Source organism: Pinus tabuliformis, chromosome X, assembly GCF_031772625.1.
Source record: "Pinus tabuliformis cultivar Carrire ecotype Pingquan chromosome X, CPIR1, whole genome shotgun sequence".
Classification (NCBI taxonomy): domain Eukaryota; kingdom Viridiplantae; phylum Streptophyta; class Pinopsida; order Pinales; family Pinaceae; genus Pinus; species Pinus tabuliformis.
The window spans coordinates 1,181,129,603-1,181,201,691 of NC_142308.1; positions in this window are offsets into that span (position 1 = coordinate 1,181,129,603).

Here is a 72,089-nt window from a genome sequence, read left to right on the forward strand (position 1 = left end):
ATAGATTATTTACGAAAAAAGTATACGTTGATCTTCCATGGTCAATAAGTTCCCTTGGATATTATTTTCTACCTTTTCGGATTCGAGGGACAAATTTACAAAAAGGGCCCTTTGGAGTTTTATTTTCCGTCTTTTTCAAACTCTCTAAAAAATGAAAAAGACTCTGAGTTTTACCTATGTCGGACTCGTTAATCCCTGACGACATTGGACTCGTCACCATGATGAGACCCGAGCTTCTCCTACCTAGGGCTCGTTAAAATTTCACTGGGTTGGATTTGTCCGAAGGAAAAATTTATATTGCAAACATATGCTATCCCCTTCAAGCTTGTGTTTCAAAAATAATTGGGGTACTCGCGAGCAATGGTGGGGGAAAATTTGGAAATATTCTGTTGATTACCTACAGCAGCTTGTCGCTCTTGAACATCGACACTTTTTTCTTCTACCGGGTTTGGGATATCCTCACTTCGTCATTGGCCTTCCGGGATTTGGGTTCTTCATTTTGCCTCGTTCAATTCGATCCCTACTGTCTCTGCATGACCTTCGATCCCTTGGTACCAAAATGTTGTCGCATTCTGGAGTCGTGTTGCTGATATGTTCAAGAGCTTAATCCTTTTGTAGTTTACACCCTTACATCCTCCTCTAATTCTCTATTTCATCCATATTCATCTTACTCCTTTGTCTCGTGTCATTGATGTGGGAAATATTATGGCCCCCCTGCGATGGATCACTTCCTATCGACATCAAATCATTATCCAGGAAGTTGATCTAGAGACTCCTTTCAGATACCTTGGAGCTTGCATGCCTCAATGGAAAATTCTTCGCATTCAACGACAGGCTTGCATCATTGGTCTTCGATCGGGTGATTTCACAAGTGTTAGACTCCAGATCATTCTTCACACTTTGTCAATTGTACTAGCAATACCTTGAGAACCATTGACATTACTGATGGTCTCTCTCGCACTTGTTAACGGTTCACATCATTGGCCGGTAATCAAGTGATTTTCTAGTATGCTCGACTTCAACACATTTATTCGCATATTAAAAATTGTACAATGGACAGGTTGGGATTCAAGACCCTAGGCTCAGATTACACAAGTCCAGGTTGTGTGGATTATTTATATGACTCTTTTGATTGGATGGTTGCGACCATACCTGAGTCTTTCTGGATGGCTACGACCATACCTATGTTTTCATATGGTCTTTTCGACTGGATGGCTACGTCCATACCACAGACCAAATCTATTGTCTTTTAGATGGCTATGCCCAAACCTCAACTACATGTACTTCTTTCACTATCAGATATATTAGTTGTACTTGCATCTGCAGGTTCTCCGTGATGGTGTTCTAGTTCAGTTATGGTTTCGTAAAGCATTTCACCACTCCCACTCTCTCGGCCTTCATGCTTTAGGGGGAATCTGTTACACAGTGTTTTGTCACCGACCCTGCATCCCTTGATCCTGGATAGAGTCCGTCCCTAAATGACATCCGCTCTTTGTCATATACCAAAATATGTGTCCAAATATTCCATATTACTCAAGAAGATTACCTAAGCTCATTAATCCTGAAGTTGACCCCTTTTTACCCATGTTTCAAAATCATCGCAAGTCATCATTATCCTGCTTGTGATGATAGCCCAGAATGAACTAACGCCTCGCGATGTCGTCTCTGAGTCTCAGTGTTTGACCTGCGATGACCCAGATATGGCGAATTAGTTGAAACATAATACTTCTAGGTGGTTCTGGAGCTGGTTGTTGGGTCAAAAAGTTCACCTCTCCTCATTTGAGATGGTGGTTCCACCTTTTGACTAACCTCCCATGAAAATAAACTTCCTCTCCCCTCATTTATGGAGGCTCCTCCTCTTATAAAAGCATCCTCCATGGCTATGATCAGCTAGTTAGCTAGTTCTTGGTTTTTTGGATTGATAGCTTATAGTTTGGATTGCTGATAGCCTAGCAATAGCTTGTGAGGTATGAGAATAGCCTTTCATATTGTGGATTGATAGTGTGAAATGGTTTTGTAAGAAGGAAGCCTTGTTGTGATTGCCTTAGTTTCATACTTGTGCTTTTGGGTGAAAGGGAGTCATCAATCTTTCTAGGAGACCTTTGAGAGTGAATGCTTATGGAGACATACTGATCAGACCCTTCAAGGAAGCTTGCGACGTCATGGCGTGGTTGTAAGCTTTACTGTTGTTTATATTAATACAATCAATAGTTATTTCCTATATCATGTATGAAATGTATGTTGATAGATTATGGTTCCTTGACTATATAAGTAGATAGTTCGTTGATGTACTCTATTACGTGTTTTGTCATTTTCATATGTTGTTTCAGGTGAATCATTCATTAAGGAGAAGAAAGTGATAGCTGAAGCAACATGACGAAGACTTCATTAAGCATCGGTATAAGGTAGGCCTCTTTAATGATAACTATTTAAAGAATTAGCTGTCTTTGTCTTGGTGTGACTAGACCCACTCTAGGGCTAGAGGGGTTGTCTCTGTCTGCAGAGGGAACATCTTTGCATCACAACAATGGATCCTATAGACAATCTCTATCTCTGTGTATCTTGTAGACAATCTCTGTGTATCATGTAGATTGTATCCTGTAGGAATTCCTGTGCATGCTCCTATAGGAATTCTTGTGCAGAACAATGGATCTTTTCTTTTGGTGGCTTGGGTTATGAGAGCGACTTGAGTGAGGGAGTTTCAAGGAGGTGAAATGCATGAATGCATGGGAACGATGTTTTATTTCCCTTTATGGTGTTTCAGGGTGAGGTGGTTTGCTAATAGCAAAGGTACATTGCCATTTTTGGACGGTTGGTCCCCACTAACACCTCATCATTTCCTACTCCTCGTAATCAGCTCCCACCTCATAGATTTGTAGTTTAACTTCTTTTTTTCCTAATCCTTCTTTTTCTTTGAGTTTACTGTAGCCACGTGTGAGAGGACACCCGGTTCTGCATGTGTTGACTAAACAAACGTTGCCAAGTTAACTAGCCACCTTTTCACTTATAAACCAACTATCTCGTAACCCTTACAACTTTTGACTACATGATGCATATGAGTGAGCAAGCGGGATACTTACCTGTGGTTTCGGTGCCATGTTGCAGTTGTCGAAGACCAGAGGTGTTGCATTGTTTATTTTTTGCATGCCATTCTTCTTCCTCCTCTTGTTGTCTACTAATGGTTTCTTTTCTTTTGCAAGTATCTGTGGCTGAAGATCGGATGTTTCTACTGCTATGGAGCTCCTGGATCATCCTAGTGAAGACCTATTGCTGGTGATTGGCATTCTGTGGGATAGGCTACTACATGATGTCCTGTAACTGCTTCTCCCTCAGGATTCTTATATCATGTTGCTGGCTGGGGCTATGAGGATGGTGTAATCAATGGAAAGAAGTGGTAGAGGTGTGTAGAAAAAAGGATACTCAGGTAATTCTCTTACTCCACTTTGTTTTCCCTTTTTTCTAAGACTCGCAGAAACTGTTGAAACTTATTTTGAATGGTGAGTGCAGGGATGATGATGGTGGACGAGGAGAGGTGTTAGATCATGCATAGGGTGAATTTTAGGGACCTTACAAACCTATCACATGCCCTCAGATTGCTTCCTGTAGGTTTTCTGGGTCACTGTAATTCCTACAGGATCATCCTGTAGGTTTTCAGGGGATCCTGTAGGAATACATGGGATCCTGTAGAAAATACAATATTCACATAAATCGAAGCTATGGAGCTGAAAAATGACAGAAATGATGGAAGGATGCATGGTAAGGAGTGGAGGAGATGAATATGTGAGAGGCAGGGTTCCCTTTGGATCCTCTTTTGCTCCTTGACTGTCTTTCTCACCCACCTGCAAATGACAAATATATATTTTTCTCTCTTTTTTGTTTTTTTGTTTTGTTTTTTTTTTTTTTTCTTTGAAAAAAAACTAGGCCAACTCAAAGGCGTTTTCACCTTAGTTGTTTTCCCAGGGCGCCTCAAGGAAGGTTTTCACCCAGAGATCTTCTTATTCTTTTTTTCTTGTTTCTTTTGTCTTTTTTCTTTTTTTCTTCATCATTGGGCTGCCTCACGAGGTTTTCAACCCAAAGATGGGACTCAGGCGCCTCATGTAGGTTTTCATCGGAGTCCTTATTTCTTTTTTCTTTTTCAGTGACTTGATGAGGAAAGAGCTGGAACTTTCTCCACCATCATCATTGTTTTATTGATATTATCAATGAACTCTTGTTTTGATAAAGATCTCTTGTACATTTTCAATTAGTGCCCATTAACAAGCAAAGGAATGGCTTCTTCATCTATAGTTCTGATTTGCACTGAACCATTATCATGACATATTTCCACAGCATAAGGTCCGAAACATTTGTCCTTAACTTTCCCTTGAAGTCTTTATACCTAGAATCATATAACAATGCCCAATTGCCCTCCTGAAAGTGCTTCTCCTTAATATGTTTATCATGCCAGATATTCCTTTGGAGTTGAACTATCTCTGTATGTAGGAGGGTGTGCATTCTGAATTCATCCAAGCCATTCAATTGGAACAATCTCTCTTTCTGTGCATTGTTGAGATCCAAATCTAGTTGGGCTGCCAACCTTAATGTGTTATATTCAAACTCAATGGAAAGAAAGGCCTTTTTCCCATAGACCAGCTCATAGGGTGTGAATCCAGTGGTGGTCTTCCATGTGGTATTATAGGCCTAGGTGGCCTCAACTAGTCTTTCTACCCAATCCTTCTTGTTGTTGCTCACTGCCTTGGTTAAGATGCCCTCCAATGCCCTGTTGGTCACCTCCACTTGCCCATTAGCTTGTGGATGATAGTGAGTGGAGGTCCTATGCTTGATCTTGTGATGACTGAGCAAGTATTCAATCATGTTGTAAGTAAACTAGTTGCCTTGGTCTGTGACTAGCTCCCTAGGGTACCCAAATTTGTAGAATACATTCTCCCTTAGGAAGTCATCCACTTTTTCTTTTATTGCTACCTTAATTACCTTGGTTTCAACCCACTTAGTCAAATAATCAGTGCACACAATAATGTATTGTTTTTGCTTTGAAGGAGGGTTGATAGGCCTAATGAAGTCCATGCCCCACTTGTCAAATGGCTAGAAGGTCACTTGAGGTTGTAGGGGCATTTCATCTCTTGGTGTAGGCCTTCCCAGCCTCTGGCACCGATCACACTGACTAGTGTACTTTTTCACATCCCGATGAAGAGTGGGCCAATAATAGCCTGCTTGTAACACTTTGAACGTTGTCCTCTTTGCTGCAAAGTGACCTCCACAAGGCCCATCATGATAGGTCAAAAGGATATCAAAAACTTCCTCTTCCCTAACACACCTTCTCAAGATTTGATCTGGGCCAATTTTGAAAAGATTGCCCCCAATCCAGGTGAAGGGGGCACTTTTCCTGATTATCTTGCTCCTTTCTTTGGAAGGCAAGTTTTGTGGGAATTGTGTTGATACCAAATAGTTTTCTATATCAGCAAACCATGGAGAGATAACTAAAATAGAAAACAAGTGCTCGTCTGGTAACTGGTCATCCACCATTCCTTCTTCACCTACAAGCACATTTGCCCTAGATAAAAATTCTGCAACAACATTTTCCTTACCTAGCTTATCAACAATGGTTAGATCAAAATGTTGTAATAAAAGAAACCATCTTGTAATTCAAGCATTCACATCTAGTTTGTTCATTAAATATTTGATTGCAGCATGGTTAGTATGCACAAATGTTTGATAGCCTGTAATGTAATGCCTGAAGTTGTTTAATGAATGCACAACAGCCAGGAGTTCCTTTTCGGTCACTCTATAATTTAGCTCAGCCTTTGACAAGCTCTTACTGATAAAGTAGATGGCATAAGGCATTTTTTCCTCTACCTGATAAAGGGCTGCTCCTATGGCTTTGCGTGAGGCATTAGCATGAATATGAAAGGGGAGGGCCCAGTTTGGGCCGCGAAGAATTGGTGCAATGGTTAACTTACCCTTTAGGATGTCTAAGGCCTCTTAACAACTTTTTTACCATATAAACTCAGAATCTTTGGCCAACAACCCAAATAAAGGAGAGGCCAATTTTTTGAATTCCTTTATGAACCTTCGGTAGTATCCAGCTATCCCTAAGAAACTTCTGAGATATCTCTGCTTTTGAGGAGGTGGGACCCTTTGTATGATGGCTATTTTGTTCGGGTCCACCTGTAGTCCTTGCTGAGATATTAAATGACCTAGCACGGTCCCTTAAGTCATTAAGAATTCACATCTTTCAGGACTAAGAGACAGGTTCATTTCGATGCATTTGTTCAATAGTTTTCCTAAGTTAGTCATGGCTTCTTGAAAATAACAGCCATAAGGTGTAAAATCATCCATATAAATTTCCATCGCTTCATGGACTAATTCGGTAAAAATACTCAAGACTGCTCTCTGGAAAGTGGCAGGAGCATTGCATAGGCCAAAAGGAAGGACCCTATAGGAAAAAGTACCCCAAAGACAAGTGAATGTGGTCTTATCCTGGTCTTCTGGGCAGATTTGGATTTGGTTGTACCCACTGAATCCATCTAGGAAAGAAAAAACTTTTTCCCTGCCAGGTCGTCTAGCACTTGGTCAATGAAGGGTAGAGGAAAATCATCCTTCTTTGTGGCTTTGTTCAACTCCATGTAATCGACACAAATCCTCTACTTACCATTTTTCTTGGGAACTAACACTAAAGGGGAGACCCACTCACTATCGCAGATAGGGTAAATGAATCTTGCATCTAGCAGTTTTTGCAGTTCTTCTTTGACTATATCTTTAAGAGTTGGATTCATCCTCCTTTGTGGTTACCAAACCAGCTTGCAACCTTCTTTGATGTATATGTGGTGAGTACACACTGAGGGGTGTACTCCCTTCATTTCCTTGTAACTCCAAGCAAAGGCTTCTAGGTTTTCCTTTAACATGTTGCATAGCTTCTCCTCTTCGAGAGCAGAAAGAGATGGATTAATTTTCAAGGTTTTCTCTAGGCTGAATTCTATGGTTTTGACACGGAGTGGGTTGGAATCGTCCAAGCATAAGTCAATTGGATGATTGTTCTGGGTTTCCCTTACTTCTTCTTCTAATGGTAATGAACCAGGAGTTGGACTTTGGAGCAGGTGTTCAATCAAGTGATCCTCATCTTGTTGTCCTCCTCCCATGGTCACTTCCAAAGCATAAAGTTGGGTGGAATAAACCTCATCTTCTTCCTCCTCCTCCAACCATAAAGGTAAATCATGCTCTAGAGACAGTTGAGTAGGAGGGTATAGGACTAACTCCTTGGAAATATGCCCGTTCTTGATGGTCATATTCCCAGCTCTGCAGCTGATGTAAGCATTGGCTATGGCCAACCATGGCCTCCCAAGGACGAGAGGATAACCAGTAAGCTTAGCCTTAGGCTGGAGAACTAGAAAATATGCAAGGTACTCCTAGGAGTCAATGGAGACCATGACATCCTCCACAATTCTCTCAAGGGTTACTGTGGAATGTGTTGAGATTGCAACAAGATGATGGAGCTTAGTGAAAAGAGTCGCCTTCACTAAGTGGGCCCGCAGGCTATTTTTGGCGCAAGTCTATTTTTAGACTATGTATATTTTTAGACATATGGATCATGTCTATGGATTGCAGGTTGTTGTTTATGGATGATTGATCAAGTTGGGAAAAAATAGATGGACTTCTATTTTTGATGAAAGTGTGAGTGATCACAGTGTGAGTGATCAAAGTCTATTTTTAGACTGGCTGTCAAAAATAGAAAAGTCAAATATTATTATCTCACAATAATATTTGGACTATAAACTTAATCTTATTCTCTTGGAGCACTTCAGTTTGAGCTACAGAGGTGGCACATGCATCTGTCAGAAGGAAATATGCTTTTCTTATGAGTCAGTTGAGTTGTTGCATGCATGACTTCAGTTAGAACTCAATCAGTTGAGTTTGGTGGAGTTGATTGTGGAGTTGATGGAGTTGTGTTCAGTTTAGCTTTGTTAAACTGGTTGTATTTAGTCTAACTGGCAAATAGACTAGAGATGAGTTGGGTAAATTAGTTATTAATTAATTCACAAGTTATTAACTCATAATACAACTAATGAATACATCAGTTAACTCAGTTGCATGTCAGTGCATGTTCAGTTCAACAGGGACAGGTGGTAGAGAATCAGATTGCTATCAGTTGTGACTATAGTTTTGCACCAGATCTTGCACAATCAAGGGATTGAGTATGCCAATGAGTTTTCTCACGTATTTGCCCACATTATAGCTTGTGCTCACGTCCAACAAAGAGTGAGTGACTATTTTTCAGGTGAAAAACGAGTTTGGTGAGCCATTCTCATCAGTTCTTGAGCAGGTATTGAGCAGTGGAGGCAGGCAAGCAGTGGACGAGATTTGGAGATCAGATCTGAGCTGTATTGTGTGTAACAGAGGTGGAGATACTTGTGAGAAGTATTATGCTGTGTAATGTTACATGACTCAATCATTAATATACAGATAGTTGGGGTTTTTAGCGAGATGCTTTCCCCGGATTACATACTGTGTTAATGTGTGAATGCTCTTGATGTTTTATTGTTATTGATGCTGCTATATTGATGATCAACGTAGAGGAGCTTATGTATTGTGTATGTATTCCGCAATAGTACATGATCAGGATAATCTCCATTGAATATGTGTTAAATTATTCAAAATTTCTACATGGTATCAGAGCTGCTTGATTTGTAGAAGAGATTTTTACAGGATATCAAGCGAGGATTGATCATCGGATCTATTATTCAGAAAGTGTTTACATTTTATTTCTTCAGGCAGAGTCTATAATCGGGCCAGGTAGCCTCTGGATTCATCCTTCCTTTTGAAGGTGAGATATCTGGTGAATGCCCATACAGTCAATCTCTGTACGAGAAATATTGTGTTCTCACGAATTTTAGATCGGAAGCAGTTGAGTTTTTGCTGGTGGAAATCAAATTTGCAGCAGTGTTGTTGAAATGTCTTTCAACGGATTGCAAATGTTATTCCAAAGCAAGAGCGACCTGGCGCTCAAGGATAAACTCAGAAACAATAAAGGTGAGAATGGATCTTCATCAAAGGTATCTGATGAAGAGAATTGCGCTTTGGCTGCCAAAGCAAAGAAGGGGAAGAACAAGAAAGCTTCTCATTCCGGTGTGAAAGGAAAGAAGCAGGATATGTCCAAGGTGAAGTGTTTTCACTATCACCAGCATGGACACTATGCCACAAATTGTCCGCAGAAGAAGAAGAACAAGCAAGCTGCTGGATCTGCAGGGGGAGAGGCCTTAGCTTCTCAGTTTGAGCTTGATTTTTCATTGATCGCATGCTTGGTTTCAAGTGTGATGGGATCAGTGTGGTTCTTGGACAGTGGTGCGTCTTTTCACATGACGGGAGATAGAGATTTGTTCTCTGATCTGGAGGACAAAGATCTTGGAGTGCACATCGAGATGGGCGATGATGGTAGATACAGTGCGACCGGTATCGGTACCATTTCCTTTGAGAGGGAGTCTGGTAAACCCTTTGTATTGAAGGAAGTCATGCATGTTCCAGGATTGAAGAAAAATCTCATCTCAGTGGTGATGTTAGAAGACAAGGGGTATGATGTTGTTTTCAGCGAGGGAAATGCCTTCCTGCGCAGCAAGACAACTGGTGAGACCCGAAAGGTAGGGGTTCGAGTGAGGAACCTTTATCAGTTGCATGTAGATGGATGCGTAGCAATGGCAGGTAAGGCAGAAGGATTGGTGAGCCGAGATGATGGCGAGTTGTGGCACAGGAGATTGGGTCACCTTCACCATGGAGCCTTGAAGATACTGCAGCAGATCACTACAGGGCTTCCTAAAGGCACACTTGCGCAGTCAGATCAGTGCAAGGGGTGTACTTTGGGGAAGTTTGTGAAAGCCACCTTTCACGAGAAGGATAGTCGCGCCACGACGATCCTTGAGAGAATTCACACAGACGTGTGTGGACCTTTCTCAGTTGCTTCGACAACAAAACACAGGTATTATGTGATTTTTGTTGATGATTTCTCTCGTAAGTGCTGGATCTTCTTCATGCAGAAGAAGAGCGAGACATATTCAAAGTTCTGTGAATTCAAAGCACTGGTCGAGAAGGAGTCGGGGAAGAAGGTGAAGGCTCTTAGGAGCGACAATGGTGGTGAATACATCTCGGACGAGTTCAAGGATTTCTGCAAGACAGAAGGGATTCGTAGAGAGCTCATAGCTCCCCATAACCCACAGCAAAACGGGGTAGCTGAGCGGAAGAACAGAACGATTGTGGGTGCTTCACGGGCAATGTTGCATGATCAGGGCCTACCCCTTCACTTGTGGGCGGAAGCATGCAATACAACAGTTTATGTGCAGAACCGTTGTCCTCATAGGATACTTGGCATGAGTACACCCGAGGAGGCTTATTCTGGTAAGAAGCCTGATCTTTCTCATTTGAGGATTTTTGGTGCTAACGTTTACATGCATGTGACGAAGGATGCCAGGAAGAAGTTGGAGCCGACCGCAGAGGTTGGGATATTTGTGGGGTACACTGATACGCCCCACAACTATCATGTGTATTTGCCAGACAGTGGTAAAACTGTTGTGCGACGGGATATAAAATTTCAGTAGGAGAAAGCCATGAAGTGTTCGCTTGAGAGGGAGCTACACTTGCATGCAGATGAGGAGATATTAGTTCCTAAGGATGAGCTTCAGGACGTGGATCAGCCACAGGACGAGGTTCATGGAGTGGAAGAGACCACTCATGTAGCGCCAACCATCAGAGGGCGAAAGCGCTTGACAGAAGCTGAGCGACTGGCTCAAGATGCAGAGAAAGTTGTAGGACCACCTACAGCCCAACGCAGGCAGAGACAGTCACCTGATCGGTACACTGGATACATGGCTCTTATGAGCAAGTGTGTTGTGACTGAGCCATCCTCTTTCGAGGAAGCTGTGGAGGATCCCGCATGGGTAGACGCCATGGTGGAAGAGTATGATTCTATTGTCAGAAACAGTGCATGGGAGATTGTTCCTAGACCGGAAGGGAAATCAGTGGTGGGTTCAAGATGGATCTACAAAGTTAAGCAAGCAGCTGACGGGAGTGTGGAGAAGTACAAGGCAAGATTTGTTGCCCGAGGCTTTTCACAGATTGAGGGGATCGATTATGAGGAGACCTTTGCACCTGTCGCAAGGTATTCTTCCATACGGATGATTCTTGCTCTCTCAGCGCAGATGGGATGGCACATTCATCAGATGGATGTGAAGACTGCGTTCCTCAACGGAGTCATTGAGGAGGAGGTGTACATTGAGCAACTCGAAGGCTTTGAAGTCTTCAGTAGCGAGTCGCATGTGTGCAGGCTCAAGAGAGCGTTGTATGGGTTGAAGCAAGCACCACGTGCTTGGTACACACGGATAGACAGCTATTTCACAGGACTTGGATTCTCCAAGAGCGAGGCGGATCCGAACCTATACCAGATTGTGGTGGAGGGTAAGTTGCTTATCATTGTACTATATGTTGATGATTTGATTCTAACGAGTGATGAGCTGTTGATACTGTCATGCAAGAAGGAACTTGCTACAGAGTTTGAGATGAAGGATTTGGGCCTCCTTCACTATTTCCTGGGATTGGAAATATGGCAGCGCAGTGGTGGACTGTTTGTTTCTCAGGGCAAGTATGATCGGGAGATACTGGAGAAGTTCAACATGCATGGCTGCAAGCCTGTTGATACTCCTTTTCCTGGAGGTTGGAGGAAGGAGGATGCCACTTCGGGAGAAGAAGTGGATGCCACTATTTATCGACAGTTGGTGGGGTCGCTGATATATTTGGTCAATACACGACCTGATATATGCTATGCAGTTAACCAGCTTTCACAAGCTATGGTTAAGCCTACCAAGCTCTTCTGGAAGGCAGGAAAGCATGTATTGCGCTACTTGAGAGGCACATCGGGATATGGTTTGTGGTACAGATAGGAGGATGAGGTGAAGCTATGTGGCTTCACAGATGCAGATTGGGCAGGGAGCCCAACAGATAGAAAGAGCACATCAGGAGGGGTCTTCAGTATTGGATCGACAGCAGTTTCTTGGTACAGCAGGAAACAGAGATCCGTGGCACTCAGTTCAGCGGAGGCCGAGTATATGGCAGCAAGTTTGGCTGCATGCGAGGCTATATGGATGAGGAAGATCCTAGTTGGTTTGTTCAGTTCTCATTTGGATCCTACTGTGATAACCAGAGTTGCATTAAACTCTCGGCTAATCCTGTATTTCATGATAGATCTAAACATATTGACATCAGGTACCATCATATCAGAGATTGTGTGCAGCGGAGGATCATGTTACTTTCGTACATTCCAACGGAGGATCAGGATGTTGATATTCTGACGAAGGCTCTCACCAGGAGCAAATTCGAGTACCACCGAGGCAGGATAGGGGTTGCTGATAATCCATATCTTGTCGAGAGGGAGTGCTGAGATTGCAACAAGATGATGGAGCTTAGTGAAAAGAGTCGCCTTCACTAAGTGGGCCCGCAGGCTATTTTTGGCGCAAGTCTATTTTTAGACTATGTATATTTTTAGACATATGGATCATATCTATGGATTGCAGGCTGCTGTTTATGGATGATTGATCAAGTTGGGAAAAAATAGATGGACTTATATTTTTTATGAAAGTGTGAGTGATCACAGTGTGAGTGATCAAAGTCTATTTTTAGACTGGCTGTCAAAAATAGAAAAGTAAAATATTATTATCTCACAATAATATTTGCACTATAAACTTACTCTTATTCTCTTGGAGCACTTCAGTTTGAGCTACAGAGGTGGCACATGCAGCTATCAGAAGGAAATACGCTTTTCTTATGAGTCAGTTGAGTTGTTGCATGCATGACTTCAGTTAGAACTCAATCAGTTGAGTTTGGTGGAGTTGATTGTGGAGTTGATGGAGTTGTGTTCAGTTTAGCTTTGTTAAACTGGTTGTATTTAGTCTAACTGGCAAATAGACTAGAGATGAGTTGGGTAAATTAGTTATTAATTAATTCACAAGTTATTAACTCATAATACAACTAATGAATACATCAGTTAACTCAGTTGCATGTCAGTGCATGTTCAGTTCAACAGGGACAGGTGGTAGAGAATCAGATTGCTATCAGTTGTGACTATAGTTTTGCACCAGATCTTGCACAATCAAGGGATTGAGTATGCCAATGAGTTTTCTCACGTATTTTCCCACATTATAGCTTGTGCTCACATCCAACAAAGAGTGAGTGACTATTTTTCAGGTGAAAAATGAGTTTGGTGAGCCATTCTCATCAGTTCTTGAGCAGGTATTGAGCAGTGGAGGCAGGCAAGCAGTGGAAGAGATTTGGAGATTAGATCTGAGCTGTATTGTGTGTAACAGAGGTGGAGATACTTGTGAGAAGTATTATGCTGTGTAATGTTACATGACTCAATCATTAATATACAGATAGTTGGGGTTTTTAGCGAGATGCTTTCCCTGGGTTACATACTGTGTTAATGTGTGAATGCTCTTGATGTTTTATTGTTATTGATGCTGCTATATTGATGATCAACGTAGAGGAGCTTATGTATTGTGTATGTATTCCGCAATAGTACATGATCAGGATAATCTCCATTGAATATGTGTTAAATTATTCAAAATTTCTACAGAATGATCTGCAAGTTGCAGAATTGTTGTGGTCTTCCTCAATGGACCTTAGAGGTTGAACTTGAGCTTGGTGTCCTTGGTCATCACATTATTGGCAGCCCCAAGATCAATCAGAGTGTGTGGGACAATGGTGCCATTGATGTGCACATCTACTACAGGGCTTCCAGGGTCCAAATATTTTGGACATATTACCTGCCCCAGCATTAAGTCGGACAGTTGTCCAATGACATTAATGGTAGGGGCATCCTTTTTTCACCTCCCTGGATGCTTGAAGCATTTCTCCTTAATCAAATTATTTTAAATGGGAACGTCTTTTATTTCCTGGAGAAGGGGGATCTTTACACATAGATTTTTCAATTCTCCCAGAAGTTCAGTTTCTTCTCGGGTAGGCTGGAGTGGTTGGGCTAATATCTCAGGAAAGGGTGGATTTACTTTAAGGTTGCTTTCCTCTCTTTCTTCCTTAACCTCCCTAGGTAGAGGGGGAGGTTGGTTATCTGGGAGAAATATCCTAAATCTCAGGTTAATCTCCTGGATTTCCACAGCATAAGCTGGATATGATGTCTCTCCACTGTATACTTGTTGAGCCTTCCTATTGTTCGGGTTCGGATTTGGCTGGGTAGGAGTCTGGTTTTGCTTGGGTGGAGCAGAGTGTAGGAGTTGTGTTTATGTAAGTGGTGGAGGCAATAGAGTTGGGGCATTGTTGTATTAGGGCCTCCACCCCTAGAGCGGTGTATTCCACTGAGGTTGTGGCGGAGTGTAAGGTTGAAATGACTGGCTGGCTAGCTAGGAATGATACTGAGATGCATAGGACCAAGCAGGGGGTCCCCAAGAAGGTATAGTTATGGTTTGGTTGGGGTTGCAATATGCATGGGATGACCCTTGCATGCCCTGTTGGTATGGTCTAGGCCCAGGAGGTCTCCTTTGGTTAATGTAGCAAAGCTTCTCAATGACCCCTTCAACTCCTTGATATACAACTTTGAGTCCAGGTAAAGAAGGGCACTTATCTATGGAGTGGTTTTCTTCACAGACTGAGCAAATTTCAATACAATTCAATGGACATTCGTTCCTAGGATGCCTCTTGGTGCATCTAGGACAAAAGATGGTCAAGGCTCCCTCTGCTTCCTCTTGCTTCCTTTTAATGTTCATGGTGTACATTTGTAAGGCAAGGGTTTGCAGAATCTCACTTTTGAAATCTGCGAGCATATTTCTAATTTCACCCTTGATGGATGAGTTGGAAGGTGATGTATTGGCCATAGGTTGACTACCCCTACCCTTTTTCTTGAATGCACTAGAATGGTTTCTAAAGATAGTATTGATATCTTCATAGGATAATTGGTAGATATCTCCTCCTGCTAACAAATGTAAGGTATCCAGAAGATCTTCTCTTAATCCCCTGAGCAGGACCAACTTTAGTGACTCAGGGTCAAGTGTGCACCTGGCCCTTTTGTAACTGAGCTGGAATCTTTCCTCGTAGTCTTCTAAGGATTCATCCTAGCCTATGGTCATTCTGAAAATTTCTTCTTTAGTATCCTTTGACCTACAATAGTCTCGATATTTGTTGTTAAAGGCATGCTGCATCTGAGCCCAAGTTGTGATGCTATCTCCAGGTAAGCCCATGAACCAGTGCAATGTTGCATCCTTGAGGGTAGATGGAAATAGTTTTAACTTTTCCTCATCATTTGTATAGTCATAGGTTCGGCATATAATAGAAAACTCAAATAGGAAAGTGTCAATGTCCTCTGTGGTCAAGCCATGGAAATGAGGTAGGGCAGAGGGGCTTATATTTTTCATCTTAGTGTCCCTGTTGGTTTCCCTGATGGGGAAGGCACCCTCAACTCTCTCTCTATTCCCTCTGTCATTTCGATTTTCAGCCATTGGATCAGTAGGAATGGGTTCCTCTTCTTCTTCTTCCCCTGTAAGTTCTTCAAATATGTCAGGTTTCTCACTTAAAGGTTCCTCCAGTTCACAGCCACCGAAGAAGAGAGAAGGTCGATTGTTGGATGCAGTGGGGGTATTTGGAAAAAAATTTCCTAGGTTGTCCCTATTCCTACAAGGCATGAAAGGAAATGTTTTTGGGTTGGTTTTGTATTTTTTTTTTAACTGGAAAGTACTTGTAGAAATGAAATTTTTGATTGATTGAAAATCACTGACAGAATGAAGAATCTACTTACTGAATTGAAATCCTACTTGCAGAATGAAAAGGAAAGCAAATAATGGATAATGAAATAAAATAAGCAACTAGACTACTTTTGCAAAAATAAACTAATAGCAGAATATTGAAGACAAGAAATAGAAGAAAAGAAAGCAGTAACCACATTCTACTCAGACACCTCCACGGAAATGGTGCCAAAAAGTGATGAACGCCATTATTGCAGCAATGATGTTGCAACTCCTAGGCTATCAGATTTACTTATCAACCCAGGGTTCGTACAAACTTGGAGGTGATAGTGTTGTATGCACAAGTAAAAGTGAAGGTTGTGCCTGTTGTCACTATTCGTCCAGCGAGAGACGCCAGGGGTTCCAAGTCAGACTTCTATAGAGTCAGAAGAAGCTTGATTATTTGATATAAGAAGAGTAGATCTACTCTAAGAGAGCTACTCTACTGTAGTAATGAAGAGAACACTTTGTAATGTTAAATCACACCATATCTTGATTAACCATTTAAATAGCTATGCTAAATAGAATTGCTAAATCAACACTAAAAAAATGCTACTATCTAAGCTACAGAAGTAAAGAGTATCAAACCATACTAGTGTGTAAGAAAAAAACTAAACTAAATTTGTTTTCACCTTTTTTGTTTTTTTGGCAAAATCAAGTATGCAATTTAATTGTTCTTGTGGATGTGACAGGTGAATGAAAGGTGATTAAGGATGGATATAAGGTTTATGGAGTGGTTGGATGGTGTGGAAGGGTCATAGGAGGCTTTTTGTGACATCCTAGAGGTTTCCCATCAATTCGGCCTCAAAACAGGTTGTTTCACGAAAACCTACAGGATGTACTAGAAACCTACAGGATGATCCTGTAGGAATTACAGGAAACCTACACGATATAGCCAAGAGCTAATTGTGAGGTGTTGGAGGTGTTGGGAAGCTTGGAAAGGTGTATGATGAGTGGAATGGGATGTTAGAAGGTCTAGGAGCACTAAGGAGTCAATATCCAAGATAAGAGATGGCTAGATTCGCTCAATGTAACTAGGGGAATTTCAATGAAAAATGATAAAAAAACTAGTGAGGGTGATGGTGGAACAAGAGATGGCTAAGGTGGATGAAGTGGAAGGTGGCTGTTGGTGATGAAGTATGGGTATCCTCCTAAAGTACCTGCTTTGCTTAAAACATGTGTGTCTTCCAAGAACTATGCAACAAGATACATTTTCATAAACTAGAAAAGCATGAATCAATTGCCTATATTATGCATGAAGAAAGTTGATGAAGGGAATGAAACCATGAGTGAGATATTATTGCAGAAATGGAGATGGAAAAAGATGACAATGAAATCTGGCTTGCACCATGAACTAAATACTGAATCAAAGACAATAAACTCCAGAGCTCACGCAAGAACTAGAAATCTGTGTTTTTGGGGTTGCTGAAGGGTCCCTTCCTCAAGTCATGGTCCCAGAGGGAGGAAGTGAGGCCGAGACACCTGCATACAACCTTATGGTGATCCTTTTTCTCCTTTCTAACCTGCTACTTGAAAGAAGGAACAAATGGAAGCAAACTATCACACAACCAATCTAATCTACATTGTTGTAATGGAAATGCATCTACTAAGCAAATGAACAATTAAACTATGAATCTATACTAGCATACATGTACAATAAAGAGGATACTTGGCTTCTAGGGTTGGGTCCTAACCCAAGAGCTTCATCCCTCTAAGTTAACTCAGTGCTGGCTCAAAACACAACTCATTCTTATTACCAAAACAATGGATTACATCAAAAATTGTCACAAGTCTTGCAACTCGAAAATAGAGTAGATTTTTACAATCAAAAATCTGAATCCTACTGAGGTCCTAGGACTCTCTACTTATACATTTGAAGTCTCCAATGACTTCCTTAAAATTAGGGAGGCTCAGCTCCCAAACTCGAGATAAACTGGTGCTTTGTCTTTCACTTTCTCTGTTGCCCTCTAGTCCTCATGATTTGGTTGTTTGCACTCCAAGCTGATGGAGGAATATTTGAATGGAGGGGTAGTAAATGAGGAGGATTTACCTCCTATAACTCCTCTCACTTGTCCCATTCGAGTTTTGACCATGGTCTTTCCCAAAATTCCTTGCTTTTATCCTTTAATATTGGATTAAATGCACATTAAACCACAAAGAAAAATATCCAACTCTAACTCATCTCATAAACAAAATATAATCAGAAGCATGTAATAAGTTATGAGAATAGTTAGTTTGACTAAGATAGGAGGTGAATTAAGACCCATATAATTACCCAATGATGAGGCTCATCACTCTTTTTAGGGTTAATCCTCACTCCCTCCTTGGCCACTATGTGGCCAAGCATCTTTCCTTCACTTAGAGAAAATTGAGACTTTTTGGGATTCAGAGACAACCTATACTTTCTACATTTCTCAAAGGTAAGCCTTAGGTGGTTAAGGTGTTCTTCATCTATATTTGAAAATACAATAATATCATCTAAATAGATAACTACAAACTTATCGTGTTCTCCCACAAAATTAATGTCCATGGCTCTTTGAAAAGTGGCTCCAGCATTAATTAAACCAAAGGGAATTCTTTCATACATGAATGTCCCCCAGGGGCTGGTAAAGGAAATATTATTCTAATCCTCTGGGTGTGCAACAACTTGTTTGTACCCGAAGAAACCATCCATCATAGACATTCTTGTTGACCCTACCACCTTTTGTAAAATGTTGTCCATATTAGGTAGAGGGTATTTTTCCTTTAAGGAAGCCTTGTTTGGGTTCCTGAAATCAATACACAGCCTTACTTCCCCATTCTTATTTCTGACTAGGACCAAATTGGCAACCCAATCTGAGTACCTCAAAGGCACAATGATTTTAGCTTGTAATAATTTCCTTACCTCTTTTTCAATAGATGAAAGTATTAAAGGATTGATTGTCTAATATATTGTTTGTATGGCCTCACCCCTCCCTTTAAAGGTATTTTGTTCTAGATGATGGTGGTATCAAAATTTTTCAAATTCTCATAAGACCAAGCAAATACATCCATGTAATTATTAAACAGGTCAAGGTATTTATGCTTGTACTCATCAAGGATTATTTTTTTTTCCAGCTTTATCACCGTTAGATCTTGTTCTGTGCCAATGTTGTGGTCTCCAACTTGTTCATCAAACTCTTGCTTTGCTGACTTGGTTGCCGCAGCATCCGAGTTGAAAAGACTCTCTAGTGGGACTAGTCCCCTAGGGATAGTGCTTCCTTTCAGTTGTAGGATTTTGTGCCCATGAAGGGTTTCTTCCCAATTTTTCGGTTGTTCCTCTATTGCCTCCTCATCTTCTTGGTCGAGCATTTAATTGGAGAACTCCCATTCCACTTCCATAAAGAGTTTGATTTGTTCTTCATCCTCAAACACTTGCCAATGTTTGATGTTTTCTAGTACTAAAAGTCTATATCAAACCTCAACTTCATACCTCAGTAATGGATTTTTGGGAGGCTTAAAATTACTTGCAGCTAAAACTAAAGATTCAACCATCCTATGCCCTATCAGGAAATAAATTGAATATTAAAATCCAGGAAAAAGTTGTCAATTAGATCCTATACCTCATTCTGATAATTCCTTAGTCATGTATGTTTGGCCTAGCATTGATTCTTGAACTACCTAACCACCAATTTTGAGTCTCCAAATACACTTAGGCACTCAATATTTAAAGTTTTGGCTACCTATAGTCCCAACAGTAAAGCTTCATACTCAGCAACATTATTTGTTGCTTCATACTCCAGTTTGAAAGAAAGAGGAATTAAGTTGCCTTCAGGAGACATCAATAATACTCTTGCCCCATTACCTTCCCTTGAACAAGCCCCATCAAAATACAATTTCCAAACCTTATCACATTCCAGGGGTTCTTGATATGGTTGTGAAAAACATTCAACCTATGTCTCTTCCAAGATCAAATCATCCTCTTCTAGTAACATGCAAGACATGTCCATATCCTTCCCATACAAGGGTGTATTTTTTGAACAATCAACTTTTGTGATAGTCTTCAAAAACCTTGATTCTTTGTACAGCCTATGTTCTTGTTCACCGAAAACAGGGATAGCATCATAATTCAAATCAAATTTAATGGATCAACTCATTTTAGACCCCCATGATCTAGATAAGAGCATCCCAAACCTTGTAGGAATGTCTGCAACCACAATATCCATGACTACACTCTTAGCAGGAATATGTGCCAAATTCACCACCAAATATTTGATCAATCCCAAGCATTTCACTCTTTTGGAGTCAAATGAGTAAATATCCTTGTATGGTCATGTTATTTTCAGCCCCAAATGTTCCATTACTGACAACGGCATCAAATTATGGGAGGCCTCTGAATCAAGCATGCAATTGTGCAGCAACGGTTCATGAATCATCGAAGTCACATAAAAGGGGATTGTAGAAGAGTCTTGCTCCTCAACATGGTGTCCAAAAACTACCATGGGAATTTCTTCTTGTATATTTAGGTTCTCTTGTACAGGGGTCGTGGCAGGTGGGTCAATAAACTGAGACACTTGTGCTTTGTAGCTTGGTTGTCTCAATAGCTCAGACAAGGGGACAAAAATTTTAACCTTTTCTAATTCCTTTTGTAGATCGACCATAGAGGTATTCTTATCAACAGGGATAATTTCAGTAGACTCTTTTACTTTATTTCAGACTGGTTGGGATGATGGAAGGATTTTCTCTGATTTTGACACTTCAGGCTTATGTGGGAGAGAGGTGGAGGGCTATTTCTTGTTAAGTGAAGGCTAATATAGAGACTTCTTTCCTTTTTCTACTGGTTTGATAGGGTTAGATGTAGGAGGATATTCCCCTTGATCCTGTCCCCTAGATCTCTTTCTGGAAGACCTAAGGTCATACTTCTTGTGAATTTGAGCTTGCATGAAATCTGCAAACTATCTGCAATAGTCATCAATATCTCCATCATCTAAAGGAGCATTCAATTCCCCCTCTTCTTCCTCAAGTGCTTCGACCTTGCACTCCTTTTCTGAGAAATAAGAGAAGTGATTATCCTGAGTTTCCATAGATTCTTTAGTTAGCTGCTCTGGGCCATCCTCTAAGTATAAGGGACGGTGAATGTGATCTTGACACTCCTTTCTTTCTCTCTGTAGAAGTTGAAACGAGGGTCTCCTATAATAAGGATTGAAGTTTCTATTTGGGGCTGGAAGGGTTTGTCTATGTGAATTTTTATTTTCCATCTCTAACTTTAAAAGCTTATTAGACAAGATCTTAATCAACTTTCTCATTTCTTCCACCTTCTGCTCTTGATCCTTCCCTTGACCTAAAGAACTAGCTTCATATTTTCCTTTCTTCCTATCAACATAGTTAGGCTTTCCTCTTAATTTACTAGTGGAGGTGAAGTTAGCTTCTACCTCAAGTGCATCAATCTGAATTTGATCAAGGGTGTGGGATTTTATCTCCCTGAGAGTAAAACCAAATTCAGACTCAAAATCCCCAACAAAAACCACCTTCTCAACAACTTGTGGTGGTTTTATTTCAGCAGGTAAGCTATTATATATTTTTTTAAACTTCTTGATGAATTCAGAAACATCCTCATTATGTTTCTTCTTCATTGCATTAATCTCTATGAGGATGTATCCATAGTCTCTTCTCTCACCCCATTTTTGCATGAACACATTCTCCATTTCTTGCCATGTAGAAATTGAAGCATTGGGTGAAGCCTTGAACCATTTTCTAGCCTCCCCATCTAAATATTGGATAAAGAGCCTCAAAATCACATTTAGGTGCTCCACATTTTGATTCTCTGCAAAGGGGCGGAAAGTGTCTATATGTTTATGGGCAGAGATTTCATCCTCACTAGTAAATATTGGCAGGTTTTTGAGATAATCTTGAGGTATGGAATTCATAGGTTGAGATAGATCAAGAGGTTCATACCTATTAAGAAGAAAACCATGGACAACCATGTTTTGTAAAGGGGGAGGTAGTAAAATATTTATCATAGGCCTTTACTGAAGGACTGATTGAGTTGTGGTTGTCTAAGGCCAAACTGGAAAGCTATTAACACTAGTTGTTGGGCTATCTTCAAGTATTTCTTTAACTTCTTTAGGCTCTGGAAAAATCAAAGAGGGAAATGAGGGAGGGCTAGGAGGGGTTGCTTCGTTCTTACCTCTTGAGAGAAATGGGCCAAGCAATGAACAATGCTCTTTTGTATATTTGAGGACTTTGGAAGAGTATTCAAGATGGTTTATTATGGCCTTCTGTGAGATAGTTGATGATATCTATAGAACATAGATCCCAATACTTAGAGTGATTGGTGTTTTCTCTCTCCATACCCTCCTTGATATTATTCTTTCTAGGTCAAACACTAGAGGGGTCTTCTGTTGGCTTGTATCAAAGCGGGTATGAGGCCTCTTGAAAGCCAATGTAAGTGAATAAGGGATCCACAGTGAATTCAACCAAAAATTTTATTTATGCAGTCACAACGGTGTGAGAAATCCAACCCTACACTCACTTTCTCACCTATCAAAGGAATTTCCAAAAAAAAAATCAGGGAAAAGTGTTTTTCCAATTCGTTCCCCAGAAATGATGCTAGAAGATGTTGTGGCTGGAATCGGTCTCCTAGAGACATCCCCCAGGTTGGAGGGAAGACTAGTGCCTAGGAAATCATAGCTGAGAGCTTTCATATTTGCAATATCTATCGCACACACTCAATATTTAATATGCCATAGAAAAATATTGATTCAAAACCCTCCTCCGGAAGAAGCATATAACCATCAAATGAAAAATTAACTCACAAAAAAATCAACGCAACTATATGGCAACCATAATCACCTGGGTTTGTAGATTAATAAACCATTGTAGTATATGGAATAGAAGAATTAAACTTATAAGGAAATTCAATACACAGGGCTTATCTTTAAGAATCCTAAGCAGTAAAAATCAGCATGAAACGAATGAAGAAGAGATGAAGAATGGGGTGCAAAGATACATAGCATGCACTTTAAGGATTTGATTTCCATGTCCATACATGAGTTATACATCAATATTTGACTTCAGCAAATCCATACATTCATGAGAAAAACATCCAACGCTACTTATGATATAATCTGAGAAGAAAATGAAACACATATGGAGGCAACATAACCAGAAGACATACTATAAACTCATGTGAGTCGAAATCACCAAAATCTTGTATTAATTTTCAATAGAGAAATGATACATCAAGAATGCATAGTGCTTCTCTATTAGAAGAAAAATTTCACAAAGTTATATACCCTCTTAAAATATTTTATCATTGTCTTTATAGGGCTTCTTAAGGAGAACTCGTTACAAAAAAAATATTCCTTCTTGATTTTGTTACAGAGAGTCATCATGTCAAATTAAGTGTGCCTCATACCACTTCCCTTTGCAACAGAAAATATAACTGACTCGGAAATAAAATATTTATATGGAAATAAAAGTAAAAGTGTCATGATGGACACAATCTGCAATATCTTCAGTGTTGCTAGGAATAAGAAGGAGGTTGCATCATGGGGTCGGTGATCTGGAGCATGAGTGGATCAATGAATTGCTAACACTTATGCCATAGGACTAGATTGGAGATAGGAGAATGAAAGAAAAATTGATGTGAGATCTTAAAATTGGTTAGATTTGAATAGTCCATCCTGGCCCTGAATAACATTTTTATTAATCCAAGTAACTGTAAGTCTTTCTTGAGATAATTGACCATGATTCTGCCCTTTAGAGTGAAAGTATTCTCGTGGGAGTAGTCTTCTCTACTTTTGGCCTTTACTAGGCATTGTTTGTATTGATCCCAAGGGCTTATATCACCTAGTTCCCAACAATTGGGAAACCCTATTGTTATCAGTGCTTCAAAATCGTGATTGAAAGCATCTATCTTTCCGCTACCCCCAAGCATTCTTTGGTTTTGACTTTGGCTTCCTCCTTTTGGATCATCTTAGTGATCTCCATGATGGTCCCCACTATTTCTACCACATCAATAGACCTCAACTCACTGAGTGGCCTCTCATTCATGAACCTGATGAAATTTTGGGAAATATGGGAATCCCTTACCCCATCCTCCTTGGCTGATATGATGAAGTACTCAAAGTCTTTAACTTTTATTATCTTCTCATGCACCATAGTTATGAATTCCTAGTTCTTCTTCATTTATTCAATGATCTCATCCCACACCAGTTGTTTAGCCTACAATATTGACATGTTCCTTTTCAACCTTACCCTTCAGCTCTGAGATCTATTGTTTAGCTTCCTGTAGGTTCTTGCTAAGGATATTAGCATTAGTCTTGTTGACCTCTACTTGTTTCTCCTTCTAGGATAAGTTTTTCCTGGAAACTTCTAGATCTCTTTGTACCTTTTTCATTTCCCCTTCTGAAAGCTGAAGTTTAGTAAGAATCTTAGTTAGTTGTTTAGTATGTTTTGGCTATCCTCAAGGATGATGACTGTGCATATATGTGAATTGATCTTCTGTTGCAGCTCATATATCTTCTTCTTGAGGGCTACATCCTCATTGTTCCTGTCAATGATCTCATTGGCCAAGATATATTTTTCTGCTTCTACCTCTGCTAGCTCCTTGGACTAGACATGTTCGTTGCTTGTCATTCTTTTCTTATTCCTTAGCTCTTTAATCTCTACTTGAGAACCCTTGAGCAAAGTCTCGATAGCTAACTTGTCCTCAGTTTTTACCCCAAGCTTCACCACCAGGTCTTTGAAGTTTTCATTTTTTATGTCAAGATCACGAGAGTTGGATTTTTCTTGTTTCAGCCTATGTGCAACTTTCTCTAGTAGTTTTTCTACCTTGATAATGGTCAAGGCATTCTTATTCAACTCGTTGTATAAAATTTTCCCAACCTTCCTATGGAAATTGATTTTGTCTGGGAGGGGAATACTTTCCATATCTAAAGACACATCCAGAGTTTTGAATTGTGAACCTGAGGGCAAAGACTGGGCTCGAGGATGCTGCAAGGAGAATCTCATTTGGTTCCTCTCCAAATCCATTGCAGCTAGCATCCTGGTGTGATAGGGGGTTGAATGAGATTCCACCTGTTGTTGGATTTACTCTCTCACTTTATTATTGCTTTCTTCAAAGGCCTTGAATGTAGAAAAACTTGAACTTGTGATTGAGGTGCTAGCAGTTACACCTAAAATAGCTACCTGTGAAGAAGATGAGGCAGTGGATTGTGACAGATCTTCCAATGAGATATGAAAACCTGGTTGGTCTGGACCTTTCTCCACTAGGCTTGTTTCCAACTCTTCTTCCTCTGCCTCCTGAGTCTTATCCTTTTTAGATGAGGAGGCCTCTACCATCTCGGTATCTGCAATCTGACCCACGAGCCTCTTTTGTGCTTTTCCTTTATTAGTCAGAGTGTCAATCTCCATATATGTGTCAAGAGGCCACAATTCAATGTTAGCTTTCCATTCTACCTCAAGTTTAGACTCATGCAAATAAGTCGAAGCCTTTATCTTTTCTCTCCTTTAAGAAATGACACCATGAGGGTCATAGTGCTAGATCTCTCCTAGGTCAAATTTCATCTCCTTGAGCAAGGCCTCAATGGTCCCAAAGGCTTTCCTGGCATTAACAACAAAAGGTCCCACAAGCATTCCCAATTTGAACAGATGCCCCTTCTTTGCAGGGACAAAGTGAAGTTGGTCTATAGCTAGAATTTTCCTAATAATTTCTAAAGAAAATATCCTCATAGGCATGAAAACAGGTAGGTGGTAGGGGGAAGTTCACACCCATAGATTCTAATCTCTGTGTGGTCTTCAAACAAATACCAGTCCCCTACCTTGGTGTTCTTTCTGAGTTGAAGGAGTTCTTTCTGTTGGGGGAGAACTCTAGGAGGAGGTACACCATGAATGATCCTATAGGAAATGGCCATATAGGTGGAGATGAATTGTGAATAGTTCTGAGAATCTGGCCTTTTTCTAATAGCCACATCCCAATAAAAAACTAAGTTCCTCTTCTTGTCCCTAGAGACCAAGTTTAGGCCCAAACATTCAAATTATTCAACATGATAGTATATGAAACAATAAATAAAAAAGGAGTAATATTTGAAGTATGAAGTGGTGGAGAAGTGATGCATCTGGAACCTGATGGCCTCAGCCAAGTAAGCTAGGATGTGAACCACACAACTAGTCTGCAACATTTTCTTGAGGAAGCCCAAGGTAGCCTTATTAGCTATGGTGGAATCTTCTTCTCCCAGAATATGAGTAATAATGGACAAGATAGGTTGAACAGGATCTACATAGAGGGAGAGGGGGAAACTGTCAGCAACATGCAAGGTATCTAGCCTAGGGGCTAGGATCATTTGCAAGAAGGGTTGTTTCTTTGTGGTTGGGAGAGTAGAGTAATAATACATCAGGGTGGTGTTAGTGAATTTTATCAATTCCAGGAGGGAAGGGTACATCAGTTATCTATGAATCAGTTTTGGGGTGATTTCTAGGATTTTGACCCCCTGGGATGAAATGAAGTGGTTGTTTTTGTTGACATAGGCCATTATCAGCCAGGAGACAAACTCTAGGAAGTAATTCACTGAGGGTGAAATTTGGTATTACAAACCTAAATCCACCACTCAGAAAGGGTCTTCCCCTCTAACATACTGGTCAAACAACTCAGCTCGGAGGTTGGCCAGGTCGTAAGAGCAGGCCAGGTCAGCGATTTGTGCTTCCATGTCTTGAGGAGGTCAAGGCTTGACAAGGGCTTGGGCTTGCAAGATTTTTGAGCCTTTAGGGCTTTGGAGGACCTCGAGGATGTCATTTCCTTGACTTTAAAGTGTTATGATGTGAAAGACATGGGTTGTGCAAATGACATTCTGAGAAAGATACAGGCAGGAGGAGCACCAAGAAGAAGTGAAGTAAATTTAAAAATTCGAGCAAAGGGGAGCCTTTTTATACACAGTAGGGCCAACATTTGGGTGACATCATAGTGACTTCATGGATGGTGGACATGCATCATGATAAGATTCGGTGATGGCAGGTGAGGTGGTGAACAGGAGCGTGGGAGGACATGGGTTACCATTACAAACTTTAAACTTCAACTTTGCCATGGATAATAGCATTCACGAGCGAAAACTCGCTAGCTGGTGTAGTTCCTACCTCCAGACGAGGAACAATGGTAGGAGGAACATCTCTTCAACCCCCCCATAATTGATATTTGTCATTCGATCAAAAGTTGACTATTCAGCTCGAGAGGGGTGGAGAGATTTATTGTCCGAGCATGTTGCCCCTCTAGACTGCTTCTGGAAAGCGGCAAGGTGGAGATGAGCGTCGATCCACCCAGAAGTTTCACACTCTTCAATTGTAAATTTATTCCAAGGTCCTGAGGTTCGATAAGAGATTTAGAAGCATATCTCTCTCTGCCACATGTCCCGGGGGGGTTGGGGGAGAGAGAAGGATGACTTATGGGCCTCTAAGAGCTCATCTTTTACTTTCAATTTACAATATTCTCCATTTTGTTTTGATATTTGAGCTCTTCTTAGGACACCCCACCGCCGCCCCCCCCCCCCCCCCCCCCCCCCCCCTTCAAAATAGAAAATGATTCCTTTCCCTGTAAAAGTAGGACCTCTTAAGCATAATATCAAGGAGGTGTAGAGTACGTTGAAACACCTCCTACATTTGATGGAAAGATGAAGAAGTGAGAAGATGTAGAGTAATAGTTGCTTGGGATGAAGAAATTCTTCAAATTGCAAAAATATTCCAAGATCATGAAAGCCAAATTAGCCACCTTCAATCTTAAGGGGAAAGTAGAGATTTGGTGGGAAGATGTGAAGAATGTCAAGAGTATTGGAGAAGAAGAGTTGATTTGGGATGAGTTTGAGAGACTCTTCAAGAAGTACCTATCAGAGAGATATTATGATGAAAAAACTAAGGAACTTTTATGAGATTTAGATGGGTTTTATGACAAGTGATGAGTATACTAGTAGGTTCCTAGAGTTGTTGAGGTATGTGCCTTACCTCAAGGATGAGAAGGCTAAGGTTCAGAGATTCATCAATGGGTTGCCAGCAACATATAGAGATCCGATCGAGTTTGATGAGCCTTGATCATTGGAAGAGGCCATCTAGAAGTTGAAGCATTGTTATGAGCATACAAAGCACAAAGTTGAGCCTAAGTGTGATTTGAAGGGGAATGAGAAAGTTAAAGGGAAGTGACCACCAAAGCGTGGAAGACCTGAGGATGTAGGTGAGAAATAAAATGCTGCTCCTTACAAGAATTTCAATGTAATTGAGAAGGTATATCTGCCACAGCCTGGAAAGCAGCATAACAGAGGTGATGCTAGGGAACCATTACAGTGTTGGATATGTGGCAAAGATAATCACAAGAAGGATTTCCCATCGTACTAGGGTGGCAGGTGTTGGCGGGAAAAACGTCCCTAAGGTAATGGTTGACAACCTCAACAAATCGAAGGCAGACTATCAACAAGAAGCATACATTCAAGCAAGAAAACTACGTAAAATACTAAATTTGGGTTTGAGAGGAGTACCCATAGGTCCTACGTTTGATGTCGATTTCTGTAGGGTCCAAAACCTTTGCTTCCTCCAAAGTGATCAGACCTGTAACACAGTTCAGAGAAGCATTTACATAGCAAGTAGTTCAAAGTGTGTACATAATAAACATGTTGGATCATCAATAATAATCATATAAATCATGATATATTGGACATGAACCATAAAAAAACATGAAATCATAACATATCAAGATATAGACCTTCTTTATTGGTATGAGCAAATAGTAGTGGAAAGATACGACCTGATCTAGCCACAACACCAATGAAACCTTGCGTTGGATCCATCAAGCCCAAGCCTCAAATATCACCTCTCAAGTATGTGAAAAAGGATGCCATATAATGGAAGATGAACATCTATGCAAGGAAACAAGGGTTTATTATCACTGGGAGTGTAGGAGACATAAGGAAAATCAAACTTGATATTGGGACAAAAGGACTATAATGTTGATATCATATCTCCTTCTATGATTAGGCATTCCCATGGGGTATATAAATACCACCAGAAATCAGTTCATTCAGTCAGGCCATGGGCTCCTATAGGTGGGATTTCGGTGAAACCTATAAACCACACCCGAGAAATAGGAAATATTTTTATTTTTTCATATTTTAAATTATGTGTGCGGGTTTCTTATTATGGTACTTGCATGTGCATGCACTTTTTAAAGGGCGAAGTCACATATGGAATTTAAAATATTATTTTTTAATAAATGATCAAGTCTGAATGGTAAATGGTTGCCCAAGGCTATATTAGAGAATAAAAACTACAAGAGTGTTGAATGATGCTATAATACTAGGCCTCAAATCTATAATGCTCAGGAGGTGTAGACAGTTGGGGATTTTGGTCATAATATTCCTTGGATTTATGCCGCTGTGGACAACAAGCAAGCAGATCACCAGGCATCCATTATTGAGATTGAAGGTAAGGTCTATGGTCAAGTTGTTTATAATTTGATTGATCCTGGATCTAATTATAGTTATGTTAATTCTAGCCTAGTGGATAAGTGTGGCTTGAGAAAAGAATTGAATGGAGATTCTTAGTTGGTGCAGTTGGTTATAGGTACTAAGAAGATAGTTCATCACTAGGTAAGAGCTTGTGCATTTTAGCTGAATGGAATGCCTACAGTATCATATCTGAATGTACTACCATTGGGATCATATAGTATGATTTTGGGTATGGATTGGATATATCTTCACAAGGAAAAAGTAGATTGTTATAACAAGGCCATTGAGTGCCTAGATGATAATGAGGAAAAGAGAATCTTGCAAGGAAAGAAGAATCCTACATCAATTAGAATGATTGCAATTATATAGGCTAAGTGCAGTTGCAGGAAAGGGTGTGTGATGTTTGCAATTCATATTTCTAGTGACATGGGTAAGGATGTTGAGGATGAAGAAATAATCAAGAGGTACCTTGTACTACAACAGTTTCAGGATGTGTTTCTAGCATATATTACAGAGTTGCCTCCCCACAGTGAAGTGGACTTATCTATTGAGTTGGTACTAGGAGTAGCACCAACATCAAAATACCTTACAGGATGAACACACCAAAGTTAGTAGAGTTGACTTTGCAGCTGAAGAAAATGCTTGATAAGGGATATATTAGGCCAAGTGTATCACCTTAGGGTGCACCAATGTTGTTCGTGAAGAAGAAGGGTAGTACTCTTAGATTGTGCATTGATTATAGGAAGTTGAACAAGGTGATGATTAAGAATAGGTACCAATTGTCAAGGATTGGTGATTTGTTTGATCAGTTGAACAGAGAAGCAGTGTTCTCGAAGATTGATCTGATATCAAGATACAATCAGGTACGCATCAAAGAAGAGGACATCTACAAGGCTTCTTTCAAGACTAGGTATGGGAATTATGAGTTTGTTGTGGTTCATTTTCGTTTGATTAACTCCCCAGCTACTTTTATGTGCTTGATGAATAGTGTATTGTGTCCTTATCTAGAAAAGTTTTTTATTGTATTCATTCATGATATATTGATATATTCTAAGAATGAGGAAGATCATGTCGAACATTTAGCAGCAGCGTTAAGATTTATAAGAGAGCATCAATTTTATGTCAAGCTTAGCAAGTGCAGTTTCTATCAAAAAGAGGTACATTACATGGGACATGTTTCTAAGGAAGGCATAACAGTGGATCTAGAAAATATAAGTGCTATCATGGAGTGGGAAGCTCCTAAGAATGTGGATGAGGACAGATCATTTATGGGGTTAACAAGTTATTATACGAGGTTCATCAGGAACTTCTTACGCATTGCATATCATATTACATCATTGCAAAGAAAAGGTAAGAAATTTGAATGGACAAAGGAATGTGCAACCATTTTTTAGCAGTTGAAGTAGTTGTTGACAAATGATCTAGTTCTTAAGATTGCAGATCTAGGTAAAGAGTTCATGGTGTGTATAGATGCTTGAAAAAGAGGAATTGGTGGTGTCTTGATGCAAGAGAGATAGGTGGTGTTCTATGAGTCCAGGAAACTTAATGAGCATGAGTAGAACTTTGTGAATTGTGATCTTGAGTTGGCAGCTATTATTCATGCCTTGAAGATGTGGAGACATTATCTTCTTGGTAGGAGGTTTGTATTGATGAGCGATCATAGTGGGTTGAGATATTTATTTGACCAACAAAATCTGAATGCCAAGAAATCTAGGTGGTTGGCCACACTTGATTTTGACTTCGAGATAATATACATTAAGGATAAGGAGAATAGGGTTGCAGATGTTCTTAGTAGGAGAGTAAAAATGAACCATGTTGCAGGAGTGAGCTCATATGGGACAAATTTATAGCATCAGATCTTACAGGAAGGACAACAGGATGATAGGTGTAGGGAGCTTAGACATAGGTTTGTTGTGGGTGTTAACACCCTAGGCTCTTGGGTTGAAAACCCAAACAGAGCGGAGGGCATACAACAAAAATAAATGTGCAGAAAACAGTCTAAATGCTTAAACTATTGAAGTGGGAAGAGGTGGTATTACCCAGAGGTCCTACGTTTGAGGTCGATCCCACAGGGTCCAAACCCTCTCCTCCTTCATATGCCTTTAGAAACCTATAAATTATCCAAACAAAGCATATACAATAGCAATAACATAAATCATGTTCATGATATATGTGTAGATCATATAAGAAAATGAGAAATTGAGAATTAATATAAGATTATTAAGCAAATCACAACATGGATCAATGCATAAACACGGTAAATATCATGAACAGAACAACATTTATTTATTGATGTAAGCTAAATGAAAGGTGGAAAACTACAACCTGAGTCTTCCTCCATCTCCAAGTGGAACCATCCTCTGAATTCATCTTGTCCTGGCCTCAGCAATTTTCCTCCATCAATACACACAAGGATGTCATAAGAGGGATGAAGGATATCTCAAAAGAGGAAACAAAGGTTTCCTATAACTTAGGTGTGCAGGAAGCACAGGGATTTCTTCATAATTGATCAGGGATCAATCAAATATAATATCAATATCTAATCTATTCTCCCCTTAGGCCTTCCCATGGATGTTTATTTATACTTCTCCAAATTAGTTTTTTTAGTTGGGAAACAGTTGGGCCACAGGCTACAATAGGTGAGTAATAGGTAAAACCCATAAACTCCACCTGAATTTAAGGAGATTATTTATTTTTTAGTGTTTTAACACATATACATGGGTTGGATCTATATTGACCCGCGTGTACATGCTTTTAACACAGGGAAAAGTAGTGTATGGGAAGTAAAACATTGTTTTTTATAATTTGGACCAAGTCTGGAAAGGAAGGGTTGCCCTAGGCCATAACTAGAGCATCAAATCTACCAAGAGTGGTAAATGGTGCTATAACAGATGCCCCCTAATATATGAGGTCAGAAGGGGTACATGATTGCTGAAATGTATTAAGTCTATAGAAGGAATAATGCCAAGACATGAGAGGAGTTCACCAGAATTCATCCTACCAAGCCAGTGAAAGAGATCAGAAATAAATTGTTGTCTAAGGCGGGCATACCCATGCTCAGAGATAATAAAGCATGTATGCATATCAAGTACAAAAGCGAATCCAATATGTATACAAGCATAAAGGAATTGGAAATACATAGTGGATCATCTGATCATATCCAGATAAGTACATGTCTCAATATCACATATAAAGAACTAATCAATGATGCTAAAGTAATGTTTAGTCAATTTAGTTTCCTAAATTGCTTTGCATAAATTATCAACCGAGGCTCGTAAGCTGATGAAGTGTAGTGCACTGTATGTGCTAGTTAACCCTTCTTACTTCGTTGTTTTTTATTTTTATATTGTTTTGTTTTGGGGGTTTCCTTGATTCCTAAAGATGTACTGTCTGAATTATGAGAAACTAAGTGTAAATTTCCTAAAGGTGAACTAATCAAAATCTAAGTTAAAGGAAGGAAAAAAAAAGCATTTATCCTATTTTGTCATTTTAATCATAAGTCAAAAATTAAAAGGTGAAGTTGTAAGGCAATTTGAAATAATTACAGGAGAATGAAAACTAACTATAGCACTTTTAGTTGTCCAAGCCTCCAATTTTGAAAAATAACTTTCTTGAGATGGCAAACAAGCAACTTACTGTACTTTATAGTTTAGAGAACTAAATCAAATATGCAGAGAGTAACTAATTGATTTCAATCCTTGTGTGAAGTGAATGTTTAACCATTTAGTTAGGATGGATATCCGCTTGAAATGGTGACGAAAAACATTTATCCACATAGTGCATTGGCAATCTAAACTAGGAAATAAATAACAAAGGAAACAAACAATAAGTAAACTAATCAACAATGCATCCTTGTTACTTTTCCACCTTACCCTGTTAAAACAAAGCAAGTTTCATTTATGAAATAGATAGGAGAAACAAGACTGCACCATCGAATTCTAACATTATGCTACTGAACAGAATTAAAATAAAACAAACTACAGGAAATCAACCTAAACTACAAATACTGCTAAAAGTAAATAATGAAACTAAACTGAATAGTGAACAAAATAACAAAAGAAAAACCTCCTTCAATGTAGGGGCCCTCTGAAACTGACTAAGTTGAGTTGTTAACTAGCTAAAGATACTCTTTCAAATGATCACTTAGTCTAACACAGCTTCATAATATTAACAGGAAAATAAGTTCCAAAATTACAAAGATGTAAGTCTGAGCTTAATGCGTATAGAAATTCGATCTCATTCTCAGTTATTTACAACTGATATTTAAAGAAACATTCCTAACTGTCTTTTGAGAGAATTTAGCTACAAGTGGTCTCCACTTATTACAACAAATCTGCGTAAACAGTTGATCAGCCACAAGTGACTTTAAGTCAGCAAGATGGTTGCATGAAATTATTATCACCGGTGGCTGGTTCGAGTTAATGCTACAACAAAACTGTCGAATTTATTAATTAGCCACAAAGAGTGGACACAGAGTCCTATTGCTCTCGGGTTTCTTCGTTTGACTCCACCTTTGACTGTGGTCTTGAGCTGGTTTATTTGTCGATCTGGGCTAGGTGACTAGGATAGTATCCATGTTGTGACCATTCTAGAGATGCCCATGTGGCTGGTTTCCTCACTTGACACCTGTAACATGTTCAACCATGGAAGTAGCTACGGAACACATGGTTAGCTGCATAATGGGCTACGTTCTGTAGCTAATTTGCAAAAACCTTTTTCAAATAGCAAAAACATAAAAGTATAACATTTCAATCATTCAATGTCTTCCTTGAGACAAAATCTGTCATTTATCAGTGATGGGGATTTGTCTTTCATGGAAAAACAAGAGAAAGAAGTGAGAAAAGTTGTCAAAGAGAGAGTAATTCTGAGGTCCAACATACCCCCACTACAAAATCATTGAATGTCCCCATGCAATTTTGCCAAAACTGTGAACTCTTCTTTCCTATTGCATCTGCTCAAATACCTCTGCCAGTACATCTAACTTTCCTCTCTTGCTCCTCTTTGAAGTGACTGCCATCCTAGGTTTCTTCATGAGAAGTCTATATTTAAGGTTGATCATTGTTTAGTTCAAGTTTCTATTCTTCCTCTTCAACTTCCTATTCTTCTTGTACCATAGCCCTAGGTGTAGTATTGTATTATCATGAATGGCTTTATCCAATTTGCTTTGTTCCTCCAGGGTTTCATTTTCTTTCTTGATATGCCTGTTCAATATCTCTAACTCATAGATTTCCTGTTTGAGAGAGTCAGTTAGAGGTTCTTGTGGATTGACAGGTTGTTCTGGATTGGCTGAGGATCCTATATCCATTGAGGCACTTTTATTTTTGAGTGATTGTATGTAATCATAAATTTGTTGTTGTACTAGGTCTATACCTGGGGATCCTCTATTGGGGTTGCCTTCAAAATACTGTCTAGGAGAGTTTTCAGGACTGTATGTAAATGGAACATTTTCAGGAGATGATACTAGAGTTTCTTCTTCTAGATTTATGAAATCTGTTTCCTTTGATGATACCTTCTTCACCATACCTCGGAGTCTAGAGCTCCTTCTAAGTTGTAGGGGGTTTATGTTCTCCTCTTTTGTACCCTTTTTCTCCTTTCCCATCTTTTCCTTCCTCTTGATTTGCTTCCTAATCTCTGTCAACTTTTCAGAGATTGGTTGTTCATCATCTTGGTGTAATGGAGATTCAGGGTTGTTCTCAGTAATTCCACCAACTTTATTTTTTATCTTCTTCTTCTGCTTGATTTGTTCTCTGATCTCTATTAATTTTTAGAGATTGGTTCTTCATCATTTTTCTGTATTGAGGGCTCAGGGTTGCTTTGAATGGTTAGATGAGTCTTCTTTCTCCTACTCTTTCTGATACTATCCTTTTCAGGAGATTCTGGTGCCTCTTGGAAATGGTTTCTTATCAGAAAATTTTCCCAAGTATCTCCTATTCTTTTCAAATGATACTCAACCAGTATTTTGACCAACCCATGATGGTACATGGTTGTCTCCAGGGATTCTATTTACTTTTGTACATTTTAATCCATCCTCCTTAGAATGTTTAGAAGGAAGACAGGGAGGTTGATGTTTCCATTTTCTAGAAAGTTCATCAATAAACGTATATGATAAACATACATACATCTGAATCTTCTCTCACAGATAATAAATTTTTGTAATATCAAAAGCATGCTTCTCCATTTATTTTTGAGTGTTGAAATAGGAATTCCTTTTCTAAAAATAGTAATATCCATACCTGGGTTCCTGAGGATTACCTTCCATGATTCACTATGAAATTCTTTGTTTTTGAACCACCTCTCACTAAGTCTTGGCAGTTCTGTAGCTTCTGCTATGTAAGATTATGTTACTACAAACTTAATGTCTCCAATCTCTACTGATGTACCATCTAATGATCTAACAAAAGATTTTGTGATCTCCTTGTGATATCCATCAAATTTTTCAATGAAATTGAGCCATCCAGTCTTCTGCAGCATCTCCTTGAGTTGTGGGTACCCTTCCATAAACTTTGCCCCTACGGGCTCTACCCTGACAATGAGTCCCATGGTCTCTATTTCATAGAATTTTCTAACCTTTAGAATTACTCTCCTGGTCTATGAAATGGACTGACTGCGGGTATGGTGAAAGAGAACTATGAGTTTGCGTGGAATAACTAGACAGTGAGGGTTTGGAGAGACGTGACTACTTTGGTCATATCATGGTTGTGACCATTAGTAGATGGAGTTATTAGAGACCATTTTAAGTACAGAGTATGGAGACCATAGCGGAGGTGTGGTATGATGAAATCATTATAGACCGTTGGGTATCGAATGTGGAAGATGTGGCAGAGATGTGGTAGTCAAATCAAATGATGACTTGTTAAGGAGACATATGATCATTCATATTATACATAACTTATGTTTATGACTTGCTGTTTGAAATAAATTTGCATTTTACCTTAGAACTTAACCTTTTGCTTGATAATTCGTTTGGTGTTGATCCGTAGGTATTTTGAGCATGGTTGATCTCCAAAACTTGATTCTTCAATTTCCCTACATTCATGATTTATTTGTGAGCTATACAATTGTGCCAAAGCTTATAAGTAGGTTGTAGCTACAGAATCAGATTAGTTGCGGAATGGAACCAACTGCAGAATGTAAAAAGAAGGAAAAGTGAAATATGGCTTATGAAATATGAATGTAGAAATAAAATGGAAATGAGTTATGATAGTGAGATGGAATGAGATGTAAGATAAAATGAAAAATAGGGTGAAATTGAGTAAAACTGTAAAAATAAAATGTAAATGAAAAATGACAGTGAGATGAAGTGGAACTATAAAATAGAATGAAAACTGAATGAGATGGAATGAGACTATGAAATTGCAAACTCTATAGTACAAATAAATGTAGGTTTTGTCACTACTTATTACAGTAAGAAAATGGGAAATATAGGATGTCAGAAATCTATGATTTTCATCCTGTATTTTCTGTATAAATATGCCAATCAATGATTGGTTTTCAACCTTATACAATTTATTACTTTTTTATTTTTTTTATCAGTCATTTCTTGGGAAAAATAAATACTAAGTTAGTGGAGAAGAAGGATTCTTCTTCGCTAGCTTCATTTTAGAGTTATCTTGGAAAATCCTAATGAACTCCTCTCTTGAAACTGGTTTTTTGATATATCTTCAACTGATGACCATTCACAAGAAGAGGTACCTTTTCCTCATCTATTGTTCTTATTCTCACCGCTCCATTGTTAAAGACTTTTCAATCTCATATGGCCCAAGCCAATGAGTTTGAAACTTCCCTTGAAAATCTTTGAACTTTGAATCAAACAATAGTGCTCAATCTCATGCTTGAAATTTCTTCTCCTTAATATATTTATCATGTCATTTAGCCCTCTGATGTTGGACTATACTGGTTCTTTGGACTGCATCTTGCCTGATTTCATCAAGCTCATTCAGTTGCTTCAATCTATGTTTCTGTGCCTCTGATAAATCCTATCCCAATTGGACTGCCATCTTGAAGGTTTCTATTTGAAACTCTATAGGGAACAGGGCTTGTTTCCCATAAACAAGTTCATAGGGTGTATGTCTTGTTGTGTTCCTCCATGTAGTTCTATAGGCCCATAAGGCTTCAGGGAGCCTTTCTACCCAATCTCTTCTATGTAGATGCACAATCTTAGTGAGAATTCCTTCAATCACCTTATTTGTTTATTCAACTTTACCATTTGCTTGTGGATGATAGGGATTAGATTTCCTATGTTTGATCTTGTAATTTTCCACAAGACCCTCCACCATTTTAGATGTAAATTGAGATCTCTAATCTGTCACAATTTCTCTTGGAATACCAAAACGAGTGAAGATGTCCTCAAAAAGAAAATTAACTACATATTTTTCATTAGCAAAGGGTAATGCTTTGGCCTCTACCCATTTAGTGACATAATCAATGCATACCAATATATACTTCTTTTGCTTAGATGAAGGATTAACTGGCCCAACAAAATCTAAGGCCCATTTTTTAAAAGGTTCAATGAGTACTTGAACTTGTAGTGGAATTTCATTTGAAGGAGCAGGTTTCCCTACCCTATGGCAGTTGTCACACCTCCTAACATATTCTTTGGCATCTTTGAAGATGGATGGCCAATAATATCCTAAAGGAAAGATTTTATAGGTTGTCCTCTTGTCAGCAAAGTGTCCACCACATGACTCATCATGACATGCCTGTTATAGACATTTTTGTGCCCTACAACACCAAGCATGAAATGTCCATAAACCAAGGGCTCCTAAGTCCCTAAAAGTGTTGTTCTAACCCCTAAAGGAACAAGGTCAACAGATTACAACTTCTCGCAGAAGTTCTCCATGAAAAACTACTCAAAATTGGTCAAAACAGGATCATTGCAGCTGCTCCACTGGCTAGGTGTGTTGCATCTCACCCAAATGCACTGTGAGGGTGCGTTGCATTTCAAAACTCCCTTCTGTGGGGTGCGATGGGCGAGAAATGACAAATGGCAGTGTCATTCCGTGAGGTGGAGAGACAATGGAAGCTTCTAGAATCTTCTCCTGTGACACTTGCCTCACTGAATTCGACCAAGGATGAGTAAGAGGCCCTCAGTCTCCAATTGGAAACAAGAACTGACAGAGAGAAGACACTAATCAAATCACAAGCTGACTCATCCCCCTTACAGATATCTATATATGGATCCATCATCCCAGAGATCCAGAGGATGGAATTTTGCATATTGTAAGGAATTGCTGTTGGTTTCTAGAGACAAACATCAGATTGTTGGGTGATCTAAGCTTTGTTTGAGGTGAAGAGGGGCTTCTTTGCTGGGAGGTTGATGCTGGGTCGGAACAACTGGTTGTAACTCCTCCTGGATCTTTTCTTGTTTATCAATAAAAGCTATTTGAGTTTTCCTCCATGCTTTTGTATCATTGATGCTTGTTACATTTGTATGGTCAATTTAAATCTGATCCTAAGTTGTTTATGAATATAGATCTATGTCTTTGTATAGTGCTATGCTTCTGTGATCTCACAGGTACTTTGTGAAGCTAGGCGTGCAAGGGAGCAGGTAGATGGGGACTATCAAAGAAGAGAGGGATCGAATCAAAGGATTAGCGAAAGACAGAGGTTGGTCTTTCTATTCCTATCTATCTATGATTCATAAAGGAAAAACATAAGTAGCTTTTCTCTATTTGTTTCTAAGGTAGCTGTCACACCTTAGTGGGATAGAGTAGTTCTAAATAGACACTTTTCCCTGTAACAAAATGGTGACTCCACTGGGGAAGTATTAGTTTGTTTGTTTATCATTCTTTGTTGTTTGTTTCATAAACTTACAAGTAGCATTCGAACTGCATTTGCCATAACAAATGCAAAGTAGATAACTACTGCTTCAATCCATTCACTGGATCTGTTTATGATTTAAACAGCTGATTCACAAACTATCTAATTGCCCTTGTGATAGCTCTTAGATCCTCCTTAGATCTACCCCTGATTGTTGAATTACTGATTGCTTTTTACTCGGCCAAAAACCAAGAACTGAACTGCAAACTGTGACCCAGAACACGAACAGAGTCTCGTTTCTGGCCCAGCGCAGGTACTGTTCAGAGATTTTGAATTTCAGCGCACTTCTCGAAGGGACAACCTGCGCTGCAGTTTATATTCCCTGTGTTACAGGTGCGCTGATCAGACTAGCTCTGTGCAGTTGTGGCTTCTGTGGATCATCCTTTCCAGTTCTATTCCTGAATTTTGCTGCCTGTGATCAGTATATGTCTGTCTGAAACTCCTTTTCCTTGCTGTTATTCCGCCTCCTTTGTACAAAAGAACTGTAGATGTTTTTGTGTGTTTGTTGAGTCATTTACAGTTTTCCTTTGCAAAAGTAGCATAGTCGTACTATCGTCCTTTGATTTGAATTTGTCGCAAGTGTCGATTTCGATCATAGGAGAAAGTTTGATTGCTGTTGATGGTCGATTATCCTGTTACTATTGCTTTTGGTCTGAATTTGTAATTTTCTAGTGTCAAAAACAAGTATTCATTTCAAAATCGTAAGGTGTCGTAATCATCTCTATTTTTGATTTCGAAAAGAAGCTTGTTTATGTTTGTCGCTTGAAAAGAAATTCAGATTTGTACATCAACTTTCTTTTTAGCATCCATATACTAAGAAAGTCGAAAACAAATACATGCATGTGCATTTGCATATAGACAGTCTGTTTGGCTTGATTTAGGAAAGTGCATTTACAGTGTGCTCTTTGCTCTTTGTGAAAAGATTCTGTCTTTCTTTTCCCTAGTAGCTAGGATTTTCATTGCACAAAAGAGATAAAAAGTTTGTTTATCATCTTTAGATTGCATTTTAGGAATTACATCTACATCTCGTGGTGAACCCGAAAGGCAAACTTCATAAGCAAGATCAACTTAAAATAAATTCAATGAATCTAACAACGCTTTGGAACTTAATGCACAACATTTAGAGGTCTAGGCTAGAGACGTATTCCGACGTCGTAAAGCCTGGTAACTGTTGTTCTCACTGATGGTTGGGTGATTCCTCCACTTTGAGACGATAAGTGCCAGTACGGACTTGTGCTCCCACGTACCGTCGATTATATTTTGGGAGACCCCTATAGGCTTAAAACCTTTATCCATAGGAAGCCGTGTATGCCGCCCTATCGATCGCAATGCACTGAACACAGCATTCGGGAAGATTGACTGCTATACCGTAAAAAGTATTCTGCAGTTTTGCGATTGGTTTGGTACTCCCTCTACCTAGACTTCCAGAGTAGTCCCTTTCGTTCCTTTTCAGACTCCTTAACGGAAAAGGTCCATCTGAGCACTTGTCACTTCAGGTTCATTAAAAATCGAAGGTGACTAGAGTCATCTTTTGTTTTTTCTCGACTCTTAAAAACTGAAAAAACAAGTTGTGTCAAAGCGTATAAAATTTATTTTAAACGGAATATTCATTACCCTTTTTCGCGTTGATCTTGTGTTGAGAAAATGGAGTCCACCAACCAAGGAATTCCCCTTGGAGGAAATCCTAGTCCCTTCTCCTATTGGGGAGATGTTGGTGCACCCCATATGGCCACATTGTCGCTTCCAGGACTGACAATTGGTTTGCCTGTATGGCTCTTCTCAACCTCTGTCATTCAGAACACCACAATTCCTGAACAATCGAATCAGCAGTTAGACGAGTACCGCCAACCTTCTACTTCCTCTAATTCTTCCTCTCCTCCTTCCTCTTCGCTTGATGGGGCTGGTAAAGCCAAAAGTCAAGTACCTAAGGAGAAGAAGGAAAAGAAGAAGAAGGAGCCAAAAGCAAATGGGGGCAAACGAGTGTCGTCTAACGAAAATCCACACACTGCACCGACCAGGCCTAAATCGCCATGTGTCATTTGCAAAGGAGACCACTTTCACAGAGATTGTCCTTGCATCCCTCGGATCTTAAGGGACTGGTCTCCTCGTTTGCACAACCCAATGTCGTCAACCTCTGATAATCATATTGAAAACACACCGTCAACTAGTGAAAGTGAAGCCCTAGGACAAAACGGAAAATATAGATTTCCTTGTAAATTGTGCGAAGGCGATCATGTTGTCCACCATTGTCCCTTCTTAGATGAAGCTAAAAGAGTTTTGGATGATCATCCAGTTTCACCGTTACGACTTCCTCCTGGATATAGAAAACTCTTGCCGAGTCCGTCACTAGTTGAAAATCCAGCTGACCCACTCAGGTGGTCGGCCGAAGCATCTGTCATTGAAGATGAACCATCTGAATCCATACCAGACGAAAGTCAAAAGGTCGAGGTGGCAGTTGACCCGGTCTTGCCTTCAGAGGTTCCATCTTCAGATGATACAGTCACTGAAGAGAACAAGGATGACACCATCCAAATTCTTTTCATAAGCACAGACTCCAACGAACATGGGGGTAGTCTACCCATTCCTTTACTGCAGGAAGGAAGTTCGTCAGAGTCGTACCCGGCCGTCTATCCGGTCCCACCTCCAAGCAACCTAGTTGTCTCCTTCGACTGGAATCAACTAGGCAGACCCCACTTACCGGCGAGTATACCATTCTGGATTATTGTTCAAATATATAGAATGGTTATGGTTGGTACCATCATAGATGAGGGGGCTTCTGTGAGTATCCTTTCCTCAACTGCTTGGAAAGCGCTTGGTTTGCCATCGCTTTTGCCTGAGATGAGAAATCTGATAGGCTTTGATAAAGGAACCAGTCGACCGTTAGGGATCCTTCCCGATGTGCCCATAACATTGAGAGGGAAAACCGTTCACATGAACGTAATGGTAGTTCAAGGACCCCTAGATTACAATCTACTCCTTGGACGAGACTATATTTATTGCATGAGAGCCATTGTCTCATCACTCTTTAGAGTGATGTGTTTTCCGCACGAAGGAAGAGTGGTCAAGCTTGTGGACCAGCTTTCATTTCCCGGATCACGCATAGCAAATAGTCATATACCATCCCTAAATGGTCTTTTCACGCAAGGAATGTCTCAATCTCCAGTCCGTCCTCCCGATGAGCGCGAGTGATTCGGGGGGACATGACTGAAACCCAGGGGGCATGCACCCTGGTTTGCTTCGGCAGGAAAACTTCGGGTATAGGGTAGGTTTCCGCGGGAGAATATGACTAGTCTGTACCCCCGTCCGTGATTGGAAGAGGGGGTTATTCTAGAACAAGATTCTCTCGTCAAAGTTATGTGAGTTGGCGGGCATTGCCGCTCACCTTTGTTTATTTCAGTAGACATCGCCAGAGAAGTGTTTTGTTTACGCCGTAAATAGAACTATCTTTGGTAACCTGTAAGAGGTAGGCCTCTCTCGGTAAAACAAATGTTTTAACGGACTAAAGAAGGGGTAACCTTGAAACTCTGTTTTATACCTGGGGGCATGCAAACCTTTTGGAGTGCAAGCGAAGAGCGGCTATTTATTTTTTAAATTTATAGGACTTCTAACCCTTTAAAGTCGTAGGATTGGTCGTTTCCTAACTTGAATAAAGAAAGGATGTTGGGAAAATCTCTAAAAGTTGTCGTTTTTATATGAGACATTCTTATCACACGACTGGATTAATCGAGCAGTTTTAGCACATAGTTCAAGCTCGTTAAAAAATAAACATAAGACATGAGCAAGTGTTTCTACCCGCGTTTAAGCTCATTAAAAAATGAACTATTCCCCTGTAAATAACCATCGTGAATGTAGTACTTCAGCCATTAAATCCTTGGTCGTGTTTGCACCGTCACCTCCACTTTTTCATTGGCCGATCATTCACCTCCATTTGATTGTTTACCCATTTTGAGGAACAGCTGCGAAGAGTGATTCCACTAGCCATCCTTGTGACACTGCCGTGATTGGAAAATTCCAAACCTTACCTAGAATCAGCTGCTACCCGTTTTATCACTCATTCCTCAAAAGACGAGTCTCCTTTAAGCTCTTTTCAACGGACTCGTAAAATATGAAAAGATTGCCGAGCCATTGGCCTCTCCAGCTCGTTAAAGGGACAGGAAGTGCTATCCCTCCTCTAGATTTTAATCTTTTTGGACCTGAGGGATTATTACACAAAAAGATCGAGCGCTTGTTTTGTTCGGCTCGTTAAAACTATCGAAAATTCATCCCTTCTGTATTGTTTTATACTTTTTCGGACTTAAGGGATTAGATGACGAAAAAGGAATTTTGGAGTTACCTTTACGTTCCTTTTCAGACTCTCTAAAATTGAAAAGGACCGAGTTATCTTTGTCGTTAAACTCGTTAAAAAGATTAATAGCGACAAACTTGTCTTTAGACGAGAACGAGTTTCACTATCGCTAGGCTCGTTAAAACATAGCGATGGGTTTGCCCGAAGGGCAAATTATAGAACAAGCATATGTTATCCTCCTCAAGCTTGACAAAAATAAAGAGGTACTGGTCAGCAATTACTGGGGAAAAATTGGGAAGAAAAACTCAAAGAAACTTTGTTGGTAGCAAGTCGCTCTTGAACATGACACTTCCACTCCGTGTCCGAGTCGGGTTGGGTTGTTTCATTCACCGGCCACATCACCATGGTCACACCATACCATCCACATTTGGGGTTAATGCTACCGATCCATCACATCAGTGTCGCCGATATGTTCAAGAGAAGTCATTCAGAGGATTCACCTGTGTCTCACCCACTACCATACATTATACTCCATTCTTTCATGACCGCCACCCTGAACCTTATATCACCAGATTGTTTTCACCTCCATTAAAATCATTTGCTCCGTTCCGTGTCATTAATGTGGGATTCATTAAGGCCCTCCTGTGACGGATCACTTCTTGTTGACATCAGCTCATTATCCAAGAAGTTGATCTAGGAACACCCCATTCAGTACTTTGAAGCTTGCATGCCTCAATGGCAGGTTTCTCACTTCCGGCGACAGGTTTACATCAATGGCCTTCGACCGAAAGATTTTGCGTGGTGTTCGACGCCAAGTCCTTTATTCACACCGCGTGAATTGTACTACAGTACCTTGAGGGTCATTATCATTATCGGTGATTCCTCTCGCGCTTGTTAACAGTTTACATAATTGACTGGTAATCAAGCGATGTCTTTCCATGTTCGACTTCAGAACATTTCTCACATGGATCGACTTGTACTTCGAGTGAAGATCAGACGAGATTGAAGACCCTGGATCTAGTTTAATCCATCCGGGCTGCGATATATATTCAGGGAAATAAAAACATTAAGTGTACATCATTGCAGCATAGATAATCATCCTACCAAAAGGATGATGGCTCTATCGGAATCATCAGTCTACACTCAGACGATTGTCTGTCTTATGTACATGAAAATGAATTTATAAAGTTGAGCATGGGAATGCCCACCTCAGCTAGATCATGAAAATATTATGAAGATAATGTATTGTATTGTATCTTATTACAGGTCTCCTCCCAGCATTGAAAGAATTTCGGATCCTCATAATAAAACATTTCACCCGACACCAAAAGGTTAACGGCCTCATACTTTAGGGGGAAACTGTTATAGACATTTTTGTGCCCTACAACACCAAGCATGAAATGTCCATAAACCAAGGGCTCCTAAGTCCCTAAAAGTTTTGTTCTAACCCCTAAAGGAACAAGGTCAACAGATTACAACTTCTCCCAGAAGTTCTCCATGAAAAACTACTCAAAATTGGTCAAAACAGGATCATTGCAGCTGCTCCACTGGCTAGGTGCGTTGCATGTCACCCAAATGCACTGTGAGGGTGCGTTGCATTTCAAAACTCCCTTCTGTGGGGTGCGATGGGTGAGAAATGACAAATGGCAGTGTCATTCCGCGAGGTGGAGAGGCAATGGAAGCTTCCAGAATCTTCTCCTGTGACACTTGCCTCACTGAATTCGACCAAGGATGAGTAAGAGGCCCTCAGTCTCCAAGTGGAAACAAGAACTGACAGAGAGAAGAAACTAATCAAATCACAAGCTGACTCATCCCCCTTACAGATATCTATATATGGATCCCTCATCCCAGAGATCCAGAGGCTGGAATTTTGCATATTGTAAGGAATTGTTGTCGGTTTCTAGAGACAAACATCATATTGTTGGGTGATCTAAGCTTTGTTTGAGGTGAAGAGGGGCTTCTTTGCTGGGAGGTTGATGCTGGGTCGGAACAACTAGTTGTAACTCCTCCTGGATCTTTTCTTGTTTATCAATAAAAGCTATTTGAGTTTTCCTCCATGCTTTTGTATCATTGATGCTTGTTACATTTGTATGGTCAATTTAAATCTGATCCTAAGTTGTTTATGAATATAGATCTATGTCTTTGTATAGTTCTATGCTTCTGTGATCTTACAGGTACTTTGTGAAGCTGGGCGTGCAAGGGAGTAGGTAGCTGGGGACTATCAAAGAAGAGAGGGATCAAATCAAAGGATTAGCGCAAGATAGAGGTTGGTCTTTCTATTCCTCTCTATCTATGATTCATAAAGGAAAAACATAAGTAGCTTTTCTCTGTTTGTTTCTAAGGTAGCTGTCACACCTTAGTGGGATAGAGCAGTTCTAAATAGACACTTTTCCCTGTAACAATGCCTTAAGAATCTCAAGCATTTCATCTTCCCTAACACATCTTCTGATCATAAGATCTGGGCATGTTTTATACAATTCATTAGTGATCCATGAGTATCTTGCACTTATCTAAATGATTTTTCTTTTTCTCTAGGAAACAAATGTGAAGGCAATTTCCCTATGACTAAGTAATTAGCAATATCTGCAAACCAAGGAGCTTGAGTAGTCACTGCAAAAATATATTCATCAGGAAACTTATCTTCAACCAATGTGTCATCTTTGATATTTTGAATTATGGACAAGAAATCAGCAACTGTGTTTTGTTTTCCAAGTCTATCTAGCATAGTAATATTGAATTTTTACAAGAGTAAAATCCATATTGTAACTATGCCATTAGTAATAGGTTTATTCATTAAATATCTAATTGCAGAGTGACCTATATGAACAAAGGTTTCATAGCCTGTTATATAATGTTTGAACTTGTTGATTGCATGAACAACAACTAAAAATTCCTTTTCAGCTAGAGTATAGTTCAACTTAGTGGGAGTCAAATTCTTACTTGTATAGTAGATGACATAGGGAATCAAGTCTTTTTGTCCTAATACAGTGCCCAGAGCTGTATCTGAAGCATCTGTTGAAATGTGAAAAGGTAGTTTCTAATTTGGACCTCTCAAGATGGGTGCTTCAGAAATTTTTGTTTTTAAAGTCTCAAATGCTAACTGGAAGTTAGGATTCCAATTGAATTCACAATCCTTGGTGAGTAATTTGAAGAGTGGCAATGATATTTTAGTGAAATTTTCTATAAATCACCTATAATATCCTGTGACTCCTAGAAAACTTAAAACATCCTTTTGGTAATTTGGAATTGATAATTTAGAGATGACTTCTACTTTAGATTTATCAACTTTAATCCCATCTCTTGAAATGTGATGCCCTAAAACAATAACTTCTGTAAACATCATAAAACATTTTTCGTGGCTTAATGAAAGGTTTGCTTCCTTGCATATTTTAAGAACTCTTTCCAAATTTTCCAAAGCTTCTTCAAATGTATTCCCATAGACTATAAAATCATCCATATATACCTCTACACAATCATGTATTAGATCAGAAAAAATTCCTAGTACTGCTCTTTGGAATGTTGCAGGTGCATAACATAACACAAAAGGAAGTACTCGGTAGGCATAAGTTCCCCATGTACAAGAAAATGTGGTTTTATCTTGATCTTCAGGTGCCACCTGAATCTGATTACAACCACTAAAACCATCCAAGAATGAGAAATACTTCTTACCTGCTAATGTATCTAACACTTGATCTATAAAGGGAAAAGGAAACTAATCTTTAAGGGTAGCTTTATTCAATTCCTGATAATCAATGCACACCCTCCATTTACCATTCTTTTTAAGCACAATCACTAAAGGTGAAACCCATTGGCTATCTGAAATTGCGTAAATGAAGTTTACATTCAGCAGTTTTTGTAGCTCTTACTTCACAATTTCCCTAAGATTTGGATTCATTCTTCTCTGAGTTTGTCTGATAGGTCTGCAATTTTCCTCAATGTAGATGTGATGAATACAAGTCTTAGGACTAATTCCTTTCATGTCAGTATATTCCCATGCATATGCAATAGAATGTTGTTGTAATGTCTTGATTAGCTTTTCCTTTTGTAATTTCTCCAAGTTATTGTTTATGTTCAATGTTCTCCTTGGAAATATTTCAATTGTAGAGCTACCAAATTCTTCCATAGAATAAAGAGACATCTGCCTAGATGACAAATATTAAATGTTGGATTTTTCTTGAAATTGATCATGTTCATATTCTTGAGATGATTCAAAATTTTCTGTTGTATTTAAGATTTGACTATCCTCACTAATATCTGAAATAGTAAAGAGAGGTTGAATGTCATTTTCATCATCAATCCATTCTTTGTCATCTATTTCTGTGATTGTTCTTGCTGTAGTATATAGAGTGAATTTCTTTTTTGAATTCCCATTAGAAATATACATATCACCAGATCTACAGCTAATGAAAGCATCAGCTGTGGCCAGCCAAGGTCTTCCTAATATGAGTGGATGTCCTACTAGATTGTTCTTGGGGTTAAGATCATAAATCAACAGGATATTCCCAGGAATCTAAGGATACTAAAATATCTTCTAACACTACATCTGGTTTGATTACAAATCTGTCCACTAATTGCAGTAATGTAGGTGTGTAAAGAAGATTAGGAAGCTTGAGTTGTTCCATGGTTTGTTTGCTCATGATGTTTACTGCTGCCCCTAAATCAATCAATGTATTTGGAATTTCAACTCCATTGATGTGCGTTTTCACAATTAGACTTCCTGGATCTACATATTTTTGTATGGAAATTTTCCCCATCATTATATCTATTATTTTTCCTACCAGGTGAATTCTTTTTGTTTCTTTTTCTTTTCTTCCTGGTTTCTTTATGCTCAACTCCTTTATTGTTTTAGCTAGAATTGGAATCTCCTTATTGGCTTGTAACAAAGGAATTTTGATACAGACATTTTTCAATTCATCTAGAAAATCATAATTGGGCAACATGATCTGCTTTTCTACTCCTTTATCAACTTGTAGTCTTTCAGGAAAAGGAGGTGCAGAAGTAGATACTGGCTTCTCAATGATAGGAGTTGAGTTCGCTGGTTCTTTCTATTTTTCATTATCAATATTTTGGTTTTGAAGAGATGTTCCCTCGAAACATTTATTGGGATGTGTTATCACTCAGGTTGTTCCCCAAAAGATCTGATAAAAGGGAATATAGCCGAGGTAACCACTAACCAGTCTTTTAGCTGCAGATTCTAGCCAATCTGCAACCAGAGAGGGCTCTCTCTTTATGATTTAGATTTGTTTTGCTATATGTTAGGCTAGTTATGAAGCACAAGTATTTGTTTGGTGTTTGGAAGGTGACATTCAGTAGAACAAGGCTGCAAGATAAGAGAAGTTTAGACCGTTGGGTTAATGGAGTCAGTTGAAAATGTACCTTTGGTATGGTTTCTTAGGCAAAACGAGGACTACAGAGCAAGATAATTAAACACGGAACAATTTTCAAGCTGGAATAAGATGAAATGAAGTCAGGGAATGAAAGGCAATCAAGAATCTTTCATTATGCTAACAAAGGGAAATTGAATAGACATTACCAAGGAGCAGTTAATAATTCCTTGATGATATTTAGAGTGAAAGAACCAGGGAGACAAGAGCAGTCAAGAATTCTTTCCTATGCTAGTCCTGTAGAAAACATACAAATTGACAGGAATTAAACACAGAATACAGTCAAGTAAATTCTGTGTTATTCTTTTTTCCTGCAATTAGAACATGATATATAGATGATATATAAACATAGGAACAATAAAACAAGGGTAAAAAGACTTATTGATCCATGAAGTAGCATGAGAATTCTGCAACATATTCTTCTGCCATTAATTCCACAACCAGAAAATTCACCAACAAAGCATTCCAGCAATCTTTATTCAGAAAGTTTCTCAAAATTACAGCGCAGGTCCAGAATGATATTCACCAACCAACAACAATACATCTCATAAGGAGGTATTTTTAAAAAAGAGTTATAAAATATCTCACAGACAAAATATCAAGCATTAACTTCATCCATCTACTTATTTAAAGGCAGTAAATGGCATTGGAAACAGAGCGCAATGAATGCAGGAGTAACTTGCGTTGTGCTGGCTGCCTTAGGTGGTCTGATATCTTTGACTTTTTGACTTATCAAGTCGGCTGGCAGCTGTTTCTTTATCCCATGTTTCTGCGTTGCTGTCCTAGCCCTTCCATTTGTGCCCGATTTCTCTTTAATGCGTTTTGGCGTGAACACCTTCCTTGCTGTCTTCATATTTATGATAGGTGGCACGCGCATTAAATTTGATTAAATGCAGACAAACAAAAAAGAATTAGTGCCAACACTACCTTGGTAAAATCTCCAACATGCCCTGCCACCATTGATCTGTTGGCAACTGGTGTCTTTGTAGTTTAATTAATGTCTCATCAGCTTCAGTATACCTGTAGTAATTGGGCTGGACTTCAAAAAGATGTGTCATCTCATGTTCAATGTAGAACAAATTTTCTAATTTGTCATATAAACTCTGTCCAGAGGGAGGTACTGTCTCTTCTGAAATGCTTGATGATGTTGTAATTTGATTGGAAACATAGGTATTTACCCTATGAGCATATTGTTTATGTGTTAACAGTCTCCCATTGCTGGTCAATAAGCTGGGTAACCCTTTGCTCTGCAACACTGCAAACTTTTCTCTGAAGGCATTTATTTATGTCTACATTTCTTGGCACTTTCTTTCTAAAGTTTGTACGAAATTCCTCATGGTCAGCACCTTTTTTACTGTCAAAATTGTACCTGTTCTGTCCTGAATGTCTAGAGCTGCTAGCTGCTCTCTGGTATGAGTATTCAAAAAATGAATTAGTTTATTGGCCTGTTCGAGCTTGTTTGCCAATAATGCTCTGCCTTTTTGAGTCTCAAATTGAGCTATCCCTATCAATTCAATCTGGTCATGAATAGTCTGTATTGATGTCCATTGATTAGTGATGGACTGGCCAATTTTAGTCCACAAAATTGTTTTGATTTCTGCCAGAGTTTTGTGAAGAGTAAGGTCCTTCTCCAAGGCTTTTACCTTATTTCCAGGGCCTTTACTTCTCTTGTTTTCTCAGCCACAGTTATTTTTGATTTATCATAATTCACCTCTATCTTGGCTAGTTTTTTTTTTACTTCTTTTAACTCTGCCATTTGAAGTTCTAAAGCCTTTATTTCCTTCATCATCTCTTCCATGCTCAGGCTGGCATCTAGTCCTACTGTTTTCGTTGCTGCTGTAGTTGTTGCTGAAGCTGAGGTACCTGCTGTTGATTCTGGGACAATGGGAGGGACTGTTGTTGTAGTTGTAGGAGGAGCTGTTGTGCTTATTGGAGCTGTTTCTGGTGGTTGGGAGGCCAATTCTCCTTGTTTTCGTTGTAATGCTATCTCCAATGCCCTCTCTGTTTCTGTCAGCCTTTCATTCATCCTCATTAGCAAACTCACCACGTCCTCCTCTTCTTTCTGCTGTGCAACTTCTGTGGTCTGAGGGTGCATTGTAATTGGCAGCTTGAGCTGCTTTCTGAGGGTTGTGATATCTTCTTCTTTCTTTTTTATTAAGGCCTGTATGCCCTTGGGATCCTTGGGATCATGTCCCAGCTCAATGATAATTTCTTCTAAGGATTTGATTCTATTATCCTTAGCTAATGAGGAGGCCTTCTCCAATTCCAATTGGGCAGAAGTATTGTGCAATGAATTCTGCAGTCTGTGAGCCAATAATGCTTTGTCTGCCAAGGTAGAGTATACCATTTCTCTGGTTTGTTTATGTAACTCAATCTGGTCCATTGGGTGGATGTCTTTAGAGAGAACTTCCAGATTGGTCCTGATATAATCAGCAGCTGACTGTGGCTGCTGCATTGTAGGCCTGAAGTGACTAAGGGTCATTTTCCCTTCTTGGATATCATAGGCTGCCATTAGCCTTTGTTGATTGGTGGGAGCCATTCTCAGAAATTCATTATAAAGCTGGAACCTTACTGGCTCATTTCTGGCCTTTATTTTAGTGAATGCTTTTTTGATATCCGAGCCTTGCTTGCTCTGTTGCCTGGTGGATGTAACCTCCACACCATGCTGCCTCTCTTGCTCTTGCTGATATGAGCTAGTTGATGTTTCCAAAATTGGAGGAGCCGACTGTTCAGTTGTTTCCTCACCCCTTTAGTTTCCTGTTGTTTCTTATGCCAATTCTTCCTCAGAGTAAGGATTTAACCTTTGCCTCTTTTCCCCTTGCTGCTCTGCTGATCTACCTGTAGGTGTCTCTTCTTGTCTGTCCCTTTTCTTGGCTCTTTCCTCATTGAGAGGAGTTTGTAACACAGGGATTTCAGGTACCTTTGTTTGTGTTGAAGGACCTTGCCCTTGACTTTGCTCCTTTGTTGTATTTGGCCGGTCTGCCATTGTATCTTGCTGCTCTGAATGCTATACTTCCTTGCCTTTGGATGTCCCTGCAGGTGGAGTACTCTCTTGGGTAGGTTGTTGTGAAGTTGTGGCAGATGATGTGCCCGCTCCAAGGTGTTGAGGCAATGTGAAAGGGACCTGTCCAAAAGAGTCCAGGTCAAGTGTTTTTTCAAGCTCTTTCATTGCTTTTTCTAATTTCTCTTCTTCAGTAAGCTCTTCAACTAGTGTGCCTTCTTTCCAATCCTGTTGATTAGCATATTGTTCAATTTCATGGATTTTGTGGTGCACATATCCTGTAAGCTTGTTTTTGACTCTTCTAAAACCTATGAAATGTTCAGGGTCATATGGTGACCAATGAAAACTTTGTTTTACCATAAGTTGATCTCTTAATATCTTATCTGCTTCTTCCCAAGCTTCTTCCCTTTTATTGAAGATAAAAGGGCCCAATTGATGTCTTATCTTGAGTTGTGCTTTTTTCCTAGCACCATAGAAATGAGTCAAGTCTGAACTATTAAATTGCCAGTAGTATTCCAGGGCAAAGAGTCTCATAGGGACATACTTTGGCAGCTTGTAGGGAGTTAATTCACAGCCATAAATCCTTATTACTGTTTGGTTTTGGTAAAAATACCAGTCACCAATAATGTATTCCTTTGAGAGATGTAAAATTTTCTGCATTTCAGCAGAGAGCCTGGCAAGAGGAGTTGTTATCAAAAAAGGAGTGGCTGGATATATGAACAGGTCAATGAACTCACAATATGTATATGGGGAGTTGTGGACTTCATGGAATACTGAGGTCCAGAAAATCACAGACCTCCTTTCTCCTTTGAGGTCCAATATTTTAAGAGGAAGTTGGAAATTATCAGGTTGATAGTACAGCAGCAAATGATATATGTAGGATGTGTATTTGAACACTCTTTCTCTCTCCAAATTCATGAATTTCTCATGGATTTTATTTGCTATGAAGGTGGCATAATCATACTTGATAGTAGGGGGCTGTCCTGGAGTAAATATGGACATCAATGCTAAAATAGTTTCATCAATATGCTCACTAGTTTTGAAACCCAGAATGTAGGAAATCATAGCAGTAATGAGTATACCAGCCTCATTGAACCAGACTTGATTAAAAGGAGGTGGGTGCCTAGGCTGACTTTCTGGTCTCATGAATAATTGAGCTATTCTGGTAATCTTTGAACTGGGCAGTTTGGCAGCTTGGTCAAGCAATGATTTCATGGTGAGAGGAGCCAGAGGATGAGTGGGCTTAAAGTTCAGCATCTCATTTATGGATTGAGGAGTGATATAGAAGAGTACAGTCCCAGATGGAGCCATAACTGCTCTTTGTGTGGGTTCATAATTTGCACAGCATAAATGGATGAAATCAGGGAGCACATTTACTGAAGGGAGGTAATAGATAAGCATGTTGGATTCCCAAATTCCCAAGACATCATTATTGCTTCTATAGCTATTTCTAACTTCACAAAAGGCTTGCAGGTGAGGTTTCTCACCCATCATATCCTTAATCTGGAAATCCCTGTCAGCAAGGGGTATCCATTCCAATTCCTTATGTGGTGCATTCAAGGGGGCAACATTCAAGGCCACTAGAGCTTCCATGCTTCACTGTCTGTGTTTATAATTGGAATTTGGGTGTGTGTAACAATAGAAAACAGAGTATTGGCACTGGGGTTTTTCACAGGAATTTTGCAAGCTGAGTTTTATATAGAAATGGCCTCACTGGGTAAAATTCAAAGAAAAGACAAAGTCTGTAGAGTTTACTTGGTAGCTGGATAAAACAGAGAAAATGGTGCTCTTTTGCAAGTGAGTTTGACAAATTTAGCTCAATATTTGGGCATTTTTGGAGATTTTGCTGGCGGAAATGGGCTTGAATTGCAGTTTAATGGGCAATTTGCGGAGGAGAATAGAATTTGCAGGTTTTCTTTGGAAAAATGGGTCAAATAGTGAATTAAAATGCAAATATTTGTAGGTAGGGGCGCATTTTAATTCGAATTTTAGTGCTTCGGGTGATTTTAACAGAGAAACTAGGAAAAACAGGGTTTACGAGTGAATATTGAGTAAATACCTGTTTTACAAGCGCCTAGTGCGAAATGTGGGTACAAGACTGAGCTGAGGGGGCCGAGTTTGCAGAGTGAATTCTCCTGGGTGGTGGACTGGAGCTTTGGTGGCAAATTCATCGTAATTTGCTTGCACAGTCTCCACAAACCAATGAATAGAAATAAACAAAAAACCATCACTTTCACGACTTTTTAACAAATTTTGGGCTTTTTTGGGCTTTTTGGCGCTTTTTGGGATGACGTCATCATGACGTAATTTTGTCATGTAGCGGGGTACAAAAGGTGATGTGGCGGATGACATGAAGGATGACGTGGGCGGATGACATGGCAGACACGGCAGAAGAAATAGCGACGTGGGCGCTGACGTGGGCGGATGACATGGTCAGCGGGAGGCGGGAGCAGTTTGTGGTTTCTATCGCACCACCCTTTGTACGATAGTGGTTTCTGGCAAAATGGACACGATGCAATGGGGTGGCAACACGCGTCCTGTGGTACGGCGGGAAAACCGCTTTTTATTGTGTGCTAACGTCCGGACACCGGAGCAGCTCTGATATTGACATGAGCCGTTGGATGGGGAGGGCCCAATCCGACGGTTGACGGAGCTCTGAGTTGGCGGCGGTTTATAACAAAGGGCCCGCACATTATTTTAATGTTTTTTAATATTCGCGGGGTATAAACCTTGGTTAACAGGGTTTTATATGGTTTATGGAGGCGGCTTTGGTTATTTGTTTAACCAGATGTTAAACAAATCCCGGTGGGGTGCGTGGAGGGTTCTTATTGGCCCTGGGTGGACCAATAATCCCGAAATAACATGGTTATGGCTATATTAAGCCGGGGGTTGGGATATTTAGTTTTTTAAGGATTTTATGTATTTTTACATAGTATCAGAAGGGAAAAGTTTAAATAGGAGCTATATAATAGAGTTAGAGTGTTAGTAAGGTTTTGTGAAATAGAAAACGCTAAGTTTATAAAGTAATAACTTAGGTTTATAGAGAAATGAAAGGGTAATGGAGTGATTATTTTACACAAGAAATGTGGTTTGTTTTGACCAAGTAAACACAAAGTTTCACTTAGTATTTCTCATAAAATGAAATGAGTTAGGACCACTGAGCAGATCCCAATGTCCTTGAGGGGATGTTAGTAAGTGTTCTTGGGGAAATGAGAGGGGAAATCAGTCATGCTCCACTGAACTGTAGCCACTTTGCTAGGATGTTTGTGATACTCATGAGATAGATCATATTTAACAGGACAAAACTGATCACCAACCTGCTTCTGCAACACCAGAATCGCTTACCCATTCTGTTATACCTAACATTTTTTCTTCATCTTTGTTTGGGTGCATTTGAACTAGCAAACCCTTTCTTTCTTTTCTTTTGACTGCCCTCCTATCTAAGTCGGCCCTTATCTCTTCCAGGGGCTCAGATTCAACTGTTGAGCACCCTTGTTTCTCTACCTAGCTAGTGATCTGCCAAGCTTCAACTGTTTGAACAGACCTTATTCTCTAATGCTAAAACAAGAAATTTAAACATAGACTGGCCAAGATTGAGCTGTTGGGCCATCCATCAAGTGTGACCAAGTCACTGATTGCATGATCTGAAATTATTTGCAAAAATAGGACAGTAGTGGCATTTTGACTAGCACACTTTATTGGTCTTTCCTTAGGGTTCATTTTCTTTCTTTCTTGACCAATTCATTTTTCTTGCCCTTTGATTTTTCTTTTAGGGCATACCCTCTTTACATTTTTAAATTTTTCTGTTTTTTTTTTTTCTTTGGAAAATATGGAACCTTTGCAGCATGGAAAGGATGATCATATTTGGCATTTCCATCGTCAATCATGAAATATGACACCTATTGGTATAGGAACCTAACAGGATGTAGAGAATCTTCCTCAAAATTGTCTTGTTCCTGTATAACTACAGAAGGTCTTTCCTTTTCTAATATCCTACCAGATCTCAGTTGAACATCATTAAGATCTAGAGGAGTGATCATATAAGTTGGAAATTGTTGTCCTTCCACCATGTAAGCATTCTGAGGATTTTTATTGTTGGGGTTTGGTAATGGTTGGGCAGGTAGTTGATTTGGTTTTTGCTGAAATGGAAGTAAGAGTTGAGGACTTTGGTTTTGTTGTGGAAATGGTAATGAAAGTTGAGGGTTCTGATTTTGAAGTTGTGGCTGCTGATTTTGTTGTGGAATGTGTGGGGGAGGATAATTCTGATATGATGGAGGATATTGGTAATATTGAGAAAATCTCCCATAAGGATTTTGTACTCCTTGTGCCCACGGTTGAGATTGAGATTGAGGTTGAGGCCAAGGTTGCTGCCAAGAATTCCAATCTGGTGGGGGCTGAAGATATATGTGATTGTTAAATCCTTGATTTTGTGGCCCCTGCTAAGGTTTTCTATATACAAAGCAAAGAGGTTCTACTGAATTTGGAACTGTTCTTCTTGAAAAATAGCCTTAAGGCTTTGAATCAAAGGACAACCCTTCGTTTCATGATTCTCTGAGAAAATCATACAAGTTTCTATAATTTTTGCATCTAAGGGGCATTCTCTTAGAGCATGTTTTTTTCTACGTTTTGGATAGAAAATAGCTAAAACATCAGCCTCGGTTTTCTGCTTGTTTTTCAACTTAAGGGTGTCTATTTTCTCACTAATACTCCCTAGGATATCTGTTTTGAATTCATCAAGCATATTACCAATTTCTACCCTACTCACTGATCTAGTTGCAGACTTATTTGCTCTAACAAGAGAAGGATCTCTTGGACCTTTCCCAATTTTGGATTTCCCTCTTGAGAGATGAACACATAATTCTCCTATATCACTTAATGGGAGCTGAGAGATATCTCCCTTCCCCATCATGTTAAGGATATCTATCCATTCATCTCTAATGGATTTTAGTAAAAGAGCTTTTAAGGTATCTTCATCTAAATTGTCCATCTTTTCTCTTTTCAAATTATAGTTGAATCTCTCAATCAAGTCCTCTAAGTTTTCATCCTCTCTTTGCATCATTTTGAACACTTCATCTTTGTGATTGGTAGGCATTCAATAATCCAAATACCTATCCAAAAATACTTTTTTCATTTCATTCCATGTTCTAATGGACTAAGTGACTAACCCCATGAACCACTTCAAAGCAGCTCCTTTCAGTGTCGAAGAGAACAACTTAAGTTTTTGAGAGTCTTCTAGATAATCATAGATTCTACACAAGACTTCAAACTCAAATAAAAATGTTTCAAGATCCTCACTTTTTAACCCATGGAAGTTTGGGAGGATAGAAGGTGATATATTTTTCATTGTGGCATTTGTTTCTTCATCCACTATAGGGAATCCAAAAGAATTATCTATTTCCCTATTTCCTCTACCTCCTCCATTATTTCCTCTACCTCTTCCTCAACCCCCTCCTCCAAACATTGTGAATTCTCCATCTTCTCCTTCTTCTGCCATTATAGTTTCTTCAGGGTCAGTATAGGGTTCAACCTGCAAGGTTACTTTCTCCTCCTCTGGTTCTTCTATTAATGGGATATGGGAGAGAGGTTCTACTTCTTCTTCCTCACCAGGTATTCCTAATTCTTCAACTAAAATGTGTTCCCCTGTGGAGGTGAATAAGGCTACTCCTGTTGTTGGAGATCCAAGATTTTTCTCCTTAAGGGCTGACTTGGTAGATGAACTAGGAGATTCTTTTGATTGGATTTCTACCCCTAGAATTTTAGGAGTTCTATGGTTGGGAGTATGAGTTTGGGATGGAGGTGTATATTTTCTTTTTCTTGGTGGAGTAGGTGTTGTTGTAGGAATTGAGCTCCTGTCTCTAGCTATAAATCTACCCCTAGAGTCTCTTTCTCTATGCATATCATTTTTTATTTTTTTTTAATGTAAGAGATAAAGTTCACTAGTTACACTTCCCCGGCAACGGCGCCAAAATGTTTGGGCAATTTAGTTTCCTAAATTGCTTTGCATAAATTATCAACCGAGGCTCGTACGCTGATGAAGCGTAGTGCACTGTATGTGCTAGTTAACCCTTCTTACTTTGTTGTTTTGTATTTTTATATTGTTTTGTTTTGGGGGTTTCCTTGCCTAATCATGTACAGTCTGAATTATGAGAAATTGTGTTTAAATTTCCTACAGGTGAACTAATAAAAATCTAAGTTAAAGGAAGGAAAACCAAAGCATCTATCCTATTTTGTCATTTTAATCCTAAGTCAAAAATTAAAAGGTGAAGTTGTAAGGCAATTTGAAATAATTACGGAGAATGAAAACTAACTAAAGCACTTTCAGTTGTCCAAGCCTCCAATTTTGAAAGATAACTTTCTTGAGATAGCAAACAAGAAACTTATTGTACTTTATAGTTTAGAGAACTAAATCAAATATGCAAAGAGTAACTAATTGATTTCGATCATTATGTGAAGTGATAATTTAACCATTTAGCTAGGATGGATATCAGCTTGAAATGGTGACCAAAAACATTTATCCACACAGTGCATTGGCAATCTGAACTAGGAAATAAATAACAGAGGAAACAAATAGTAAGTAAACTAATCAATAATGCATCCTTTTTACTTTTCCACCTTACCCTGTTAAAACAAAACAAGTTTCATTTATGAAATACATAGGAGAAACAAGACTACACCATCGATATCTAACATTATGCTACTGAACAGAATTAAAATAAAACAAACTATAGGAAATCAACCTAAACTACAAATACTGTTAAAAGTAAATAATGAAACTAAACTGAACAGTAAACAAAATAACAAAAGAAAAACCTCCTTCAGTGCAAGGGCCCTCTGCAACTGACTGAGTTGAGCTGCTAACAAGCTGAAGATACTCTTTCGAATGATCACTTGATCAAACATGGCTTCATATTATTAACAGGAAAATAAGTTCCAAAAATATAGAGATGTAAGTCTGAGCTTAATACATATAGAAATTTGAACTTGTTCGCAGTTCTTTACAACTGATATTTAAAGAAACATTCCTAACTGTCTTTTGAGAGAATTTAGCTACAGGTGGTCTCCACGTATTACAACAGATCTGCGTAAACGATTGATCAGCTACATGTGACTTTAAGTCAGCAAGATGGTTGCATGAAATTCTTATCACTGATGGCTTGTTCGAGTTAATGCTACAACAAAACTGTCAGATTTATCAATTAGCCACGAAGAGTGGACACAGAGTCCTATTGCTCTCGGGTCTCTTCGTTTGACTCCACCTTTGACTATTGTCTTGATCTGGCTTTTTGGTCGATCTAGGCTGGGTGACTAGGATAGGATCCATGTCGTGACCATTCCAAAGATGCCCATGTAGCTGGTTTCCTCGCTTGACACCTGTAACATGTTCAACCATGGAAGTAGCTACGAAACACACAATTAGCTACAGAATGGGCTATGTTCTGTAGCTAATTTTCAAAAACTTATTTCAAATAGAAAAAACATAAAAGTATAACATGTCAATCATTTAATTTCTTCCTTGAGACATAATCTATCATTTATCAGTGATGGGGATCTGTCTTTCATGGAAAAACAAGAGAAAGAAGTGAGAAAAGTTGTCAAAGAGAGAGTAATTTTGAGGTCCAACAAGTAGAAAGTTGATCACTAAAGTCATAAAGCTGAACCAAAAAGTACCAATTCAAAATGGTGGAAAAAATGGTACTACACGCAACTCGGGTGCCAACATATAAATTTCACATTAAGGAACCGCAACATATAAGGTGGATGGTATCAACTAGCAGAAACAAGAGCAACTGACAAGTGGACCAAGAAATGCTGATGCAAACCCAAGGTCTTCACCGACCACCATGGTACATTTCTACACAATGGGAATAAATGATCTGAATTCGACCATGTGAGAAATTGTTTGATTACCGATCATTGATGTATATCGTTAACAAACGTGAGACTACTCACCGATAATTATGATGAGAGTCAAGGTACCCAGTACAATCTAACAAGTGTGAATAAATGAGCTGTAGACGAACACTTGGAAGAATCTATCAATCATAAGACAATGATGTTTTCCCACTGTCGAAAGCGAAGGAGTCTGCCACTGATGACTGCAAACCCTAAGGTACTGCCAAATGGACTCTAGATATTGTTCCCAAAACAATGAGTTGAATTTGATGGGAAAAAATCCTCTAGAAGGAAGGCATTAAGGCATGTTTCATCAATCCAATGCGAGTGTAACCTGCAAGCCAATAATGTGGAAGGAATCGGACAAATAAAGATGTAGTAACCCAACTGAAGCACGTTTCCGGCCTACACAAGATGTAGCTAGCGCATGATAGAAACCCTTTGAACTAACCAATAATGAAAGCTGACACAGAGGAAAGGAATCCACAAATAGGGTCAAATGGAGACCAAGGTACTTCACGAATCCCAATGTGTGATAATGACAGCTGACGTCGACACAAGGGAAACCAATCAGTCAAAGACCCATTATACTAATCAATGTTGAGCACAAGGTGACCTATCAATAATGAAAATAGGGCCAGGGTGCGGCTCTAGATCTTCTTTCATAGCAATTTGTCATAGTCGATAAGAGAAAGACCCACCAACAAGAAGTCAATGGAGACCTTCTCAAACTAGCACGAGCAAAGGACCAAATAGTTGATGTGATAACGAACATGACTCTAACAACCAGGGATGGCCAACTGAAAAATAGGTCAAGAGACAATGCAGAAAGGTCGACTCAGGTTTACTTCCCTTGAACAAAAGCACAACTCAAATGTGACTACATGGCAACATATGATAACTTTGTATAAGTTTGTCATGTAGGAGGCATAAGCAAACTCTCCATATGATTGGAAGAGATAACCAATTGGAGGAGTACTGACTCAATAACAAGGTTAAGGCTCTCCTAAGTCAAACTAAAGCCCATCCCAATGGAGGAAAGACTTATTTTTTGAGTGATTTGTTCAAGGGTGACACAACTGACTCTAGTTGCCATCAATTATGGAAATAATGTCCAGTTCTCGCTCTTTTTGGGATATATTATTTTTTTTGTCTTTTTCATATACATGAAGCTTGTAAAAGAATAAAAGAATGCCATAGTACAGTGGAAAGAAAGAGTGTCCAAATACAAATGCGCTAGTTCTTGGGAGGGGAACATTCCTATGCCCAATGCAAGGTGATGAAACTAGTTAATGACACTCAAAGGAATGTTCTTTCCACTAGTAAAAATGTGTGTCAAGTTGCAGAGGCTGAGTAATTGCAAGATTGATTTTGTAGAAGACATGGTCAAAAGGTGGCTAAAACAGAAGTCCAAGTGAAGTTGGCTCAAGGCCAAAAGGTACAAATGGTCAACATGCAATGAAACAGTACAACTCAAAACAAAGGAGCCTCTAGGGTATAAAGCCAGAAAAATAGTGAAGAAGAAAGAGAATGAGTCTTCAACGCACAAGTCATGGTAGGACTAAAGAGGACTCCGAAGCCTATGCAATATCGCAGCATGGGAAACATATGTTAGCGAGGATCTAACTAATATTCCCATGTAAAAGTTGGCACTACCATCATATAATGATTTTATACGTCGGCGAGTGAAAATGATTTTAGAATTAAGACGTGATGGGGTCAACCCTATGGAAAAAATATCGCAGTATGGAGGCTAGTATGCAAAATGGAGCGGAAAGTGATATTCCATAACCTCTATGCCAGTAAGAAAATGATACCTTCCATGACAGGTCTGCAGTCATGGAACTGAAGCAATTTCTCAAAAAATCTCCAAAGTATCCTGTAAAAACAATCCATCCCAACACTAGGGAAAATTTTGGGGGCTAATATTTTCCCATGGGCTAATTTTCTATACTTTTTCCAAGAAAAAGATTTGCTAATTTCCATTTTTTTGTAAAAATGATTTGCCTAAATTTTATAAAATGAAATTATTTTACCCTAAAAATCGCCAAAAAATTATATATAGACCATATAAAAATATTATAAATTTGAATATTTTTGCAAAAATATCTCCAAACATTTTATAGATTTCATATTATGGACTAATGAGAATCGCCAAGGTTTTTAAACTTTAAGATAAATTTCCATCCTTAAAATTTTCCCTACCCAACACTCCAAGCCAAAAGGTCAAAAAGTCCACAAAAAAAATTAAACTTTAGTAAAAGTAATTTTCATTTGTCAACCTATATAAGGACTTTTTGACTCACAATTTCTCATTTGTGTTTTGAGCAATTGGGTGAAGGAGTTGTGGTGAAAAAACCAAGCAAACTTGCTCCATCAAATTCAACCGTCCAAACTTCTTCCAATCTTCCAAGTAACCTTCTTATTGTACTTTTGACAAGTTTTAATGCTTTTTAGATCTTTTGTCTCAAATTTGACTATGGGAAATTATTTTTAAAATTTTCGCTCTGTGTACATGCGGGTTGGATACATGTGATCCACGTATAGGAAATCCCTATACGTGACTATGTTAATAATGAACCCGCGCGTGCACGAATTCAAAATTGAAAAACACGGTTTGAATGATTCAAAACATTATTTCTTTGCAGGATGTTGATTACTTGGCATGAAAGAGAGCATAGCACAATTGATAATCAAGTAATGGAGGATCAAAATGCGTTAGATGCCTTACGACAATGTGGATTGTTAAAATTCTTCAAAATGTTGAATATGAAGGTAAATACCAGGTCGCTTGAGATGTTAATCCACTATTGAAGTGCAGAAGAAGATTCTTTTGTGATTGATCAGATGCCCCTGAGGATTCAAATAGAGGATATATATTTCATTACAGGTCTTTCTCGGAGGGGAGAGAGAGTCCACTCAACCAGAAGGACAAGAAGTGGTCTTAGTGTAGAAGACTACGCCTGCATATACTGTCCTGGAAACACTGAAAATATTCGAAGCCAGATTCCAATCAAGCATGTAAAGAGTTTATCACCGAGAATCCTGCTTTTTACCCTAGCCAAGGTAAATGGTTCTACTGCTCTACGTCAGGCTTTGCGTGTTTCAATGAGTCTTACAGTGGATTATCTCACTATAGTCTTCGATTGGTGCACACCTCTGCTAGCCAATATGAAAAAACAACTTACTTTTATCGAGAAGGGTCAGACAAAGAAATTTGGATATGGAACCACCTTGTGTTCCATCTTCTTTGAGAGAGTACCTTGGCTTCGTCCCAAGGTATTGCATCGGCAACCCAAGAGATCCATGGATGGCTAGGTGGGCTGACTTAATGAAATGACTATGTTATAGACATATTTGGGCACTACAGCCCCAATCACATATGTCCATAAACCAAGGGCTTCTAAACCCCTAAAAGTGTTGTTTCGTACCCTAAAGGAACAAGGTCAGCTGATTACATCATCTCCCAAAAATTCTCCATGAAAAACTACTCATAACTGGTCAAAACAGGACCATACAGACTGCGCCATGCATAGGGTGCGATGCATCTCACATATTACAAATGAGGGGTGCGATGACTGGAAAGACCTTCTGTAGGGTGCGATGAGTGAGAGCAGACAAATGGCAGAAGCAGTGTGCTAGGTGGAAACCCATAGAATCTTCTAGAAACTGCTCATATGACATTTGCCACTTTGAATTTTCCCAGGGATGAGTAAGAGATATGAAATCTCCAAGTGGAACCAAGAACTATCAGTGAAATGACACTAATCAAAATCCCAGAAGCTGACTCATTCTCCTGAAAACATCTATATATGGATCCCTCATCCAAGAGATCCAGAGGCTAGAATTTTGTAATTTGTAAGGAAGTGTTGTTGGTTTCTCTTTGAAGACATTGTTGGGTGATCTTGCTTTGTATGAGGTGAAGAGGTCTTTCATGCTGGGAGGATGATGCTGGATCAAACAGCCTGGTTGTAATCCTCTCTTCTACTACTTTTATCAATAAAGTTATTTGAGTTTTCCTCCATATGCTTGTATATCTATGAATCTTGTTTATGTATGCATTTATATGGTTAATGTACATCTGATCCTACATTATTTATGGTTATATATCTCTATGCTTTGATGGTATTTTGCTACCTTGGCTCTACAAGTGTTCTTTGGAGCGGGACAAGTGAGAAAGGAGTGGTGAAGGCTCTATCAAAGGAGAGAGGAAACAAGCAAGGAGACTAGCGAAAGATTGAGGTTGGTGCTCTCTACTTCTGTCTCATCCATCTCTCATAAAAGAAAACACAAGTAACTTTAATCTGTTTGTTTCTGAGATAGCTACCATCTTAGTGGGACTAGCAGCTCTGAATGGACACTAGTTTTCCCGATAACAAAATGGCGACTCCACTGGGGAGCGAATAGTTTATTTGTTTCATTACTATTGTTTGCTTTATAAACCACAGATGGAGCCTGAAGTCAAGCTAGCTAGCCTTCGAACTTCTTTTGCTATGCAACTGCAAAGTAGATCAACGCGGCTTTAGTCAATCTTCGGGTTGGTTTATGAGCTGAACATCTAGCTTGCAAACATCCTAAGTGCCCTAGCGGTAGCTCAAATAACCTCATTAGATCAGCCCCTATACTTTATGTTTACTGACAATCATTAGCTCAACCTAAATTCCTGAACTTAGCTGCAAACTATGAGCAAAAACCAAGCTCATTCTCGTCCCTGAACCATCGCACTGTCTCTTCTTGGTAGTCTATATGCATCGCACCTCCCGTGTGCTGTAGGTGAGATGCATCCCTGTTTCGTTGTGTTACAAGTGCGATGATCAGATGAGATTGTTTCTGCCTCCAGATTTTGGTTTTTTCTTCATTGCCTTCAGCTTTATTTAGTAGTTTTACTGTTTGTGATAAGTATATCTCTATTGGAACCATCTTCCTCTGCATTATTCAACCTCCATTAGAAGGAATTGTGAATGTTTTTTATGTATTTTTCATCATTTACAGTTCTCCTTTGCAAATAGTAGCTTAATCGAACTGTTGTCTTTTGATTTGAAAGTGTCGCAAGTGTCGTTTTCAGTCAAGAAAAAGAGTATTACAAAGCATTCCTCTTTTAGACAGTCGATATTTGATTTGAATCATTAGTATTTCAAGTGTCGAAAGTAGTTTAAATTCAAAATCGCAAAGTGTCGTCTTGACCCTACTTTCGTTTTTTGAAAAGAAAATTGTTAGTACTGTCGCTTTGAAAGAGAATAGTTCAGATCTATACTTTGTTTTCTTTTTTTCATTCTCACATTAAGGAAACTGAAAAAAAATACATGCATGTGCATTTGCATTAAGACTACATGCTGAAATTGATTTAGGAAAAGTGCATCTAGTGTGTGCTCTCTACTCTATGTTGAAAGAATTTCATTTCTCTTTCCTTAGTAGCTAGGATTTTCATTACAAAAAGAAAATAAACGACTGTTCATCATCTTAGATTGCATATTTAGGAATTGTATATCTACATCACGTGGTGAACCTTAAAGGCAAACTTCTTAAGAAAGATCAACTGTAAAATAAACTTCAATGAACATAAAAACGCTTTGGAACCTAACGCACAACATTTAGAAGTCTAGGCTAGAGACGTATTCTGGTGTTGTAAAGCCTGGTAACTATCGCTTTCATCGTAGGTTGCGTGATTCCTCCTCTTTGAGATGAAAAGTGCCAGTACGGACTTGTGCTACCACGTACCATCGAGTATATATTGGGAGACCACAATAGGCTACATCCTTTATCCTTAGGAAGCCATGTCTACCGCCCTACCAATCGTAATGCACTGAACACAGCATTCGAGAAGATTGATTGTCGTACCGTAAAAAGTATTCTGTAGTTTTGTGATTGGTTTGGTAATCCCTTTGTCTAGATTTCCAAAGTAATCACTTTCGTTCCTTTTCAGACTCCTTAAAATAAAAGGTCCATCTGAGCACTTGTCACTTCAGGCTCATTAAAAATCGAAGGCGACTAGAGTCATCTTTAGCTTTTTCTCGACTCTTAAAAATTGAAAAAGCAAGTTGTGTCAAAGCATCATAAAATTTATTTTAATCAGAATAACGTCACTGTTCCCTCATTGGTCTTTAGGTTGAGAAATGGAGTCTACCAATCAAGGATTTCCCCTTGGGGGGAATTCTAGTCCCTTCTCCTCTTGGGGGGATGTTGGTGCTCCACACATGGCCACATTGTCCCTTCCAGGACTCACAATTGGCCTACCAGTATGGCTTTTCTCGACCTCTCTCATTTAAAACACCATAATTCCTCAGCAACCAGATGAATTTGCTCCCCCACCTTCTACTTTGTTTGTTTCTCCCTCTCCTTCTTCCTCTTCGCTTGGTGAAGCTAGTAACGCTAAAAACCAAGTAACTAAGAAGAAGAAGAAAGTGAAGGAGAAGAAGAAGAAGAACCCAACAGAAAAAGGGGGAAATTGTACATCATCTGGTGAAAATCCACACGTTGCACCTTCCAAACCTAAATCTCCATGTGTCATTTGCAAGGGAGACCACTATCATCGAGATTGTCCCTACATCCCGTGGATCTTGAGGGACTGGTCTCCCTGCTTGCACAATCTGGTGTCTTCAACCGCTGACGATCATGTTGAAAGCACACCATCAACTAGCAAAAATGAAGTCAATGGACAAAGGAAGATCCAAATTTCCTTGTAGACTATGTGAAGACAATCATGCCCTCCACCATTGTCCCTTCTTAGACGAAGCTAAAAGAGTCTTGGATAACTGTCCTACATCACCACAGCGGCTTCCTCCTGGATACAAGAAACTCTTGCCGAGTCCATTGCTAGTTGAAAATCTGACTGACACACCGTTGTTGTCAGTCGAAGCACCTATCATTGAAGATAAACCCTCTGAGTCCACACCGGACCAAAGTCAATAGGTCGAGACGGCAGTCGACCCAATCTTGTCTTCAGAGGGTCCACCTTTAGATGATACTGTCACCAAAGAGAATGAGAACGACACTGTTCAAATTCTCTTCGTAAACACAGACTCCGATGAACATGGGGGCAATCTACCCATTCCTTTACCGTAGGAAGGCAGTTCTTCAGAGACTTATCTGGTCGTTTATTCAGTCCCACCTCCAAGAAATCTAGTCGTTTCCTTCGATTGGAATCTTCTAGGCAGACCCCGCCTACCATCTAATGTACCATTCCGAATCATAGTACAAGCTTACAGAATGATCATGGTCGGTACTATTATAGATGAAGGGGCTTTTGTGAGTATCCTTTCCTCAACTTCTTGGAAAGTGCTTGGTTCGCCATCGCTTCTGCCTGAGATTCGAAATCTGACAGGCTTCAACGAACGAACCAATCGATCGTAAGGGATCCTTCCAAATTTTCCTATAACTTTGAGAAGGAAAACCATTCATCTAAATGTGATGGTAGTCCAAGGACCTCTAGATTACAATATACTCCTTGGGCATGGCTACATTAATAGCATGGGAGCTATTGTTTCCTCACTCTTCCGAGTAATGTGTTTTCCACATGAAGGGAGAGTGGTCCACCTAGTTGACCAGCTTTCATTCCCTGATTCAAACACAGCTATTAGTCAAATGCCATCCATAAGTGGTCTTTTCGCACAAGGAATGTCTCATCAATCTCCAGTCCGTCCACCTGATGATCACAAGTAATTTGGTGATTGTGACTGAAACCCAGGAGGCATGCGCCCTACTCTTCTTTCGCAAGAAAACCCCAAATATAAGGTAGGTTTCCACGTAGGAATATGACTAGTTTGACAATCTTGTCCGTTTAGGAAAATGGATCAGACTAGAAAAGGATTCCTCCGTCAAAGGTTAGGTGATTGGAACTAGAATCATCTTCATCCATTTCGATGGACAGATCCAAGGAAGTGTTTTGTCTACAAATACGGATGAAATAATCTTGCTAATGCGAGAACTTCCATATGGTGACCTGGAAACTCTACTTTATACCTGGGGGCATGCAAACCTTTTGGCATGCAAGTGAAAAGCAACCATTTATTTTCTTATTTTGTAGACTCTTAACCCTTTAAACTCATAGGTTGGTCATTCCTAGCTTGCATAACGAAAGGCTCAAGGAGCAAAGTTGTGCATGGGGTAAGCTCCCTAAAAAATGAACCTACTGATGAGACACCCTTATTATACGACTGGCACGAGCAGTTTTACGCAAAGTTCAAGCTCGTTAAAAAATAAACCTCGCCATGAGCAGTTTTACGCGAAGTTCAAGCTCATCAAAAAATAAACCTAGCAATGAGCAAATGTTTCCATAGAGTTCAAGCTCATTAAAAAATGAACCCCACCTCCGGTAAATAACCATTTTGATCGCATGACTCTCAACTTTTGAACCTTGGTCATGTTCTTACCATCACCTCCACTCTTTTTTAGCCAATCATACACCTACATTTGATTGTTTACCATTTTGAGGAATAGCTGCGACGAGTGATTCTATTAGCCACCCTCTTTCCACTGCCGTAATTGGAATGTTCCAAACCTTACCTGGAACCAGTTGCTATCCAAAAACATCACTCGTTCCTCAAAAAACAAGTCTCCTTTAAGCTCTTTTCATCTGACTCGTAAAATATGAAAAGATTGCCGAGCAATTGGCCTCTCCAGCTCGTTAAAGCGATCGGAAGTGCCATCCCTCCTCTAGATTTTAATCTTTTTGGACCTAAGGGATCATTACACAAAAAGATCAAGCGCTTGTCTTGTTCGGCTCGTTAAAACTATCGAAAAGTCATCCCTTTCGTATTATTTTACACTTTTTCGGACTTAAGGGATTACATTACGAAAAAGGACCACTGGAATTGCCTTTACATCCCTTTTCAGACTCGTTAAAATTGAAAAGGACCGAGTTATCTATGTTGTTAAACTCGTTAAAACAATAGCGACAAACTTGTCCATGCAAACAAGAGCGAGTTTCACTGTTGCTAGGCTCGTTAAAACATAGTGACGGGTTTGCCCGAAGGGCAAATTATAGAACAAGCATATGTTATCCTCCTCAAGCTTGAAAAAAATAAAGAGGTACTGGTCAGCAATGACCGGGGAAAAAGGGGAGAAAACTTGAATAGCTTCATTAGTAGCAGGTCGCTCTTGAACATGACACTTTCACTCTGTCACCATAATTGAGTCGGGTTGGGTTATTCCGTTCACCGATCACATCACCATTGGTCCACTGTACCATCCACCTTGGGGTTAACACTACCAATCCATCTCAATGTCGCCGATATGTTCAAGAGAAGTCACTCAAAGAATTCACCAACCTAGCTAACATCTCATCCGTTGCAATACCTTCACTCTCCATTTTTCATGACCGCACCCTGAACCTTGTATCATCAGATCGTTTTCACCTCCACAAAATCATTTGCTCAATTCCATGTCGTAGATGTGGGATTCATTAAGGCCCTCCTACGACAGGTCATTTCTTGTCGACATCAGCTCATTATCCAATAAGTTGACTTAGGGACAACCCTTTCAGTACTTTGAAGCTTGCATGCCTCAATGGCAAGTTTCTCACTTCCGGCGACAAGTTTACATCAATGGCCTTCGACCGAAAGATTTTATGTGGTGTTCGACATCAGTTCATGTATTCACACCACATGAATTGTACTGCAATACCTTGAGGGTCATCATCATTATCAGTGATTCCTCTCACGCCTGTTAACAGCTTACATCATTGGCTAGTAATCATGCGATGTCTTTCTGTGTTCAACATTAGAACATCTTTTTACATGGGTCGACTTGTACTTCGGACGAAGATTGAACGAGTTTGAAGACCCCGGATCTAGTTTCATCCATCCGGGTTGCGATATATTCAGGAAAATAAAGACATCAAATGTGCATCATTGCTGCATAGATAATCATCCAAACTAAAGGATGACGGCTCTACCAGAACCATCAGTCTGCCACACAGACAATTGTCTGTCTTATGTACATGAATATGAATTTATAAATATGAGCATGGGAATGCCCGCCTCACCTAGATCATGAAATATTTTGAAGATAATGTATTGTATTGTATCTTATTACAGGTCACCTTCCAGTTCGAAAAACCTCGGATTCTCATTATAAAGCATTTCACCCGACATCAAAAGGATTTACAACCTCATGCTTTAGGGGGCAACTATTATAGACATATTTGGGCACTGCAAACCCAATCACATATGTCCATAAACCAAGGGCTTCTAAACCCCTAAAAGTATTGTTTCATACCCTAAAGGAACAAGGTCAGCTGATTACATCATCTTCCAGAAGTTCTCCATGAAAAACTACTCATAACTGGTAAAAAAAGGACCATACCGACTGCTCCATGCATAGGGTGTGATGCATCTCACCTATTACACACAGGGGGTGCGATGCATACTGGAAAGCCCTTCTGTAGGGTGCGATGAGTGAGAGAAAACAAATGGCAGAAGCAGTGTGCTAGGTGGAAACCCAGAGAATCTTCTAGAAACTGCTCATATGACACTTGCCTCTCTGAATTCGCCCAGGGATGAGTAAGAGATCTGAAATCTCCAAGTGGAACCAAGAAATATCAGTGAAATGAAACTAATCAAAATCCCAGAAGCTGGCTCACTCTCCTGAAAACATCTATATATGGATCCCTCATCCAAGAGATCCAGAGGCTGGAATTTTGTAATTTGTAAGGAAGTGTTGTTGGTTTCTCTTTGAAGAAATTGTTGGGTGATATTGCTTTGCATGAGGTGAAGAGGGCTTTCATGCTGGGAGGATGATGTTGGATCAGATAGCCTGGATGTAATCCTCTTTTCTACTACTTCTATCAATAAATCTATTTGAGTTTTCCTCCATATGCTTGTATATCTTTGAATCTTGTTTATGTATGCATTTATATGGTTAATGTACATCTGATCCTACATTATTTATGGTTATAGATCTCTATGCTTTGATGGTATTTTTCTACCTTGGCTCTATAGGTGTTCTTTGAAGCGGGACAAGTGAGAAAGGAGTGGTGAAAGCTCTATCAAAGGAGAGAGGAAACAAGCAAGGAGACTAGCGAAAGACTGAGGTTAGTGCTCTCTGATTCTCTCTCATCCATCTCTCATAAAGGAAAACACAAGTAACTTTAATCTGTTTGTTTCTAAGATAGCTACCCGTCTTAGTGGGACTAGCAGCTCTGAATGGACACTAATTTTCCCGATAACAGACTAGGGGGCGGTGAGGTCCCTAGGACTACATTTGATGACAAGTTTTTCCTTTGGTGGGAACAATAGGTCATTGCAGTCGAAGACTACCCTTATGCCAGAATGGATTTCAGAGGAGATCCGGATCTAGTGTTGCCACCAGATGCAGCATGGGGTGCCATAGGTATAAATGATTTTTAATTTTTGAAATTTAAGATTTTTTTGGATTTTAAGTATAAATGAACTAAAAAATATTTTTGATGAGACAAAACACTTAAAAAATTATTGCTAATGACACAAATGTTGGACGAGTGAGACCTAATGGTCTTCCTCGATACAGGCATCATAGAAGAGACGTCGAAGGGGCTGTAGCAGATACTAAGAGGACCCTCCATGCAGTCCAGAGGAACTTCGTGAGGTTAACTCACCAAGTACCTATGGTGGCTATTGAGGACCTACTAGAGGAGATGCAATGATGCATGGTGGGAGTACCATGGAATTGGGTGCAACTATTTCGGCTGGTGGCCAATGCCATAATTTTCTTTCTTGCCACTCATCCTGAGCAAGATCGCTAAATAGATGATCAGATCTTTTTTTATTAGACATGATGATGGGCATAAGCCCTAATTTTGTGTGACATTTTGTCCCGATTTTGTATATTATTTTGGAAAAAACTATATCTATATATAGACAATTTATCATGATGATCATATATATACAAATCAATTATTTTTTATGTTTTAATGTGATGAATGATTTATATACCAATCAAATGCTTGATTAGCGATAGAATATGCTAATGAATTTTCTAATCATGGAATATGAACAAATGTGATATAAACAAATGGTCTTTGTAATAAACACACTCTCAGAAATTGGCGATATAAATAAGGGTCTCTCAGGTGATAGATGTTATTCAGTTGAGATACCACTAATTGTGAATCCAAATAAACTACTAATGAATCAATATCAAGAGATATTGCCTCAGATAGTAAATTAATAACAACAGTATATTCGGTGATATTATTTGAAGCGGGACCGATACATACTCCTCTCGAAACCAACAATTGGCCAGATGGATAATAAATCACCCAAGCCGCGGAAGAAAGGTTCCGGGTGTGTCTACTGGCACCAGCGGCAAACCCTAGATATATCAAATCGTCCATCAATACCTACCAAAGCAGTTCAAAAATATCCACATCACTAAAACTAATAGATAGATATGTACATCGATACAATATATACAATCAAGCAAATGCTAGGACGAAGCCTAAGAAAAGTACTTCTTAAGGTAAATCGCATTTCTGGGCTCCGCCAATTTGTTTCCTTCAAAATCAATCAATTCATAAGCTCCCTTTTT